The sequence below is a fragment of the Bos indicus genome, chromosome 9 (genome assembly GCF_029378745.1).
Source record: "Bos indicus isolate NIAB-ARS_2022 breed Sahiwal x Tharparkar chromosome 9, NIAB-ARS_B.indTharparkar_mat_pri_1.0, whole genome shotgun sequence".
Lineage (NCBI taxonomy): Eukaryota > Metazoa > Chordata > Mammalia > Artiodactyla > Bovidae > Bos > Bos indicus.
Window position 1 is genome coordinate 13,522 of NC_091768.1, and position 71,654 is coordinate 85,175.

General features: G+C 46.7%; 2 pseudogenes; both read left to right on the forward strand.

Annotated features, from left to right (window-relative positions):
• Positions 1–28,909: 28,909 nt before the first annotated feature.
• Positions 28,910–54,730, forward strand: LOC139184866 (frizzled-3-like; annotated as a pseudogene).
• Positions 54,731–65,760: 11,030 nt separating this feature from the next.
• LOC139184867 (liprin-alpha-1-like) lies at positions 65,761–68,657 on the forward strand (annotated as a pseudogene).
• Positions 68,658–71,654: the final 2,997 nt, after the last annotated feature.

Consider the following 71,654-nt stretch of genomic DNA (forward strand, 5'->3'; position numbering starts at 1 on the left):
GTAATTTTGAGGTCTTTCTCAAGTTGCGGAACAGAAACCCTGGGTTTCCTCGACTTGTGACGGTGACCTCAGGGAGCTTCTAATTGTGCCTATTGAATGGCAGGAACACTGTGGACTTGGGAGGGGCCTCTTGGATTCCCCTGGGTTTGGTGCAATTGAAGAGCGCCTCATATTGAGTTGAGGCAGCAAACTCAGGTTTCCTCTCCTGTTTTGTCGTGGGTCTTGGGCTGAGTTTGCTGTTTCAAACAGGGAGTTAGGTCTTGACGTGTGTAAGGCATGGAACTCTGCTTTCCTCTCGAGTTGTCAAAAGAGTTTCAGGCCTCCAGCTGAGTTGAATTTGGGACCTGAGGCTCTTTTCGGATTAACAACCAGGACATCAGAACTCCTTTGTTTTGTGGGTTGATTCTCGGTTGACATTCAAATCAGTGCAAGGAAATCAGGCCTGATCTCGAGTGGATGGGGAATCAGTGGCTTTCGAATTGTGACAAGGCTGCCGGGTTCCCCTCCAGTGTCAAGTAAATGCCAGCCTCCACTCGAGGTCTGATGGGGACGTCGTCATTCCTGTCCAGGAGAAGCAGGGCAATCAACTCTCATCTCTACTTGAGGCCGGTATAACAGGGCTTTCTTGACTGGTGGCGGGAATTTCAACATGCCTCTCGAGTGGGGACGGGTATCTCGGGAAACTTCTGGAGTTTGGTAAAGCGTGTCGAGGTCACTTTTGAGTTCCAAGGGAAACGTGTGCTTTCTTTGGAAACTATGCAGCGTAAAAGGGCTTCCTCAAGCGTGCAGGAGAGAATTTCGTCTTTTGCGTGGAGTTTTGGCAGGAAGCTTAGGGTTCCTCTCGAGTTACCTGTCGACCTGGGTGACGACTCATGTTTCCTCAGGGAAGTCAGATCTTCTTTGGCATTGCGAGGGCCACCCCGGGGTTCCTCGCGCATCGCTGCAGGGAAGAATAGGGCCTCATCTCGAGATGAGGCGGGAACCTCAGCGTTCCTCTCCATTTCTGCCTTCAATCGCAGGGTCTCTGCAGAGTTGGAACAGGAGACTCAGGCCTCGTCTTGTGATGAGGTATGAACTCCGCTGGCCACTCGAGTTGTTCACGGGGTGACAGGTCACTTGAGTTGTATTTGGAACCTGTGGCTGTTTCCGGACGATGCAAGTGGGGAGTGAGTACCCGTTCGTGTTGTGACATCATCCTCAGGGTTACATTCGAAGAGGTTCCTGGGCATAGGGACCTTTCTTGAGTGGACGGGGAAATCGGTGTCTTTCGGAATGTGCCATGACCCATGAGGTTACCTCTCCAATTTCTTTGTGAGACCGGCCTCCTCCTGTGGTGGGATGGGAAGGTGGGGATCCCTTTCAGACAAACCAGGGGAATAGACCCTCATGTCGAGATCAGGATGGGAGAAGGGGCTCAAATTAAGAGGTGCGTGCAAACACGGTGTTCCTCTCTAGTGAGACTGGTATGTCGGGGAACTTTTTGGATTGCATCAAGGGTGTCAAGTACTGCTTTGAATTTCAAGAGGGAACGTGGGACTTCTCTAGAGACGCTGCAGTGGGAAGGGCCCTCATTTTGCAATGATGGGGAACCTCGTGGTTTTCTCCAGTTGCGGTGGTATTCTCGAATTACGACGGCGAACTCAGGATGCCTCTCGTGTTGGCCCCAAGGAAATTGCGTCTCCATTCGAGTTGCGAGGGAGAGCTGGGGATTGCTCTCGAGTCACTGCAGGGCAAATAGAGCTCATCCAGGCTTGTGTCCAGAAACTACGTGTTCCTCTCCAGTGGCGACAGGGATGTCAGGGTTGCATTCACGATTCACCCGGGGAGTCAGGCCTCATCTCGAGTGGAAGCAAAGAACTCCAGAGTCCTCTCGAGTTGCGAGGGGTATCTCTTGAGCCCACTGAGTGGCCTAAAGGGAGTCAAGCCTCCTGTGGAGTTTTGAGAGAGGACATGTGATTGCTCTTTAGGCCCTGCAGGAAAAGAAGGGCCTCATCTCGCGATGATGGGCGAATGTCATGGTGCTTTTTAAGCTCCAGCGCAACATGTGGGGTTTTCCTCGAGTTGTGATGCAGAACTAAGGGAGCTTTTCGTGTTGCCCTAGGCAAGTCCTATCTACATTCGAGTTTTGAGGGGGAGCGCGGCATTGCTCTTGATTCACTGCAGGGGAATCAAGCCTAAAGACGTGCTGAAGGGGGAATCTTGAGGTCTTTCTTGAGCTGTGGCAGGAAACCCTGGGTTTCCTCGACTTGTGAGTGTGACCTCAGGGAGCTTCTCTTTGTGCCTATTGGAAGTCAGGAATACTGTAGACTTGGGAGGGGCCTCTCGGACTCCTCTGGGTTTGGTGCAATGGAAGAGAGCCTCATCTCGAGTTGAGGTGGGAACCTCAGGTTTCCTTTCCTGTTTTGACGTGGGTCTTGGGCTGTGTATTCCGTTTCAAAAGGGAGATAGGTCTCGACGTGTGTGAAGACATGGAACTCTGCTTTCTTCTCGAGTTGTCAAAGGGGCTTCAGGCCTCCAGCCAAGTTGAATTTGGGACCTGGGGCTCTTTTCGAATTAACAACCAGGGCATCAGAACTCCTTCTTATTGTGAGTTGATTCTTGGCTGACATTCGAAATGGTGCAAGGAAATCAGGCCTGATCTCGAGTTGATTGTGAAATTAGTGGCTTTCGAATTGTGACAAGGCCCCTGGGTTCCGCTCCAGTGTCAAGTAGATACCAGCCTCCTCTTGAGGTGCGACGGGGACGTCGGCATTCCTTTCCAGGCGAAGCAGGGCAATCGAACCACATCTCACCCTGAGCTGGGGAAAACGGGGCTCTTCTTGACTTGTGTCGGGAATTTCAGCATTCCTCTCGTGTGGGGACGGGCATCTCGGGAAACTTCTGGAGTTTCTTAAAGCGTGTCGAGGACCCTTTTGAGTTCCAAGGGAAACGTGGGCTTTCATTTTAAGTGCTGCAGTGTAAAAGGTCCTCCTCAAGCGTGCAGGCGAGAATTTCATCATTTGCGTGGAGTTGTGGCGGGAAGCTTAGGTTTCCTCTCGAGTTGCCTATCGACCTGGGGAACTGCTCGTGTTTCTTCAGGAAAGTCAGATCTCCTTTGGCGTTGCGAGGGCTATGTCGGGATTCCTCATGCATCTCTGTAGGGATGAATAGGGCCTCATCTCGAGATGAGGCGGGAACCTCAGTGTTCCTCTCCATTTCTGACTTTGATCGCAGGGTCTCTGCATAGTTTTAACAGGAGAATCAGGCCTCATCTTGTGATGAGGTTGGAACTCCGCTGGCCTCTCATGTTGTTCATGGGGTGACAGGCCACTTGTCAAGTTGTATTTGGAACCTGCAGCTGTTTCTAGACGATGCAACTGGGGTGTCAGTGCCCCTTCATGTTCTGACATCATTCTCAGGGTTACATTAGAAGAGATGCCTGGGCATCTGGACATTTCTTGAGTGGATGGGAAATCGGTGTCTTTCGGAATGTGGCCTGACCCAAGAGGCTACGTCTCGAATTTCTTCGAGAGACGGGCCTCATCCTGAGGTGCGATGGGAAGGTGGGGAACCCCTTCCAGACAAAGCAGGGTAATCGAACCTCCTGTCCAGATCAGAAAGGAAGAAGGGGCTCAGAGGAAGTGGTGCTGGGAAACCTCGGTGTTCCTCTCAGGGGGAGACCGGTATGTCGGGGAATTTTGTGGGTCGCATCAAGACTGCCAAGTACCGTTTCCAACTTCAAGATGGCACATGGGACTTCTCTTGAGATGCCGTCGAGGGAAAGGGCTTAATCTTGCGACGGCAGGGGAACCACGTAGGTTTTCTCGAGTTGCGGTGGGGTTCTCGAGTTACGACCGGAAGTCAAGATGCCTCTTATGCTGGCGCAGGGAAGTCCAATTTTTCAGTCCAGGTGCGAGGGAGAGCTAGGGATTGCTCTCGAATCACTGCAGGGCAAATAGACCTCCTCTAGGCCTGTGTCCAGAAGCAAATGTACCTCTCCAGGGGCGACAGGGATCTCGGGGTTGCATTCCAGACTCACCCAGGGAGTCATGCCTCGTCTCGAGTGGAAGCAAAGAACTCCGCTGTCCTCTCGAGTCACAATGGGTATCTTTTGGAGCCCCTGAGTGGCCTAAAGGGAGTCAAGCCTCCTGTGGAGTTTGCAGAGAAGACTCGGGATGGCTCTTCAGGCCACGGAGGAAACGAAGGCCCTAATCCCGCGATGACCGGGGCGTCTCGTGGTTTTTCTTGAGCTGCGGCGCCATTGTGGGGTTTCTCAGGAGGTACGAAGGAGAGCTCAGGGAGCCTCTCGTGGGGCCCCAGGGAAGTCAGGTCTTCCAAGCGAGTGGCGAGGGGAGCGTGTCATTGCTCTCCAGTCACGGTAGTGGAATTGGGCCTCAAGACGCGTTCAAGAAGGACTCACGAGATCTTTCTCGGGTTGAGGCAGGAAACCCTGGGTTCCCTCGACATGTGCTGGTGAGCTCAGGTAGCTTCTCAGGGTGCCTCTGAGAAGTCAGGGATACTGTGGAGTTGGGAGGGGCCTCTCGGGACTCCACTGGGTTTGGTGCAATGGAAGAGGGCCTCATCTCAAGTTGAGGCAGGAACCTCAGGCTTCCTCTCCATTTCTGACTCCGATCGCAGGGTCCCTGCAGAGTTGGGACAGGAGAGTCAGGCCTCGTCTTGGGTTGAGGCATGGAACTCCGCTTGCCTCTAGAGGTGTTCAGGGGGTGAGATGCCACTTGTCGAGCTGTATTTGGAACCTGCGGGTTTTTCCAGAGGATGCACCAGGGTGTAAGTGCCACTTCGTGTTTCCACTTCATCCACAGGGTTGCCTTCGAAGAGGTGTCTGGGCATTGGGTTCTTGTCAAGAGCAGACCGGGAAATCGGGGTCTTTTGGAAGGTGGCACAGCCCACGAGGTTCCATCTCGAATTCCCTCGTGAGACTGGCCTCATCCTGAGGTGCGATGGGAAGTTCGGGAACCCCTTCCAGACAAAGCAGGGGAATGGACCCTCCTGTTGAGATCAGAAGGGGAGCAGGGGCTCAGTGGAAGTGGTGCCAGGAAACCTCCGTGTTAGTCTCTAGGGAGACCGGTATGTTGGGGAACTTTGTGGGTCGCATCAAGGCTGACATGTACCGTTTTGACTTCAAGACGGCACGTGGGACGTCTCTTGAGACACCGTCGCCGGAAAGGGCTTCATCTTGCGATGGCGGGGGAACCACGTGGTTTTTCTCGAGTTGCGGCGGGATTCTCGAGTTACGACGGGGAATTGACGATGCCTTTTGTGTTGGCCAAGGGAAGTCCAATCTTCCATTCGAGTTGCGAGGGATAGCTGGGGATTGCTCTCTAGTCACTGCAGGGCAAATAGACCTCATCTAGGCTTGTGTCCCAAAACTAATGTTCCTCTCCAGGGGCGACACAGATATCGGGGTTGCATTCCAGACTCACCCGAGGAGTCAGGCCACATCTCAAGTGGAAGCAACAAGTCCGCTCTCCTCTCGAGTCGCGACGGGTATCTCTTTGAACCCCCTGAGTGGCCTAAAAGGAGTCAAGCCTCCTGTAGAGTTTGGACAGAAGAATCGAAATGGCTCTCCAGGCCATGCAGGAAAAGAAGGACCTCATCTCGCGATGATGGGGGAGTCTCGTGGTTTTTCTCGAGATGGGGCACCAGTATGGGATTTCTCACGAGGTAGGACGGCGAGCTCAAGGAGCCTGTCGTGTGGCGCCAGCGAAATCAGGTCTCCCATGCGAGTGGCGAGGGGGAGCACGTCATTGCTCTCGAATCACAGTAGGGAAACCCGGCCTTGAGACGCGTTGAAGGACTCTCGAGGTCTTTCTCGGGTTGCAACAGGAAACCCTGGGTTCCCTCGACTTGTGACCTTGACTTCAGGGAGCTTCTCTGGGTGCCTCTGTGAAGTCAGGGATACTCTGGAGTTGGGAGGGGCCTCTCGGGACTCCAGGGGGTTTGGTGCAATGGAAGAGGGCCTCAACTCCAGTTGAGGCAGGAACCTCAGGTTTCCTCTCCATTTCTGACTTCGATCGCAGGGTCCCTGCAGAGTTGGGACAGGAGAGGCAGGCCTCGTCTTGTGTTGATGCATGGAACTCGCTTGCCGCTCGAGTTGTTCACGGGGTGACAAGACACTTGTTGAGCTCTATTTGGAACCTAAGGGTTTTTCCGGAAGATGCACGGGGGTGTCAGTGCCCCTTCCTGTTGTGACTTCATCCACAGGGTTGCATTCGTAGAGGTGTCTGGGCATCGGGTTCTTATCAAGAACGGACCCGGAAATCGGGGTCCTTAGGAATGTGGCACCACCCACGACCCCACATCTCGAATTTCCTTGTGAGACCGGCCGCATCCTGAGGTGCGACGGGAAGGTCGGGAACACCTTCCAGACAAAGCAGGGGAATCGACCCTCCTGTCGAGATCAGGAGGGGAGCAGGGGCTCAGATGAAGTGGTGCCGGAAAACTCGGTATTTCTCTCGAGGGAGAGCGGTATGTTGGGGAACTTTTTGGGTCGCATCAAGGGTGCCAAGTACCGTTTCGACATTCAGGACACAACCGGGGTTTCTTCTCCGATGTTGTAGCAGGAAAGGGCTTGATCCTGGGATGACGGTGGAACCACGTGTTTTTGCTCGAGTTGTGGCAGGATTCTCAATTTACGATGGGGAATTCAGGATGCCTCTTGTGTGGGCCCAGGGAAGTCCAGTGTTCCATTCGAGTTGCCAAGGAGAGCTGGGGATTGGTCTAGAGCCACTGCAGGGCAAACAGACATCATCTAGGCTTGTGTCCAGTAGCTAATGTTCCTCTCTAGGGGCAACAGGGATCTCGGGGTTGCATTCCAGACTCACCCGGGGAGTCAGGCCTCGTCTCCAGTGTTCAAAGAACTCCGCTCTCCTCTCGAGTCGCGACGGGTATCTCTTGGAGCCCACTAAGTGGCCTAAAGGGGGTCAAGGCTCCTGTGCCGTTTGGAGAGAGGACTCGGGATTGCTCTCTAGGCCATGCAGGAAACGAAGGCCTTCATCTCGCGATTGCAGGGGAGTCTCGGCGTTTTTATCGAGCGGCATCACCAGTGTGGTGTTTCTGACGAGATACGACTGGGAGCTCAGGCAGCCTCTCGTGTGGCACCAGGGAAGTCAGGTCTCCCATGCGAGTTGCGAGGGGAAGCATGTCATTGCTCTCGAGTCATGCTAGGGGAATCGGGACTCAAGACGCATTGAAGAAGGACTCTCGAGTTTTACTCGGGTTACAGCAGGAAAACCTGGGTTCCCTCGACTTGTGCTGGTGACCTCAGGGAGGTTCTCAGGGTGCCTCTGAGAAGTCAGGGAAACTGTGGAGGTGGGAGGGGCCTCTCGGACTCCACTGGGTTTCGTGCAAAGGAAGAGGGCCTCATCTCCAGTTGAGGCAGGAACCTCAGGGTTCCTCTGATTTCAGACTCCGAACGCAGGGTCACTACAGACTTGGGACAGGAGAGTCAGGCCTCGTCTTGGGTTGAGGCATGGAAATCCGCTAGCCTCTCGAGGTGTTCACGGGATGAGAGGCCACTTGTCGAGCTGTATTTGGATCCTGGGGGTTTTTCCGGACGATGCACGGGCGAGTCACTGCCCATTCGTGTTGACATCATTCACAGGGTGGGGTTCGAAGAGGTGTCCGGGCATCGGGTTCTTAACAAGACGGGACCCGGAAATCGGGGTCCTTCGGCATGTGAAACCACCCACGAGGCCACGTCTGGAATTTCGTCGTGAGACCAGCCTCATCCTGAGGTGGGACCGGAAGGTCGGCAAACCCTTCCAGACAAAGCAGGGGAGTCGACCTTCTTGTCGAGATCAGGAGGGTAGAAGGGGCTCAGAAGAAGTGGTGTCGGAAAACCTCGGTGTTCCTCTCGAGGGAGACCGGGATGTCGGGGAACTTTGTGGGTCGCATCAAGGGTGCCAAGTACCGTTTCGACCTCCAATTCCTAACGTGGGACTTCTCCTGAGACGCTGTAGCGGGAAAGGGCTTCATCTTGCGATGACGGGGGAACCACGTGGTTTTTCTCGAGTTGGGGCCGGATTCTCGAGTTACGACGGGGAATTCAGGATGCCTCTTGTGTTGGCCCAGGGAAGTCCAATCTTCCATTCGAGTTGGGAAGCAAAGCTGGGGATTGCCCTCAAGTGACTGCAGGGCCAATAGACCTCATCTAGGCTTGTGTCCAGAAGCCAATGTTCCTCTCAGGGTCGACAGGGATCTTGGGGTTGCATTCCAGAGGCACCCGGGGAGACAGGCATTCATCTCAAGTGGAAGCAATGAACCCCGCTCTGCTCTCGAGTCGCGACGGGTATCTCGTGGAGCTCACTGGGTGGACTAAAGGGAGTCAAGCCTCCTGAGGCATTTGGAGAGAGGTCTCGAGATTGGTCTCTAGGCCATGCAGGAGACGAAGGCCCTCATCTCGCGATGACGGGGGAGTCTCGGGGTTGTTCTCGAGCGGCGGCCCCAGTGTGCGGTTTCTCACGAGATACAACGGCGAGGTCAGTGAGCCTCTCGTGCGGCGCAAGGGAAGTCATGTTTTCCATGCGAGTGGCGAGGGGGAGCGCGCCATTGCTCTCGAGTCACGGTAGGGGAATCAGGCCTCGAGACGCGTTGAAGAAGGACTCTCGAGGCCTTTCTCGGGTTGAGGCAGGAAAGCCTGGGGTCCCACGACTTGTGCCGGAGACCTCAGGAAGCTTCTCAGGGTGCCAGTAAGAATTCAGGGATACTGTGGGGTTAGGAGGGGCCTTTTGGGACTCCACTGAGTTTGGTGCAAAGTAAGAGGGCCTCATCTCCAGTTGAGGCAGGAACCTCAGGGTTCCTCTCCATTTCAGATGGCGAATGCAGGGTCCCTGCAGAGTTGGAACAGGAGAATCAGGCCTCGTCTTGGGTTGAGGCATGGAACTCCGCTTGCCTCTCGAGGTGTTCTTGGGGTGACAGGCCACGTGTTGACCTGTATTTGGAAACTGCCCATTTTTTCCGGACGATGCACAGTGGTGTCAGTGCCGTTTCGTGCTGGGACTTCATCCACAGGGTTGCATTCGAAGAGGTGTCCTGGCTTCGGGTCCTTTTCAAGAGCGGCCCATGAAATCAGGGTCCTTCGGAATGTGGCACCACCCACAAGTCCACGTCTGGAATTTCTTCGTGAGAAACGCCTCAACCTGAGGTGGGACTGGAAGGTGGGGAACCCCTTCCAGTCAAAGCAGGGGAATGGACACTCCTGTCGACATCAGGAAGGGATAAGGGGCTCAGAGGAAGTCATGCCGGGAACCACAGTGTTCCTCTCGAGGGAGACAGGTAAGGCAGGGAACTTTGTGAGTCGCATCCAGGCTGTCAAGTACCGTTCTGAACTTCAGGACGGCACGTGGGACTTCTCTTGAGACGCGGTAGCCGGGAGGGCTTCATCTTGCAATGACGGGGGAACCACGTGGTTTCTCTGGAGTTGCGGCGGGATTCTCGAGATACGACGGGGAATTCAGGAGGCCTCTTGTGTTGGCCCAGGGAAGTCCAATCTTCCATTCGAGTTGCGAGGGATAGCTGGGGATTGCTTTGGAGTGACTGCAGGGCAAATAGACCTCATCTAGGCTTGTGTCCAGAAGCCAATGTTCCTCTCCAGGGACGACACAGATCTCGAGGCTGCATTCCAGACTCACCCAGGGAGTCAGGCCTCGTGGCGAGTGGAAGCAAATAATTCCATTCTCCTCTGGAGTAGTGAGGGGTATTGGTTGGAGCCCACAAAGTGGCCTAAAGGGAGTCACACCTCCTGTGGAGTTTGGAGAGAGGAATCGGGATTGCGCTCTAGGCCATGGGGGAAACGAAGGCCCTCATATCGGGATGACGGGGGAGTCTCGGGGTTTTTCTCGAGCGGCCCCAGTGTGGGGTTTCTCACGAGGTACGACGCCAAGCTCAGTGAGCCTCTCGTGGGGCACCAGGGAAGTCGGGTCTCCATGCGAGTGGCGAGGGGGAGCGCGTCATTGCTCTTGAGTCATGGTAGGGGAATCGGGCCTCGAGACGGCTTGAAGAAGGACTCTCGAGGTCTTTCTCGGGTTTCGGCAGGAAACCCTGGGTTCGCTCGACTTCTGCAGGTGACCTCAGGGAGCTTCTCCTGGTTCCTCTGAGAAGTCAGGGAAAGTGGAGGTGGGAGGGGCCTCTCGGGACTCCACTGGGTTTGATGCAGTGGAAGACGGCCTCATCTCCTGTTCAGGCAGGAACCTCAGGGTTCCTTTCCATTTCAGACTCCGATCGCTGGGTCCTTGCAGAGTTGGGACAGGAGAGTCAGGCCTCGTCTTGGGTTGAGGCATGGAACTCCGCTTGCCTCTCCAGGTGTCCCCGGGGAGAGAGGCCAGTTGTCGAGCTGTATTTGGAACCTGGGGTTTTTTCCGGACGATGCACGGGGGAGTCACTGTCCCTTCGTGTTGACTTCATTCACAGGGTGGAGTTCGAAGAGGTGTCCGAGCATCGGGTTCTTATCAAGAGGGGACCGGGAAATCGGGGTCCTTCGGAATGTGGAACCACCCACGAGGCCACGTCTGAAATGTCATGGTGAGACCGGTCTCATCCTGAGGCGCAACCGTAAGGTTGGGAACCCCTTTCAGACAAAGCAGGGGATTCGACCCTCCTGTCGAGATCAGCAGGGTAGAAGGGGCTCAGAGGAAGTGGTGCCGGAAAACCTCGGTGTTCCTCTCGAGGGAGCCCGGGATGTCAGGGAACTTTGTGGGACGCATCAAGTGTGCCAAGTACCGTTTCGACCTCCAATTCTTAACGTGTAACTTCTCCTGAGACGCCATAGGGGGAAAGGGCTTCATCTTGCGATGACGGGGAACCACGTGGATTTTCTCGAGTTGCGGCGGGATTCTCGAGAAACGACGCGGAATTCAGGATGCCTCTTGTGTTGGCCCAGGGAAGTCCAATCTTCCATTCGAGTTGGGAAGGAAAGCTGGGGATTGCTCTCGAGTGACTGCAGGGCAAATAGACCTCATCTAGGCTTGTGTCCAGAAGCCAATGTTCCACTCCAACGACGACAGGGATCTCGGTGTTGCATTCCAGACGCACCCGGGGAGACAGGCATTCATCTCGAGTGGAAACCCGGCTCTGCCCTCGAGTCGCGACGGCTTTCTCTTGGAGCTCACTGGGTGGACTAAAGGGAGTCAAGCCTCCTGAGGCGTTTGGAGAGAGGTCGCAAGATTGGTCTCTAGGCCATGCAGGAGACGAAGGCCCTCATCTCGCGATGACGGGGGAGTCTCGGGGTTTTTCTCGAGCGGAGGCCCCAGTGTGCATTTTCTCATGAGGTACAACGGCGAGGTCAGTGAGCCTCTCGTGGGGCACCAGGGAAGTCGGGTCTCCATGCTAGTGGCGAGGGGGAGCACGTCATTGCTCTTGAGTCATGGTAGGGGAATCTGGCCTCGAGACGTGTTGAAGAAGGTCTCTCGAGGTCTTTCTCGGGTTGAGGCAGGAAACCCTGGGTTCCCTGGACTAGTGCTGGTGACCTCTGGGGGACGTCTCATGGTGGCTCTGAGAAGTCAGGGAAACTGGAGGTGGGAGGGGCCTCTCGGGACTCCACTGGGTTTGGTGCATTGGAAGAGGGCCTCATCTCCAGTTGTGGCAGGAACCTCAGGCTTCCTCTGACTTCAGACTCCAATCGCAGAATCCCTGCAGACTTGGAACAGGAGAGTCAGGCCTCTTCTTGGGTTGAGGCATGGAACTCCGCTTGCCTCTCGAGGTGTTCCCGGGGAGAGAGGCCACTTGTCGAACTGTATTTCGAACCTGGGGTTTTTCTCCAGACGATGCACGGGCGAGTCACTGCCCCTTCCTGTTGACTTCATTCACAGGGTGGAGTTGGAAGAGGTGTCCGGGCATCGGGTTCTTATCAAGAGGGGACCGGGAAATCGGGGTCCTTCGGAATGTGGAACCACCCACGAGGCCACGTCTGGAATGTCGTCGTGAGACTGGCCTCATCCTGAGGTGCGACCAGAAGGTCGGGAACGCCTTCCAGACAAAGTCGGGGAGTCGACTCCCATGTCCAGATCAGAAGGGTAGAAGGGGCTCAGAGGAAGTGGTGCCGGAAAACCTCGGTGTTCCTCTCGAGGGAGACCGGGATGTCGGGGAACTTTGTGGGTCGCATCAAGGGTGCCAAGTACGGTTTCGACCTCCAATTCCTCACGTGGGACTTCTCCTGATACGCTGTAGGGGGAAAGGGATTCATCTTGTGATGACGGGGGAACCACTTGGTTTTTCTCGAGTTGCCGCGGGATTGTCGAATTACGACGGGTAATTCAGGATGCCTCTTGTGTTGGCCCAGGGAAGTCCAATCTTCCATTCGAGTGGCGAAGGAAAGCTGGGGATTGCTCTCGAGTGACTGCAGGGCCAATAGACCTCATCTAGGCTTGTTCCAGAAGCCAATGCTCCTCTCCATGGGCGACAGGTATCTCGGGGTTGCATTTCAGACGCACCCGGGGAGACAGGCATTCATCTCGAGTGGAAGCAAAAAACCCCGCTCTGCTCTCGAGTCGCGACGGGTATCTCTTGGAGCTCACTGGGTGGACTAAAGGGAGTCAAGCCTCCTGAGGCGTTTGGAGAGAGGACGCAAGATTGGTCTCTAGGCCATGCAGGTGACGAAGGCCCTCATCTCGCGATGACGGGGGAGTCTCGGGGTTGTTCTCGAGTGGCGGCCCCAGTGTGTGGTTTCTCACGAGGTACGACGACGAGGTCAGTGAGCCTCTCGTGGGGCACCAGGGAAGTCGGGTCTCCATGCGAGTGGCGAGGGGGAGTGCTTCATTGCTCTCGAGTCATGGTAGGGGAATCTGGCCTCGATACGTGTTTAAGAACGTCTCTCGAGGTCTTTCTCGGGTTGAGGCAGGAAACCCTGGTTTCCCTTGACTTGTGCAGGTGACCTCAGGGGGCTTCTCATGGTGGCTCTGAGAAGTCAGGGAATCTGGAGGTGGGAGGGGCCTCTCGGGACTCCACTGGGTTTGGTGCATTGGAAGAGGGCTTCATCTCCAGTTGAGGCAAGAACCTCAGGGTTCCTCTGACTTCAGACTCCAATCGCAGGGTCCCTGCAGACTTGGGACAGGAGAGTCAGGCCTCGTCTTGGGTTGAGGCATGGAACTCCGCTTGCCTCTCCAGGTGTTCCCGGGGAGAGAGGCCACTTGTTGAGCTGTGTTTGGAACCTGGGGGTTTTTTCCGGATGATGCACGTGCGAGTCACTGCCCCTTCATGTTGACTTCATTCACAGGGTGGAGTTCGAAGAGGTTTCAGGGCATCGGGTTCTTATCAAGAGGGGACCGGGAAATCGGGGTCCTTCGGAATTGGAACCATGTTTATATCTGTATCTGTTGTTTATATTTGTTAGTCTGGTTCTTTCCTCTTAACTGCTGTGTAATGGTCAAATGTGTTAATATTATTATCTGTAGTTATTTAGCCATCTTCTACTGATGGTCACTTAAGTTATTTCCAAGGGTTTGCTATTATGGGCAGTGCTGCACAGAACACTTTTTTTCTCCTTCATGTTTAAAATTAATTTTATTTATCATCTGTCAATAGCCCTTTGGTTCAGTTCAGTCACTCAGTCGTGTCCGACTCTTTGCGACCCCATGAACTGCAGCACGCCAGGCCTCCCTGTCCATCACCAGCTCCTGGAGTTCACTCAGACTCACATCCATCGAGTCGGTGATGCCATCCAGCCATCTCATCCTCTGTCATCCCCTTCTCCTCCTGCCCCCAATCCCTCCCAGCATCAGAGTCTTTTCCAATGAGTCAACCATCAATAGCCCCTGGAGATAGGTAAAAAGCCTATGTTGTTACTGTCATTTGATAGATGGAGAAACTTAAAACATGTATTAGTTACTTGTAGTCAGTTCACTGACAGTTTGCTTTCTTTTATTTGTCTACTCTATTTTCCACCTATTTGACATACTCTCTTGTCTAGACCCATCAAACCATTCATCTGCTATCTTCCCAAAACCTTATAGTATTAATAGTTCCTTTTTAGAAATGTAAATTTATTGGTATTTATATCAACAGTTATGAATTACCTCGGCAGGAATCCTATTTTATGTTTTGTGTCTAACTCCTATTGTTTAATGGTCTTTTTATTTTAATAGATTATGTACAATTATAGAAATGTCATTATGATCTCTGTTTTGCTAGTATTAAATCTGTTTTATGTCCTCACTATTTTGCCTGGAATTGCCTAACTCTGAATTCTTACTTAAGTTCTGACAAATTGGTCTTTCATAGTAACCTTTCATTCTTCCACATCTCTCATATCCTTGTTCGTACTGCACCTGTTCTTCAGTTTTATGGATACCCCAAAGTTTTGGGGTTTGCTCTCACCTTTCCTAATAGCTCCCTTCCTGGTCTCATTTCTTTTCTTACTTAGATTAACCTTTGTTGTCTGTCACATAAAATAGTACTTTTGCTAACAATATCAACTTATTCCGTCTATTGTGCTTGTTCAGATCTCTAGCTGGACCAATTCAACTAATTTCTTACAAATTAATTATGCTGTATATTTAATTATTTAAACCATAGCCACTCCTTTTTTTTTTTTAACTACAGTCCAGATTCTATCATTGTTTTATTATATTTACTTTATCACATCTGTCCATCCCTCTATTGATCCACTAATCTACATTATTCTTTGAGTGTATTTCAAAATAAATTAGAGACAACAGTTATTGTCTTCACAAATATTTTATCAGGTCCTTCACCAAACATTTGTCTATAGTTTTTTTTTTTTTTCCTATTTAAAACTTTACAGGGAAATCCACAAATCTAAAGATAGCACATGAGTTTTGATAAAAATCTGCAGCTTAGAGAGTCAAATCCTTAGAAGGGTATAGAACTGGATCATTACCATTACCTCATGCTCTCATGCACCTTGCTAGTCAGCCCATGTCTATACCATCCTCTGGAAGCAACTACTGTTTAGTATCCTTCCTAGATAATTACTTTGTGTATTCTAGAACTTCATACAAATGAAGTCATACTTTGTACAACTCTTATTTTGCTTGAGTTAAGATTGCTCTTCTTTGCTCTATTTTCAAGACTCATTAATATTTTTGTGTTCATTAATAGTTCTTTCCTTTTTCTTGTCTTCCATTGTATAAATTACTGTATTTTGCTTATCTGTTCTCCTATTGATAGACATTTTAAACCATAGCTGCTCTATTTGCTCTTTGTCTTTAGTCAATTTCCAGTGTGGTCAACAGGAAAGTTTCTATTCATTCTCCTCAGCACTTATGCCAAATCTATGTCACTCACTTCAAACCTATATTTCATTTCACCTTCATTCCATATTAGACCCTTACTCCCCTCAACCTCAGCCTGTCCTCCTTTCCTGAAAATCACTTCGGCATTTTCTGCACACTATTGTGGTCTGCTACATCTCAGTCCAGTCCTTCTCAATTTCCTTCTTTGCACATTCTTCTTCCTGGTGCTTCTTAGCAATCTGTTTCTGTTCTTTTTGATTCTACATGCTTCCCCTGGATAATTTCATCTCACTGATTTTAACTGTTACTCACATGCTGATGACTCCTAAATCCAAATCTATAGCCTTGGCATCTTTCTGGTAAGTTCCAAATCTGCCTAACAAGCAGCCATTGGATATCCTAACCTGAATTTGTCTCAAGTACCTCAACTTCAACATGTCTAAAATTGATTTTACTCCTTGCTCATTTTTTTAAAATTTCTAGAAGGCATATTCCTCCTTCATTGACCTAAGCTCCCACATCGAGTCAGTTGTAGATTCTCTTGCTTTTATTTAGCTCATTTCATAGCTGTCTCATTCTCACTGCCTTATCTGGTTTTAGTTATGGCTCATCAGATATCTCTGCTCTCAATTTTGTACAGCTCAAATGTCTTCGATACTCCTTCTAGTCATCTTTCTAATTAACTTGTATGTGGGGTGAGCGCTTAGTTATATACAACTCTTTGAGACCCCATGGACTATATATATAGCCCGCCAGGCTCTTCTGTCTATGCATGGAATTTTCCAGGCAAGAATATTGGAGTGGGTTGCCATTTCCTTCTCCAGAGGATCTTTCCGATCCCAGGATCGAACCCACGTCTCTTGTGTCTCCTGCATTAGCAGACAGGTTCTTTACCAGTTGAGCCACCAGGGAAGCCATTAAGTTGGGTAAGGGCTATATGAATATATTTAGTCAACAGTCATCAATTCAGCAAATATTTAGTCAACAGTCATCCATTCAGCAAATATTAATTGGATGTCTTCCATGTGCTCGACCAGAGAAGGCAATGGCAACCCACTCCAGTACTCTTGCCTGGAAAATCCCATGGATGGAGGAGCCTGGTAGCCTGCGGTCCATGGGGTCACTAGGAGTCAGACACAACTGAGCGACTTCACTTTCACTTTTCACTTCCATACATTGGAGAAGGAAATGGCAACCCACTCCAGTGTTCTTGCCTGGAGAATCCCAGGGACGGGGGTAACCCCAGTGGGCTGCCGTCCATGGGGTCACACAGAGTCGGACATGGCTGAAGTGACTTAGCAGCAGCAGCAGCAGCATGTGCTAGACACTATTCCAGATAGTGAAGATGAGTAGTGAACAAAACATGGTCTGTTCTTATGGAGCTACAGTTCTAATGATGGTTGTAATGGTAGGATATAAATAAACAGATAATGTCAGATAGCAGTGAATGCCAATAAGAAAGAATAGAATTAAGTGCTAGGAGATAAATAGATGTCATATGGCAATGAATGTCAATAAGAAAGAATAGTTAGGTGATAGTGATATAGTATGGAGATATTAGGGAAGTCCTTTTTTAATAAGGAGACACTGTGACAGGGACATGAATGAAATGAGAGAACAAATGATACAGATTTCTAGAGAAGATCAGTCCAGGCAGAAGAAGCAGAGCAACATGTGCAGAGGCTCTGAAGTGGAAGCGTGCTGGTTATATTCACAGAACAACAGGGACACCACAGAGGCTAGAGCCATGTGAGTAAGGGAGAAGGGAAGGAAATACGATCAGAAAGCACTGGGATTGGGGGTGTGTTTAGAGCTCCTTTATGGAATTTGGATTTGATTCTGAGTGAGTTAGAAGATTTTGAGCAGAAGAAACATGATCATGAGCACAGGGGTGGCATGTCTTTAAAGAATCACTCTGGTTCAAGGATCACTCTGGTTCTTGTGTACAAATGGAGATGAACTGGAAGCCACTCCAGAAATCCAAGGATGAGGTACTAATAGCTCAAACTGGGTGGATGCTGTGGAGGATGTGGAAAGTGTTCAGATTCTAGATACGTTGCAAATTCGAATGACAAGAAGTGCTGGTAGGTTGTGAGGTGGATATGACAGAAGCAGTTTCAAGGAGGATCCCAAGGGTTTTGGCCTGAGCAACTAGAAGAATGGGATTACCATTTGTGAAAATGCAGAATCTAAGGAGTGGAAATTAAGAGTTTGGTTTTGGAAGGATTAAAAAGTAAGGAGTGTGTATATGGTGAATTGGCAGTTGGATGTACAGATATATCCATTGATATGTTTATATCAGTGTTTATGCACACACATGCACACACATATTTCTGAAAGTGCTTACCTCTTGTGCTTACAGTTCATGCACTCTTCGTGCCCCAGCAGTACTAAACACACCCTGTTCGAACCTCTGTGCCTTTGCTCGAATTTTTTGTTAGAATACTGATTGCCATATTGGCAGTACTGGCAAATACTATTGAAAAATCCTGTGTTGAGGGACTGACATAAAGTCTTTCATAATTTTGATTGCTCATACGTCATGCTGCTGTATCTTGTATTGTGTTTACAAGTTTGTGCCTTCTTTTGGACTCAAGGATAGAGTGTTTTTTAGTTGTTTTGCTCTTTAAGCCCTGGATTACTGCAGAGTTCTAATAAATGCCTCTGTGCAGTGTTTCTGTCATTTGGCTTTATAATCCAAGCCTTGTGAAGAAAATGGTTTGTATTAATCAGCTTCAGTATAAGCTTATACATGTATTTGGCAAACTTAATATCAGTGACAGTCTCTTGGAAACTATTTGATCCATGTAACTACTTAATATCTAGTTGATGGGAGTCTGAAGGTTTAGAAACTGATGCTGCCAAGAAAACTGAAAATGCAGGAAGTTCATGAGAACAGTACTTCTGATCATGTGAGAATGTCTGCAGTACGTCCCTGTTTTTTCTGTACTGTGCATGTGATGCTTTCTCAAGTCTGGAAAATTGTCAAAATGAAGATTTCTTGGGCTCTAACACAGGCATAATAAAATAGAATTTGAGGTGGTGAAAAATGTCTCATCCTTTCCTACCCTCTCCCCATGTCCTTAAGCTTCTTCTCTATGTCTGTTTCTCCATTGTTGCCCTGTAAATAAATTATTCAGTACTATTTTTCTAGATTCCATATATATGCATTAGAATACAATATTTATCTTTCTCTTTCTGACTCACTTCACTCTGTATAATAGGTTCTAGGTTCATCCACCTCATCAGAACTGACTCAAATGCCTTCCTTTTGATGGCTGAGTAATATTCCATTGCATATATGTAGCACAATTTCTTTACCCATTCATCTGTCAATGGACATCTAGGTTGCTCCCATATTCTAGCTATTGTAAATAGTGCTGCAATGAACAATGGGATACATGGGTCTTTTTCAACTTTGGTTTCCTCACGGTATATGCTTAGGAGTGGGATTGTTGGGTCATATGGTGGTTTTATTCCTAGTTTTTTAAGGAATCTCCATACCATCTTCCATAGTGGCTGTACCAATTTACATTCCCATCAATAGTGCAAGAGCGTTCCCTTTCCTCCACACCCTCTCCAGCATTTATTGTTTGTAGATTTTTTGATGATGGCCATTCTGACCGCTGTGAGGTGATATCCCATTGTAGTTTGATTTGCATTTCTCTAATAATGAGCAGTGTTGAGCATCTTTTCATGTGTTTGTTAGCCATCTGTATGTATTCTTTGGAGAAATGCCTCTTTAGGTCTTTTTCCTACTTTTTGGTTGGGTTGTTTGTTTTTCTGGCATTAAGTTATATGAGCTGCTTGTATATTTTGGAAATTAATCCTTTGTCAGTTGTTTCATTTGCTATTTTCTCCCATTCTGAGGGCTGTCTTTTCACCTTGCTTATTGTTTCCTTTGCTGTGCAAAAGCTTTCAAGTTTAATCAGGTCCCACTTGTTTACTTTTGTTTTTATTTCCATTACTCTAGGAGGTGGGTCATAGAATGTTTGATTGATGTCATCCAGTGTTCTGCCTATGTTTTCCTCTAATAGTTTTATAGTTTCTGGTCTTAAATTTAGGTCTTTAATCCATTTTGAGATTATCTTTGTGTAGGTGTTAGAAAGTGATCTAATTTCATTCTTTTACATGTAGCTGTCCAGTTTTCCCAGAACCATTTATTGAAGAGCCTGTCTTTGCCCCATTAGAAAATTCTTGCCGCCTTTGTCAAAAATAAGGTACCCATAGGTGCATGGGTTTATTTCTGGGCTTTCTATCTTGTTCCATCGGTCTATATTTCTATTTTTGTGCCAGTACCATACTATCTTGATGACTGTAACTTTGTAGTATAATCTGAAGTCAGGAAGGTTGATTCCTCCAACTTCATTGTTTCTCAAGACTGCTTTGGCTATTTGGGATCTTTTGTGTTTCCATATGAATTGTGAAATTTTTTGTTCTAGTTCTGTGAAAAATGCCATTGGTAATTTGATAGGGATTGTGTTGAATCTGTAGATTGCGTTTGGTAGTATAGTCATTTTCACAATATTGATTCTTCCTACCCAGAAGCATGGAATATGGCTCCATTTGTTTGTGTCATCTTTGATTTCTTTCATCAGTGTCTTATACTTTTCTGTGTACAGTTCTTTTGTCTCCTTCAGTTCAGTTCAGTTCAATCGCTCAGTCGTGTCTGACTTTTTGTGACCTGATGAATTGCAGCACGCCAGGCCTCCCTGTCCATCACCAACTCCCAGAGTTCACTCAGACTCACGTCCATCGAGTCAGTGATGCCATCCAGCCATCTCATCCTCTGTCATCCCCTTCTCCTCCTGCCCCCAATCCCTCCCAGCATCAGAGTCTTTTCCAGTGAGTCAACTCTTTGCATGAAGTGGCCAAAGTACTGGAGTTTCAGCTTCAGCATCATTCCCTCCAAAGAAATCCCAGGGCTGATCTTCAGAATGGACTGGTTCGATCTCCTTGCAGTCCAAGGGACTCTCAAGAGTCTTCTCCAACACCACAGTTCAAAAGCATCAATTCTTTGGCGCTCAGCCTTCTTCACAGTCCAACTCTCACATCCATACATGACCACAGGAAAAAACGTAGCCTTGACTATACGGACCTTTGTTGGCAAAGTAATGTCTCTGCTTTTAAATATGCTATCCAGGTTGGTCATAACTTTCCTTCCAAGGAGTAAACGTCTTTTAATTTCGTGGCTGCAGTCACCATCTGCAGTGATTTTGGAGCCCCCAAAATTAAATTCTGACACTGTTTCCACTGTTTCCCCATCTGTTTCCCATGAAGGTATGGGACCAGATGCCATGATCTTCGTTTTCTGAATGTTGAGCTTTCAGCCAACTTTTTCACTCTCCACTTTCACTTTCATCAAGAGGCTTTTGAGTTCCTCTTCACTTTCTGCCATAAGGGTGGTGTCATCTGCATATCTGAGGTGATTGATATTTCTCCCGGCAATCTTTATTCCAGCTTGTGTTTCTTCCAGTCCAGTGTTTCTCATGATGTACTCAGCATGTAAGTTAAACAAACAGGGTGACAGTATACAGCCTTGACTTACTCCTTTTCCTATTTGGAACCAGTCTGTTCCATATCCAGTTCCAACTGTTGCTTCCTGACCTGCATACAGATTTCTCAAGAGGCAGGTCAGGTGGTCTGGTATTCCCACCTCTTTCAGAATTTTCCACAGTTTATTATAATCCACACAGTCAAAGGCTTTGGTGCCGGGGTCCAGCCCCGGTGGATCCAGGGAATTCGAAGCGGGGACGGCGTCATGGCGTCGGCGAGGATCAGGAAACAATTGCTTAATTAAATGTTAATTAAGGATATAAAGAGTAATAGAATGGGGATAGCTCAGTGAGGAAATTCAGTGGAGAAAAGAGGCTGAATAATTCAGCCAGAAGGTAAGAGAAGGAACGACATGGTGAGACCAAGTTTCGGTGAACAAGGCCCGCACTTTATTTTCCAAAGTAGTTTTTATACCTTAAGTTATGCATAGAGGATAATGGGGGAAGGGGTAGAGTCATGCAGTAAGCCAGGCTTTCTTCCTGCAAACTTATCATATGCAAAAGTTTAGGTGATTTGCATCATCTTCTGGCCCAGAGGCCTTTTTCTCTAAAGGTGATTATTCTAAAGTCAGGCGCCAGCCTCCAAAAAGCATTAGATAAAGTTGCATTCCTACAGAGCAAAGGTGTGGTGGGCTATAACAAGAAAAAGAATTAACTCAAGGGTCCCAGGTTACAAACAGTAAAGCTACTACTTACACCAATTATATTAATCAATACACTGCCAGGGACACAGCAGATAAGGGATATGGAAACTTAGCAGCAAACATTGGCCCAACAAGTGAAAATCCCTTCACCAATACAATTTCTAATCAATCTTTTAACTGCTCAAAGGAATCTGTATTTAGACAGTTTAGAACATCTCATGCCTTTCACAGTCGGGAGGCTCTGAACAATCACGTGTGGCCGGAAAAACCTGTTCAGGCAGGCTACAGGATTTCCAAAGGAGTTTGTAGGTTAAACACTGTCACACCCAGGAATTATTAACTGGAGCTGTAAGCTAACTCTTTTTTCAGAGAGAGGTAGTGGGGGACAGCCCCCCATAAAGCCAGAGGTGTAGGTGAAAGCACAAAGCAGAAAGTAGGCAGACTCTGGTTTTGGGGGTAGATGGGGGACTCCTGAGGCTCGATCCCGCCTTTGTGTATATATGCCGAGCCTCCTTCCTCATGACCTTTGTCATGGGCGGAGTTCCTCATGCTGGCTACCAGCAGTGATAGAATTCAAGTTGAGCTATTCCAGATCCTGAAAGATGATGCTGTGGAAAGTGCTGCACTCAATATGCAATATGCAATATGCACTCAATATGCAATATGCCCTCAATATGCAATATGCCGGCTCCCGGCACTTTGGCATAGTCAATAAAGCAGAAATAGATGTTTTTCTGGAACTCGCTTGCTTTTTCCATGATGCAGGGGATGTTGGCAATTTGATCTGTGGTTCCTCTGCCTTTTCTAAAACCAGCTTGAAAGTTTATTCCTCGATATTTAATTTTTTTTGTTGCAATGGTGAATGGGATTGATTTCTTAATTTCTCTTTATGATTTTTCATTGTTAGTGTATAGAAATGCAAGTGATTTCTGTGTATTGATTTTGTATCCTGCAACTTTGCTAAATTCACTAATTAGCTCTAGTCATTTTCTGATACTGTCCTTAGGGTTTTGTATGTACAGTATCATGTCATCTGCAAACACAGCTTTACTTCTTTTCTGATCTGAATTCCTTTTATTTCTTTTTCTTCTCTGATTACTGTAGCTAGGACTTCCAGAACTATGTTGAATAACAGTGGTGAACGTGGACACCCTTATCTTGTTCCTGATCTTAGGGGGAATGCTTTCAGTTTTTCACCATTGAGAATAATGTTTGCTGTAGACTTATATATGCCCTGTGCTGTGTTGAGGAAGGTTCCTTCTGTGCCCATTTTTTGAAGAGTTTTAATCATAAATGGGTGCTAAATTTTGTCAAAGGCTTTTTCTGTATCCATTGAGATGATATGATCTTGTCTTCAATGTGTTAATATAGTGTATCACATTGATTGATTTGCATATATTGAAGAATCCTTGCATTCCTGGTATAAATCCAACTTGATCATGGTGTATGAGCTTTTTGATGTGTTGCTGAATTCTGTTAGCTAAAATTTTGTTGAGGATTTTTGCATATCTGTTCATCAGTGATATTGGCCTGGAGTTTTTTGTTTTTTGTTTTTTTTTTAATTGTCTCTGTCTGGTTTTAGTATCAGGTTGATGGTGGCCTTGTAGTATGAGTTTGGAAGTGTTCCTTCCTCTGCAATTTTTGAAAGAGTTTTAGAAGGATAGGTATTAGATGTTCTCTAAATGTTTGATAGAATTCTCCTTTGAAGCCATCTGGTCTTGGGCTTTTGTTTTTTGGGAGATTTTTTATCACAGCTTCAATTTCAGTGCTTGCAGTTGGGTTGTTCATAATTTCTATTTCTTCCTGGTTCAGTCTTGAGAGATAGAAGTTTTCTAAGAATCTGTCAATTTCTTCCAGGTAATCCATTTTATTACCATAGTTGTTCATAATAGTCTCATAATCCTTTGTATTTCTGCATTGTCTGAGGTAACCTCTCCTTTTCACTTCTGATTTTGTTGATTTGATTCTTCTCTCTCTCTTTCTTGATGAATCTGGCTAAGGATTTGTCAATTCTGTTTATCTTCTCAAAGAACCAGCTTTTAGTTTTATTAATCCTCATTATTGTTTCTTTCATCTCTTTTTCATTTATTTCTGCTTGGATCTTTGTGCTTTCTTTCCTTCTACTAATTTTGGGGCTTTTCTTTTTTCTTCAGTTGTTTTAGGTGTAAAGTTAGGTTGTCTATTCCATGTTTTTCTTCTTTCTTGAGGTAGGATCGTATTGTCATAAACTTCCCTCTTAGAGCTGCTTTTGCTGCATCCCATAGGTTTTGAGTTGTCATGTTTTCATTGTCATTTGTTTCTAGGAATTTTTTTTATTTCCCTTTTAACTTCTTTAGTAACCTGTTGGTGATTTAGAAACATGTTGTTTAATTTCCATGTGTTTGTGTTTCTTACAGTTTTTTTTCTTGTAATTGATATCTAGTCTCATAGCCTTGTGGTTGGAGAAGATGCTTGATACAATTTCAATTTTCTTAAATTTACTGAGGTTTGATTTGTGACCTAGGATGTGGTCTAGCCTGGAGAATGTTTCATGTGCCCTTGGGAAGAAGGTGTATTCTTCTGCATTTGGATGGAATGTCCTGAAGATATCAATGAGATCCATCTCATCTAATGTGTCATTTAAGACTTGTGTTTCCTTATTAATTTTCTGTTTTGATGATCTGTCCATTGGTGTGAGTGGAGTGTTAAAGTCTCTTACTATTATTGTGTTCCTGTCAATTTCTCCTTTTATGTCTGTTAGTGTTTGTCTTATGTATCGAGATGCTTCTATGTTGGGTGCATAGATATTTATAATTGTTATGTCTTCCTTTTGGACTGATCTCTTGATCATTATGTAGTGTCCTTCCTTATTTCTTGTACTTTTCTTTATTTTAAGGTCTACTTTGTCTGATATGAGGATTGCTACTCCAGCTTTCTTTTACTTCCTGTTTGCATGCAATATATTTTTCCATCCTCTCACTTTCAGTCTATATGTATCTTTAGGTCTAAAGTGGGTTTCTTGTAGACGGCATATATATGAGTCTTGCTTTTGTATCCATTCAGTCAGTCTGTGTCTTTTGGTTGGAGCATTTGATCCATTTACATTTAATTATTGCTATATATGTTCCTATTGCCATTTTCTTAATTGTTTGGGGTTGATTTTTTAAACCTTTTTTCTTCTGTTCTATTTCTTGACTGTATAAATCCTTTTAACATTTGTTGTAAAGCTGGTTTGGTGGTACTGAATTCTCTTAACTTTTGCTTGTCTGAAAAGCTTTTTATTGTTCCATCAATTTTGAATGAGATCCTTGCCAGGTACAGTAATCTTGGTTGTAGATTTTTCCCTTTCAGTACTTGAAATATATCCTGCCATTCCCTTCTGGGCTGCAGAGTTTCTGCTGAAAGATAGCTGTTAAGTGTATGGGATTTCCCTTGTATGTTACTTGTTGTTTCTCCCTTGCTGTTTTGAATATTCTTTGTTTGTGTTTAGTCTTTGTTACTTTGATTAGTGTGTGTCTTGGCGTGTTTCTCCTTGTGTTTATCCTGTATGGGACTCTGTGAGCCTCTTGGACTTGATTGACTGTTTCCTTTTCCATGTTGGAGAAGATTTCAACTACAGTCTCTCAAAATTTTTCTCATACCCTTTCTTTTTCTCTCATTTTTCAGGGGCCCCTGTAATTTTAATGTTGGTGCATTTGCTGTTGTCCCAGAGGTCTCTGAGACTATCCTCAGTTCTTTTCATTCTTTTAATTCTTCTAGGCCTTTGTTAATTGATTCTTGCATTTTCTCCATTTTGTTTTCAAGATTTTTGATCATCTTTACTCTCCTTATTCTGAATTGTTTTTCAGGTAGTTTGTCTATTCCTCTTCATGTATTTGGAATTCTGTGTTTCTGGTTTGCTCCTTCATATTTGTAGTATTTCTTTGCACTTTCATAATTTTTTCTTAACTTGTTGTGTTTGAAGTCTCCTTTTTCCAGGCTTCAAGTGAAGTTGAATTCTTTCCTTGAAGAAGGTTGAATTCTTTCTTTTGGTTTCTGCCCTCCTAAGGCTGGTCCAGTGGTTGTGTAAGCTTTGTGTAGAGTGAGATTTGTGCTGAGTGTTTGTTTGTTTGTGTTTCCTCTCATGGGTAAGGCTGAGTGAAGTGGTAATCCTATCTGCTGATGATTGAGTTTGTATTTTTGTTTTGTTTGTTGTTTAGATGAGGCGTCCTACACAGGGTGCTACTGGTGGTTGGGTGATGCTGGGTCTTGTGTTCAAGTGGTTTCCTTTGTGTGAGTTCTCACTATTGGATACTCCCTACAGTTAGTTCTCTGGTGGTCTAGGGTCTTGGAGTCAGTGCTCCTACTCCAAAGGTTCAGGACTTGATCTCTGGTCAGAAACAAAGATTGTACAAGTGGTTTGTTATGGCAGTAAGTGAGATTAAAACAAATATCCAAAAATGAGAAACCAAAGATGAACCCCAGACAAATGGCAGTTACAAAATCAGGCAAATAATAGTTAAAATAATGGAATATACACATATACATATACACCCATGAGCAAAGTCAAAACAGTCCAACAAAAATAAAGTACAGTAGATTGATCCGGCAAACAAAGGAAATGAAAAATTATATTTACCAGTTAAGAACAAAACTAACTAAAGCACAAACTGGAAAACAAAACTAAAGCAATGTGCCAAGTGGGGAATAGAGCAATGAAAACAAAACTAACAAATATGTTGAGAGGAAAGGAAGGAAAGAAAAGAAAGAATGGATATACAAATTTAAATAGAGATAGATGAAGATTTATATACATTAAAGATTAATTGCAAGGGGAAAAAAAAAACAGGAAAGGCAAAGAAAGGGATAAATATACCAAAAATACAATAGGTTTTAAAAAATTAAAATTATAAAGAGGAGAAAAGAAAAAAAAAATGGAAGAAGAAAGAAAAAAGGAAAACTCCACAGAACTGCAAAAGCCCAATGTAGAGGCAGAGGTTTATAACAACATTAAAAAGTGTGACTGAATATACACATATACATACACACCCATAGGCAAAATCAAAAAAGTCCAACAAAAATAAAGTACAATAGATTGACCGAGTGAACAAAAGAAACCAAAAATTATATCTACCAGAACAAAACTAGCCAAAGCACAAACTAGAAAACAAAACTAAAGCAAAGTGCCAACTGGGGAATAAAGCCTTGAAACTAAAACTAACAACTATGTTGAGAGGAAAGGAGAGAAAGAAACGAAAGGATAGATATGCAAAGTTAGATAAAGGTAGATAAAGAAGATTTATATATGTTAAAGATTAAATTAACTGCAAGGGGAAAAGAAGCATAGGAAAAGCAAACTAAGGAATAAATATAGAAAAAATAAAAATAGGTTTAAAAAATTTTAAAAAGAGAAAAGAAAAAAAAGAGGAAAACTCCACAGAATTGCAGAAGCCCAATGTAGAGGCAGAGGTTTATAACAATAAAAAATGTGACTAGAAAAAATAAAGCTCAAAAGCTTAATTGGATTTCATAGTGCCAGTAAAATTGACAGCTACAATGGGGGAGGGGGGGGAGAGAAAAAAGAAAAAAAAAATTCAAAAGAATCTACAGAATAAGTCAAAAAATAAGAATAATAAATGTTTTTCTTGAGTCATTGATGTCAGCATCCTTTCCCACACTGGGAGTCATAGTCTGCTTTACCTCCCTCGGATGCCCTCCAACACTGTGCTGATCTCTGCACCTGCTGTGGGGGCAGCTCAGATTCTAATCTGGTCCTACTCCTTTGTGTTCTTGCCTCCAGCGTCCACAGCTATCAGAACTACTGAGTGTTCTTTTGTGGGAGCTCTCAGTGACCTTTTATCTATTCCATAGAGACAGTCTTCCTAGTTGATCATGTGGATTTAATCTGCAGCTTGTACAACTGGTGGTAAGGTTTTAGGTCTTCTTCCTTAGCCACACTGCCCCTGGGTTTCAATTGTGGTTTCATTTCCACCTATACATGTGGGTCGTCCACTGGGGTTTCCTCCTGGGGCTTCCCTTTAGGGCTTGGGTTTGCCCCTGTGAGGGCCAGGTGTGGAGGTGGTGCAGCTACTTGGGTCGCAGGGGTTCTGGCAGCACCAGGTACTCAGGGGAGTTGGCTGCTAGGGCAGCAGGAAATACAGTGTTCTAGAAGGGTATGGCAACCAGTATAGGCTGGTACGCTCCAGGATTCTTGCCTGGAGAACCCCCTGCTCCCTGACAGAGATGCCTGGAAGGCCACAGTTTACAGGGTGGCAAAGAGCTGCACATGACTGAAGTCTCTGTGGGTATAAGACTTTTTTTGCCTGTGGCAGCTCTGCCCCAGTGAGAGTTGAGCATGAAGGTGGCACAGCTGCTTGGCTTGCAGGGACCCTGGCGGTGCCAAGTGTAGAAGGACACGGACTACCTCTGCTGCAGGAGTTATGTCCCTATGAGTCTTTTTTCGAGCCTCTTGTAGCTGGCAATCAAAAGGCCTATCTTTAGCTCCGCGGGTTCAGGCACTTAGAGGGCTACCTTGCCTGGGGTCCTTCTCAGTTGTTCAGTGTGTCAGGCACGTAGAGGGGCCGTCCTGGCTGGGATCCTAGTCTGTAGGTTGGCGTCCCTAGCACTTAAAGTGGCACCCTGGGTGGGGTCCTACTCTGTAGTGCAGTGTGTCAGGCGTTTGATGGGCCAGCCTCTCTATTGTTCAGCTGCTGATGCTGGCGTGTTGGGAGAGAGAGGCTATGGTGATGGCTCCATCCCCTACCCGTGACTCAACAGTATGGCCTTGCTTCCGCGGCTGCCTGGCTTTCCTCCCTCATATCCCCTCAATCCGTCTCTTTTCCCTCACATCCCCACAGTCCATCTCTCTGCAGTCAACAGCACCCCTCGCCCTGGGATTGCCCCACAATCCCTAAACTCCAGCTCCCAGCTGCTGCACCTTCCAGGGGACCTGTGTCCCTGTCCGGGGTGTGTACGGCTGCGGTAAGGACTGTCTGATTCTCATTCCATTTAGGCTGCCACAGATCAGCTGTTTCAGCCTTAAATGTTTCTCAGACAATTGCCCCATGCAGGGATTGGACCCCTGCCTCAGTTTCCCCACCCACCAAGGGCAGGTCCAGTCCTTCTAACCCTCCTGTTTTTCCCATAGTTCCTTCGTCCTACTGAGTTTTGCGTGGTTCTATATATTCTTTTCCATTGGTCAGGTACTCTTGTCCCCTGTTAGCATGCACTTCTGTCTCTGAAGGTGTATTCCTGATGTATCCTTGGAGAGAGATGTACCCCACGTCCACCGACTCCTCCGCCATCTTATTCTAGGGAAGATTTTTACCTCTTATTTTTAAGAAAATTCTATTTGAGTCTAAGGTAAATTGAGGACTATCTTGTAATTAAACTTTAAAAAAAAAAACTTTTAGTACTGTTCTACTGGAGCTTTTTATTTATGTATGTTTATTTTATATATACTTATTTATAGTTTGAAATCTTACTGTAAACTGTGTCCTAAATAGTATTAATTACACTATTTATTAATGGCTATGCCTGTTTTAATAAAGAGTAATATTTTGAAGCCAAAACAAAATTAAGTATACATTTTTCATTTTTTTGCCAACTGTGGAATATCTCATCATATGACCCACAAGCAAGATATTTGCATTATTTCTTCGACATATCATAATGTTCTCCAAGGACATAAGCATAAATAAGCCACAACTGCTAAATGTGGAAATCCAAATCATTAGGTTCCCAATAAGTAAATGATTCTTGTCTTGTGTTTTTAGGTTCCCAGATTGTGGTGAGCCATATCCTCGGCTGGTGGACCTGAATTTAGCTGGCGATCCTACTGAAGGAGCCTCAGTGGCAGTGCAGAGGGACTATGGCTTTTGGTGTCCCTGAGAGTTGAATATTGATCCTGATCTTGGCTGTTCCTTTTTGCACATGTGTGATTGTTCACCTCCTTGTCCAAATATGTACTTTAGGAGAGAAGAGCTTTCATTTGCTCGTTATTTCATAGGATTGATTTCAGTCATTTGCCTCTCTGCCACGTTTACTTTTTTAACTTTTTTGATTGATGTGATAAGATTCCCGTATCCTGAAAGACCCATTATAATTTACGGCGTCTGCTACATGATGGTGTCATTAATTTTCTTTGTTGGGTTTTTGCTTGAGGACCGAGTTGCCTGCAATGCATCCAGCCCTGCACAGTATAAGGCTTCCACAGTGACCCAAGGATCTCATAACAAAGCCTGTATCATGCTTTTTATGATACTCTATTTTTTTTTACTATGCCTGGCAGCGTTTGATGGGTGCTTCTTACCATCACGTGGTTCTTGGCAGCTGTGCCAAAGTGGGGTATTGAAGCTATTGAGAAGAAAGCCTTGCTATTTCGTGCCAGTGCGTGGGGCATCCCTGGAACACTGACCATCATCCTTTTAGCGATGAATAAAATTGAAGGTGACAATATCAGTGGCGTGTGATTTGTTGGCCTCTATGATGTTGATGCTTTGAGGTATTTTGTTCTTGCACCCCTCTGCCTGTATGTGGTGGTTGGGGTTTCACTCCTTTTAGCCGGCATTATATCCCTAAACAGAGTGCGAGTTGAGATTCCATTAGAAAAGGTGAACCAGGATAAACTGGTGAAGTTTATGATCCGGATTGGTCTGTATCTCATACCACTCATGGTTGTAATTGGTTGCTACTTTTATGAGCAAGCTTACTGTGGCATCTGGGAAATAACGTGGATACAAGAACGCTGCAGAGAATATCACATTCCATGTCCATATCAGGTAAGGGAAACCTTGTTCTAAATTTCAAAATATATAACAGTGAAAAGAGCTAATCTTAGCTGTATTTTTTTTTTTAACTCTTCATGAAAAACCTGAACTTTAAAATTTTGAAGTGAAGTTAATGAACAAATTTATTGTAGTAAGAATGTCATACACACGTTTCTGTTAACATCTTCCTTTTAAAAGATCACTTTCATGAGTCCAAGCCATGGGCTTTTAAGCACTTTACTTCTGTTATCACAGAATAGTTGCTTGTTGACTACTTAGAAGTCTGCAGGTTTGAGGGGAAGATATTGATTAAAAGACAGTGTCTGTGGAAATTTTACTGATACTTAGAACGGGAGTTTTAACAGTTTTGAAAAAAATTAGAATGCATTTGTACAAACATTTTCATCTTTTAGTTGGTCTTAGTTTTTCTTTTTTGCATACTGAATATTTTGTGATTTACCTTTTAATTTAAAGAGATTGGATAATCATAGAATTTTAGATCTAGAGAGAACCTTAGAGATGGTTTATTCAAGTTCCCTCTGTAATTCAGAGTTCTTAAACATCTGTCTCATTTGAGGCTTAGAAATGTTAAGTGACTTGCTCACTTTATTAAAGTACTTATGCATTATAGATAACTTCTGTCTACTTTCTTTCCCCTAGTGGCGCAGAGGTTAAAGCGTCTGCCTGCAATGTGGGAGACCTGGGTTCAATCCCTGGGTCAGGAAGATCCCCTGGAAAAGGAAATGGCAACCCACTCCATTATTCTTGCCTGGAGAATCCTATGGACAGAGGAGCTTGGTGGGCTACAGTCCACGGGTCGCAAAGAGTTGGACACGACTGAGCGACTTCACTTTCACTTTCCCCTAGTAGACAGTGAACTCTTTAAATGCAAGAACATCTTTTTCATATTTTTTCAAAGCATGTTCTATAGGTTAGTAGATGATGGCATTGAGGATGGGAATATGTAGATTGAGAAGAAAACACATTTTTAAGAAACGTTCCACTTGTACTGGAAACAAGGAGTGTGTGATTAGCGTATAGTCAATTCTCGTAAATACTTGATGACTGAAAATGCCATTTCCTTTTTTATTTTGTGGTATAGATAATTCTACACAAAATTACACTTTAATTATTATATCAGTATAATTTATATTATATATAATATTATAAATATTAACTACTGGCTTTTAAAAAACCAACCTATAATTGAGAGACCAGAAAAAATGAATAATTGAAATTTTATTACACTTCTTGATAGAATTGCTTATTAAAAACTCTTAATATGAGTTTTCAGGCCTGAAGCTAAGTAATCAAATTTTGCCTCTAATGAGAGAGAAAGAGATGATTGAATTACATCATGTGCTTCTCCATGTAAGGTTTCTAGGATTACAAATATATATTATCTTAGGACTATAAAAGAAATAACATTTGGCTCCAAAATAATAATCTGAAAAATACCAGACCTCAAACATGTAAATTAGTAAATTAGAGTAGCTGGGACGCCACTATTTTCAAAACATTCCTAAGAATCTTTTAGTGCCGGGGACCAGCCCCGGCTGATCCAGGGTATTCGAAGGAGAGACGGCATAGGCGAGGATCAGGATACAATAGCTTCAATTAGATATTAATTAAAGATATAAAGAGTGATAGAATAAGGATAGCTCAGTAGGAAAATTCAGTGGAGAAAAGAGGCTGAGTAGCTTGGTTTACGCGGGAGACCAATAAAACTTCAAGACAAGAAGTTTGCACCACTTACGTAGGCTGCAGGCGTCCTTCCGTTCTCCCGAAGGAGAGGAGACACTGAGGCCTCCCCGGTCGGATCTTAGAAGCCCAGGCATAATTAGTAAGCATGGTGGGTTCCGCGCTCCAGATGGAGACTCAACCAGAGTGAGAGAGAGAGCGACATGGGGAGACCAGTATTTCGAGAAACTGATCCCAATTCTTTATTTTCCAGAGTCTGTTTTTATACACTAAGATGTTATACAAAAGTCACGTGGGGACAGCAGTCCTGACTTTTATTAAAGTCAGGTGCTTCACACAAATGTATACAGAGGTCTTAGGGGTGTTACATCATCTTCTGGCCAGGGCGGCCTGCTGACAATTTACGACCCTCTCCTTTTGACAGCGGTCAGTCAGTCAGGACACTTATTTCTCCAGGGCTGATTATTCTCAAAACAGACGCCACCCAAATAAAGTTACATTCCTACAGGGTGAGGGTGTAGTGGGTTTTAGTTAAGGAAAGAATTTACTTAGCCTAAGGTCTAACGTGATTAATATCAAAGGTTAATACTTATTTCTTCTATATATTCATTAATGTGTGTAAGGGCGGGGGATGTGGAGACTTAGCAACAAACATTGGCTCAACAAATGAAAAACCCTTCACCAACACAATTTCTAATTAGCCCATTATACTTATACTAATAGTTTTCTAACTTTTCTAAGGAACCTGTTTTTAGAAGGTTTAAAGCATCTCGTGCCTCTCACGGTTGGAAGGCTGTGAGCAATCACATGTGGCCGGACAAGCCTGTCAGGCAGGCTAGAGAACCTTCAGAGGAGTTTGAGGGTTAAAACACTCTTGTCACACCCAAGAGTTTTTATTGACTGGAGCTCTAGGTTAACTCCTTCTCCGAAAGAGGTGGTGGGGGACAGCCCCCCGTAAAGTCAGAGGTGTAGGTAAGAGCACAAAGTAGTAAAGTAGGCAGGCTCTGGTTATGGGGGTAGATGCTCGAGGAGTTCCAGGGGGACTCCTGAGGCTCGATCCCGCCTTTGCGTATGTCGAGCCTCCTTCCTCATGACCTTTGTCACGGGCGGAGTACCTCACTCTGGCCCCCAACATTTTAGCATCTTTAGAACCAGTTTGAGCTATATAAAAACCTGTGTGTGTATTCATTTCTTTACAGTCATAGGTTCTATAAGTGTTTTTTATTTCCAACTTACAGAAATAATGTTGGATTTCCAACATCCTAAAAAGAATAGAAAATGGTATAATAACTAATGTAGTTATTAAGGTATAAAGTCTGGGTCAGGAATTCCTGGCTTCATATCTCACTCTTATTATTTACTAGTTTTATAGTTTTAGATCAACTTCACCTCTTTCCACTTCAATTCCTCATCTGTAGAATGAGTAATGGAATCTCATAGTAACAAAAGAGTAATTGTGTTAGATATAAATAATAGTAGAATCTGTCTCCTAGGACTGTTTTTAGGCATCTACATGCAGTTAGAAGAGTGCCTTCCGTATAATAAGTGCTCGAATGTTAGTTCTGTTACTCATTTTTTCATTTATTGTTGCTGCTGTTACTGTTTTACACACACACACGTACATAAACTGTTTTTTAAACCATTCAGTACCAAACTTTAGCAAATGCTAAAGTTATTGAGAATATACATGACAGTATGTGTATCACTAACTTGTTCATTTTAACTGCAGTAGAGAGATTTAATGGACAAATATACTTTAATTCATTTACTCATTATTTTGCTGAGGGACATAGAGTTCCAAGTGTTTTACTGTTGTAATACCTACCTTCCTTGTACATGACCAGGAAAGTTCATGGGGTGTATACCTAAAAGTGTAGTCGTGGCATTTTAACATATAGGCATCTTCAAGTCAAGTGGTTATTTTTATTTACACTGTCAGTATAGAGTTGGAATTCCCCATTTCGCCCCATCTTGGTGTTCTCGGGCTTTTAAGTTTTTGTCAGCCTTTGAAACAATATCTCAAGCCTGTCTTGATGTTTATTTTTATTTCCCTTATGTCTCGGTGTTTTCATATGTTTACTGGCTGTTCCAGGGTTTCTCTTCTGTGATTTGCCTGTTTGTTGCCTTTGTCCTCTGCTCTGTCAGGTTATTTGCCTTTTATTGTTATTCTTGTTTTAATTCTTCTTCAGTTACTTGCATTGCAGATATCTTATCCTGCTTGTCTTTTCACTTTGTGTTTTCTTTGCCTTTTGTGTTTTAACAAATCCCTGCCTACCTCTAAAAATCATAAAAATGGTCTGCCATTTTTTTCCAGCAGTTTTTTAAATTTGATCTTTTAATTCATGACTCTAATCTCTTGAAATTCATTTTTGTCTATGTTATGAGTAACAATTTTAGTTTTTCATATGAATGGTCCTTTTTGCACCATTTATCAAATAGCCCATGTGAATAACAATGCATTACTGTAACATACAAGTTCCATTTTTAGGCTGTCTTATTTACTGCTCTGTTTGAACAATCTTGTTTCAGTCCCACATTTCCTCTACCTTATGCTTCAAAATTATTTTAACTGTTCTTGGCACTCTTCTGTTTGAATTTTAGAATAATTTCTTCATGAGAAACAGTTTGTATTTTGTTGAAATTGTTTTAGGTTTTAAATGAATCCAGGGGAAATTTCTGTCTTTGTGATACTAAGTTTTAGTATCTTTTTGTTTGTTTATTTATGTATTCATTAATTTGTTCCTAGGTACCTTACAGTGTTTGTTTCAATTGTGAATGAGATCTTTTCTCTGTTACATTTTTCAGTTGGTTATTGCTGGTCTACAAGAATGCCACTGATTTTTATATATTGACCTTATATTGAGCATCCCTGCTGAACTCTTCTGCTAGCTCTAATTGTGTGTAAATTCTCTTACGTATTCTTTGTAGAAATCCTGTTGCTGCAAGCAAGGCCAAGTTCATATCTCACATTCCAGTTCTTATGTTTTATTTAAGATTTTTGTGTCTATACTCATGAGATATATAGACTGCAATATTAATAGTTCTTCTTTTCTTGCCACATGTTTTTCCTTTTTGGTGTCAAGGATGTAATAGCTTCATAAAGTGAGGTCTTTTCCTCCTGTTCTTTGAAACTGTTTTTACAATGAATAGAGACTGTCTGCTCTTTGGAAGAGTCGGTATTTCATCCTGTAAAAATCCTCTGTCATGGTATCTTTGAAGTAAAGAGAGAGAAATTTCATCTTTCCAAACTGAAATTCTACGATTTTCCATTCCTCCCTATCTCCTGGCCTTTGGCAACCATTGTTCTACTTTATTTCTCTATGAATTTGACTGCTCTGGGTACCTCATATTAATGAAACTCAAACACTATAATTATAATATTAGTTTTCATTCAGGATTTTACTTCAGAGGAATTTTATACAGACTTGTAAACTGACCACTAGAGCTATTGAATTCCTATTTGAAGTAATATCCATACATAATTGAATACGATTTACTGTTACTGAGCATGCCTAAAAGAATGCTTGTCAAATTTCGATGGTAATTCCTAATGAGAGGTTTTTAAAATGTAGTAAGCAATGATGTTATCCTTGAGGTAGCTGCCTCAGGTGTCTTGGAGAACGTAATATTTGAATATATGTTCATGTGAATATCAGTGCAGTTTCTATCAGTATCATTTCTCCTATTAATGAAACTTTCAAACATTTGAAAATTGTTTGAGGTAGTTGATCACATTGTTTCAAAATACCCAGTTGGGTTTAAAGTAAATTGCATGTATTTAGGTCCCTGATTTGAAGAAAAGTGGGCTTGTGTAAAGTATTTTAAAATATTTAAAATGAATGTCCTTGCTGAAAACAGGAATTCACTGCTTGGATTTTAAAATGCTTTACACCAACTGTTTTTTGCAAGAACACTTTTTTAAAAATGTGTGTTAAATAATTCTTGAGAAAGTAATATTTAATGCCTGAAAAGAGTTGGTCGTGAAATATAGCTTGAGTTTTCAGAATAATGTATATTTTACAGTTTAAAATCAATAAAGTTTATTCCTAGAATATGTTTCATCTTATGTATTATTTAAGTAACAGTAATTTTCCAGGTAGTTTTTTTTTTTTCCCCTGTAAAGTATTTCCTCCTATTTATTTAAGGGCTTCTAAGAGGCTCAATGGCACCCCACTCCAGTACTCTTGCCTGGAAAATCCATGGACAGCGGAGCCTGGTAGGCTGCAGTCCATGGAGTCGCTAAGAGTCGGGAACGACTGAGCGACTTTACTTTCACTTTTCACTTTCATGCATTGGAGAAGGAAATGGCAACCCACTCCAATGTTCTTGCCTGGAGAATCCCAGGGACCGGGAAGCCTGGTGGGCTGCCGTCTCTGGGGTCGCACAGAGTCAGACACCGCTGAAGCGACTTAGCAGCAGCAAGAGGCTCAAAGCATTTTATGAAAGAGTTACACATTTCAAAATTTGCTGATATTTCTAGAAAGCCATTCACATGTAACATATTTATTAAAAACATGGGGTTTAAAGTCCCATCTGTAACACTTTGAGTCTCAGTTTCCTCATGTAAATATAGGGAATAATATGTTAAATACAGTAATATCTACCTCATAGGTGGCTGTGAAGATTAAATGAGAAAGTTAAGCCTCTTACTAGAATGCCATACACAAAGAAAAATTGCATTATTCTGTTGTGGCAAGTACATAATTCCTGAGGTTTAAAAAAGAATTGTTCTTATATTCTGTATTAGAATCATCATTTTGTCTTTTAAACACTGATTTTCAAAAGAACATGTTTCCTTTTCTAAAGTTTCCCCCTTCATTTTTTTCTCTTTCGTCCATCTAATCCAATTATCTATATCCCAAGGAATTTTGATACTAGAACCTGTGTTTCAATAATAGAAATGTGTTACCGTAATAGAAGCAGCTTAGCCAAGACTGTCAAGTTCACATTAGAGCCATTTGTAGAATTTTTTAAAAAGTTATTTGTGTAGAAAACAAACAAAAAACCCATTATTTCTATTTTTCAGCCACAGAAGGCAGCCCATCTGTTGTTTATCTAATCTTGATTCAGAAACATACAAAAATAGAATAATAACATCATATCTAACTTACGATTTTAGCTTCATTTTCTGATAACAGTGTTTCCCCTTCACCAGACAATACCAAAAGGAATCAGCATTGTTTATGAAAGGACCATAAGGAAATGGGTATGTTTTGCTTTTCCAACATTAATGACAGCAAATAATTGTCTATAAATATATAGTATATACTACTAATCTTTTTTTTTTTTTTCCTGCTACTAATCTTTAAAGTGGTAAGTATCCTGCCTGTGACTTCCTAGCACCAAACTGATTTTTCCTCAGAATTGTTCAGTGCCTGTAATAGAAGGAAAGAGGGAGAGTTACTGAAAAAATATTCGAAGTCTCTTATAGGAAAGTATTTTGAAATATTATATTTTAGAAGTATAGACTATTAAATTTATTTTAAAAATATTCATCTTATTATGTACAGTCTGTAAAATGCTATCAAGGGGCACTTTTGGATAAATACCTTAAAATATACGAGTCATTTTCATCTGTGCTAAACAGACTAAATAGCCTAAGCCATGAGTTCCATTTTAGTCTTAGATCAACTGGTGGTGGTGGTGGTGGTGGTGATTCGTTAAGTCGTGTCCGACTCTTTGTGACCCGTAAACTGCAGCACGCCAGGCTTCCCTGTCCTTCACTATCAAAGAGACCCGTCTTTGTCTTTTTGGGCTATTGTTATAAATCCCATAGACTAGTTGATAAACAACAGAAAGTTGTTTCTTGTAGGCCTGGAGGCTGGGGAGTCCCAAGATCACCAGCAGGTGCCATGTCTGGTGAGGCCTGTTTCCTGGTTCCTAGACTGCCTGCTGCTTCTCCCTGTCCTCGCCGCATGGGAGCCCATTCCCTCCTGGCCTGACCCCTCCCAGAGTGCCTGCCTCCTAGGATCATCACCATGTGCGGGGTGAAGTTTGAGGGCCCATAAACCGTCAGCCCATTGCAATCCCTAAGTATACTCTGCATTATTTCAGTCCTTTGAAATAATTCGAGCTTTCCTAATGGCCCAATACATATTCTTTTTGTTATATGTTTGTTGGGCTCTTGAAAATAATATGTATCAGTGGGAATGTAATGTTCTGTGTGTATCAGTTACATCAGGTTTGTCACTCATGTAATTCAGATTCCAGTAGCCACGTTGAATAAAAGCAGAAGTAGGTGAAATTACCTGTAATATATTTTATTTTAACACACCCAAAATATTTCAGTGTGTAATCAACATGATAAAAGCTAATGAAATATTTCACGTTCTTTTTTTCATGCTAAGTCTTTAAAATCCAGTGTGTGTTTCAGGCTTGCAGCACATCTCATTGTAGAGCCAGCCACATTTTAGGTACTTCATGGCTGCAGGTGACTACGTACCAGGGAGCCCAGTTCCACGAGAGATGTGTCTTTAACATCTCCCACTGGGATTATGAACTCGGCTGTTACTCCTTTTCTATTTCTCAGTTTTTATGTATTGATATTTTGAGGTTATGTTATTAGGTACATTCAAATTTAGAATCCTCATCTTCTTGCTAGACTGAACTTGTAACAGTATGAGATGCTCTTTTTTATCGCTAGTAATGCTTCTTTCTTTAGACACTGTTTGACAGTGATATTGCCACGTCAGTTTTCTGTCCTTGTTGGCCTGGGTATCTTTTACTTTCACCTGTCTAAAAGATCTTTCATCTTAACATGTAACTCTGAATAGTGTATAGTTTTCTTTGGAATCAGTTTGAGTATTGGCTCTGTTTATAATGTTGATATTCAGTGTGTAGATACCATGTTGCTGTGTGTTTCCTGTTTGTCCCACCTAGTCTGTGTTCTTTGCTCTTGGCCTTCTTTTAGAAGTATGAAGTGTTTCTCTAGTTCTGTGCTCCTCTGCCAGGTTGTTGGGTGCACATTTGCAGACACAGCATGTGTTTTACTTTCAAGTCTAACTTAGTACTTTCACTGCCTCCCTGACACGACTGTTTCCTCCTTGTCACTGTTACACTTTAAACTGTTAGATATATTTTTGGCGTTAACATCATTGTTCTGTAGAGTTAATACTTACCCTCACAGTTACCTCATTGTTGGTCTTTACTTGTTTTTTATATTTCCTTCAGAAACTACTTTTCTTTTTCCCAAAGCACTGCCTTAATATTTCTTTTAGTTCATGTGTGTGGGTGATGAGTTGTCTCATTTCCATTTGCCCTTAAAGTCTCTATTTTGCTTTCACTTTCGAAGAGTGTTTTTGTTGGGTATAGAATTCCAGGTTGGTGGTTATTTGTTTTTCAGCATTTTACAGATGCCAGTCCATTATCTTCTGACTCCCTTGTTCTTGGAAAGTCAGCTGTCAGTGTTGTGCCATTAAAAGCCAAACCTTTTTTCCTCTGAGCGCTTGAACATTTTTCTTCTTGCCTTAGGCACCCTCAGAGCTGCTGAAATCAATGTGTGGTTTTCATTTTTGACTCAATGGTCTGATTCTTGAACTAACTCTTGTCACTGTCCCTGTCAGTTCAGTTGCTCCATGTCTGACCCATCTCAACCCTATGGACTGCAGCATGCCAGGCTTCCCTGTCCATCACCAACTCCCGGAGCTTGCTCAAGCTCATGTCCATCAAGTTGGTGATGCCATCCAACCAGCTCATCTTCTGTCGTCCCCTTCTCCTCCTGCCTTCAGTCTTCGCCATCATCAGGTTCTTTTCCAATGAGTCAGTTCTTTGCATCAACTGGCCAAAGTATTGGAGCTTCAGCATCAGTCTTTCCAATGAATATTCAGGACTGATTTGCATTAGGGTTGACTGATTGGATCTCCTAGTAATCCTTGGGGCTCTCAAGAGTCTTCTCCAACTCCCCAGTTCAGAAGCATTGATTCTTTGGCGTTCAGCCTTCTTCTTGGGCCAACTTTCACATCCATACATGACTACTGGAAAAACCATAGCTTTGACTAAATGAACCTTTGTTGGCAGAGTAATGTCTCTGCTTTTTAATACGCTGTCTAGGTTTGTCATAGGTTTCCTTCTGAGGAGCAAGCATCTTTTAATTTCACCATCTGCAGTAATTTCGGAGCCCAAGAAAATAAAGTTTGTCACTGTTTCCATTGTTTCCCCATTTATTTGCCACGAAGTGATGGGGCCGGATGCCATGATCTTCATTTTTTGAATGTTGAGTTTTATGCTAGTTTTTTCACTCTCCCCTTTCACTTTCATTAAGAGGCTCTTTAGTTTCAACCCCTGGAGGCATTTCTTATTCCCCTTTCTGTCTTTTCTCCACCATGAGGGTCCCCATTTATAGTTTTTAACAATGTAGTTTTAACAACAGGCTCCTTCAATATATTCTATACTTTTTCCCTCTTATATATATATATATATATATATATATTTTTTTTTAACCGATCTATCCTTCAGTTCACTGATCCTCTCTTCAGCTACGTCCAATCTGATGTTAAGCCCAGAGACAGTTCTTAAATTCAGTCACTGTTATTGTAAAGTTCTAGAGTCGGTTTTGATTCTCAGAAATGTTGCCTTTTGTCAAGTATATTTTTGAACAGGTGACGTTTGCATCTGATACCTGTAGCATACCTCTGATATGCTGATATACATCTGATACCTCTGGATCTGGTTCAATTCTTTTTCTCTTGGTCCTGTTTGTTGTTACACCATCTTTTGCTTTTTTGGTTGCATGTTGGACATTATGATTGGAAAACCCTAGAGGTTCTGAGTGATGCTGCCTTCTCCAGAGTTTCCTCTGATGCAGACCTCCAGTGGGGACAGAGCTGTCTGTTCACTCAGGGCCTGAGGGACTTGAGGCTCAGGGGTCCTTGTAAGCTCAGTCTCAGCAGCCTTCACCCACCCGCCCCACCCCCCCCACCCCCCGCCCCGAACCCCAGGGAGGAGCTTTCCAGCGTCTCCAGCGTCTGGAAGCCTGGGGTGCCTCCCAGGGCCCCCTCTTCTCGGCAGGTCCTGAAGCCCACCGTCTGTCTCCTGAGCACCACGAGTTGACTGATACTCAGCACTCAGCTGGTTTGGGCAGAGTGTTGGGTACATTTTCTGACATCTGGACTGACTTGTCAGGCCTGCGCTTGATTTTTTGTCTCCACAGCCCAAGGAACCCTCCAGAGCTGTGTTAGCCAGTCCCCTCTGCTTGATTTTTTCCCTGCCTTTTCTTCACAGAGTCGGCTTTGCTCAGATGCCTGGAGGGAAGGAGCAGCCCTGTCAGTCTCCAGCTCCCTCACTGGGCTTCCCTTTTGTTTGAAATCTTGGATTGTGGCTGCCTAAGGACCTCTTTTAAACCATATTTAGCGAGGAGCCTGGTAGGCTGCAGTCCATGGAGTCGCACGGAATCCGACACGACTGAACGACTTCACTTTCACTTTTCAGTTTCATGCATTGGAGAAGGAAATGGCAACCCACTCCAGTGTTCTTGCCTGGAGAATCCCAGGGATGGGGAAGCCTGGTGGGCTGCTGTCTATGGGGTCGCACAGAGTCGGGCACGACTGAAGTGACTTAGCAGCAGCAGCAGCTCTTGGTAGGCTGACCTACAAGCTGCTTGCGTCTGTCACTGGAAGTGGAGACACCCTGGGGGTCTTCTGTCATCTGAAGCCACATGTAACTCACAGTAATTGTATTGATCAAGTTTATTTGATACCGGGGAAAACAAGAACCAGGGGTCCTTGCTTGGTACCCACTGTTGTGTTTCTGATCAGAATCCCCAGCTTGCCCGGGCTGTTTCAGTGCCACGTGAACTTGGGAAGGAGGTGGAGCAAGCGGCCCACGCAGCCTGGAGACAGAGGAGGTCTCCCCTCTTCCCTTGCCCCTGCCGGCCCAGGGCAGGCCTTGCGATGACGGGCTGCTGGTGGTGAAGGAGAAGGCTGAGGAGGGGTTACGTGACCTGTATTCTGTGACATGGTTACATGTGGGTTTTCTTTTTCAGTTTGAAAAAATGACTGCTTTTAGTCTTCCCTCCAGTTTCACTTTAAGGTGGAAAATGAAGATTTTATTTGTAAAGCTGAGCACAGTAACCTTACAGTCTTTTTGAAAGCAGCAGTTGAAGTTTTAAAAACACATCTCTGAGAACTCCAGTAGATAAAGCCAAAAAAAAGAGAACGTGTTCAGGGTGAACTGAGGGCAGGACCCCAAACTGTACTCTGTCTCTCCCAGAGTGTGTAATTGCTGAGATGGGTGGATATAGGACCTCAAGCACCCTGGGGACCGAGGTCCTCAAATATCAGCAGAGGTCCGGGCTGAGCCAGGAGCAATGTGGCCTGTGCCCTGGCGAGTGGAGAGCCGCGAGGGTGGGAGTGGGGCCAGAAGAGAGGTGGGAGACTCAGGCGGGGTCTGGGAGGCGCTGGCTGTCACGGCTCGAGGCAGGGACACCCCTGAACCTCCACCGTGCAGCCCCCATGGGGCAGAGTCATCTGGCAGCTCAGGGTCTAAGTTAAGAGGGCGAGTTCACAGCAGGTTGAATGAACCCCTGTACCCACTGTGGGTTCATTTTAAGTGCCTGGAGTGAGGTTAGTCAAGCCCTTGCTGAGCTTGAGTGAGGGAGTCCTACAGGGAGGACCGAGCTCAGGGTGAGAGTGAGGGGCAGCTAGCGTGGTGAGTCCTCAGCTGGGTGGGTTCTGAGGACACCCTTGAGTTCAGGGGTGCCCTTTCAGTAGCCTCACTGGAGGCTTGTTTGGGGGGTAGAGGGGACAGAAGCCCACTTAAAAGACTTGCTCATTCCCAGGGGTGGTGGTTTCTGAAGCAGTTTATACTGGTCGGTTTGACTGTGACCCAGTACCCTGCAGGGTCATGTTTGACAGGGGGCCTGAGCCGTGGGCACGGCCTTCTTTCTGCTGCACCCCACACTCACCTGACGTCTTTTTGACAGCCCCTCCCCTCTCTCTGCACCCTTGACCGTGGGCCTGAGCCCAGCCCCCCTGTTACCACGGAGCCCCTTGTGACTGAGTGGGTTCCAGTTCCGGGCTCCTGGGAGACGTGCTGGAGCTAGAGCCTTCATGCCATTTGGTGGTCATAGTGTGAGAGCAGTGGTTATAGTGTGAGAGCAGAGTGTGTGAGAGTGGTGTGTGAGAGCACTGGTCGTAGTGTGAATAGTGGTGGTCGTAGTGTGAGATTGTTGGTGATAGCTCGGTGGCCAAGGTATCCTACCGTGAAACAGTGGTTGCCCCCGAGTTGGGGGCTGCCCCTATCCACGAGGATGGGTTGCAGAAGGGCCCACCTGTGGGCGTTATTCCAGCACTGCAACCCCAAGGCAAAGGCCAAGACTAGGAAGGACTTGGCTTCAGCCCACGTCCTGGAATCAGAGTGGCCTGAGGTGAGAGCAGCCAGGGGCTGGGCCCGTTGGATTGGCCCTCACCCGGTGAAGCGTTGGGGTTGTGTTTCATTTTGTTAACATGATTGTGGGCCCTGGGCCTCTTATCTTGTAAGAGGTTGTGCAGTTGCTGCATGGACGATGGGCGGGGGCCCCACAAGAAGGGAAACACTGGCTGGAGGAGTCACTGGGGCACGTGGACTGAGCTATAGAGTCAGTCCTTGAAGCAGAAAGGCTAAGCCTCTTAATGTCTCCCTTCTTCCAAAGAAAGGATACACGGGCTGGAGGAATGTCTGGGGCATGAGGATTGAGCTAGAGAGTCAGTCCTTGAAGTAGAAAGGCTAAGCCCGTTAATGTCTCCCATCTTACAAAGCACAGACCAGTGTGTCCAGTATTTTAATGATGGGTACCTACTGCTTACGCGTATGACATACACCCTCATAGCTACACATGTCTACTACATGCCTCTTACAAGTGCTAGACACTGTTCTGGGTGCTGAACACTCGGTATGTAGTAGGGGATACGTAGCCCAGGATTTTTTAATTTCTGCAAAGAAAAATAGAAGAATGAAAGACTCCGTGTGGTTCAGTTTAAGCAAGTTCACCACGTGGATGGCCCCACATGCATGCAAATTGTGGTAAAGTACATATAACATAAATTTAACATTTTAACCAGTTGGTTGAATGACTGGGTGGCTTCAGTGGAGTCAGGCTAACAGATGGCCCTGAGGTGCCATCCACCTTTTTCCCAGAGGAACACTCCAAAGCCTCGTGGCTTGTAGACCTTCCCTTTTTTCTTCACTCTCCCCAGTGGCTCTAGGTCACTGGTCTGTGTGTCGTTTAAGGATCTCTTTATCCACTCTGTTGTTAGGTTTATGTTTTGAAAAGTTTCTCAGACGTCACTGGGTCTTGAGAAGGCAGGCTTGGACTCCGGGTTCTCCCCTGCCACGTGCCTGCCAGACCAAGGTGGAGGCTGAAGGCCGGTCTGAGTTGTGGTGGTCTGTGTGGTCTTGGGGTCAGTGGACCCCATCTTCTCTGGAGGGGCATGGAGATCCTTTGTGTGGAGCCTGGAGAGACTTGACATAGTCAGTCTTCACAGTCTCGCTCTCTTTTTAATTTATGTTTGCATTTAGTTTCTCATTTAACTGTTTTCTAGGAGTTTCCAACTCCTGAAGAACTAAAAATATTCAGGGAGCAGCTTCTTAGAAGAGGAAATCGCTGAGCTGAAAGTAGAAAGAAACAACACCAGGATCAGTAGGGGGATTTTCACGTGTTGACATTTGCCCCACGGGGGTCACCACTGGCCTCCGTGTTGCTGTCTTTAAACTTTGTCTGATTTTCAAGTAATTTTTCACATCTTCCCACTGAGCAGACCAGGGTGGATCAGTTCGGGGTTCTCATACCTTGCTTCAAATTTATGATGAGAGCTAATGTAATTTTAGTACATTTGAGGGGGGAGTTCTCTTAACTTACATTTTTGTCCACGCTACACTTTGTGTGGGATCTTAGTTCCCTAACCAGGGGTTAAAACCCATGACCCGTGGAGAAGTGTGGAGTCTTAACTACTGGGCCCCTGGGGAAGTCCACTCTAACTTTAGACAGAACTGGCGGGATTTTGATGTGCCTCAGCATGTTTCTGGCTATAGCGTGAGGCTGAGAGGAGTTATCAGCCCTGAATTCGAGCATGAGGTTGAAGGTGTTCCTTTGGCCCTGCCCTGCAGCTGCTGCTGGAGCACCTGGAGTGCCTGGTTTCCTGGTACATGCCATCCCTCCGAATGACGGCGGGCAAGCAGCAGACGAAGTCCCCAGCCGGCATGACCAGTGAGGTGGAGGTGCTCAGGGCACTGAAATTGCTCTTTGAGCACCACAAGGCCCTGGACGAAAAGGTACCAGCCACCCAGCCGTCCTGGATTTGTACACTTTCTGCCTTGTTAGGTGGATGATGCATGTATTTATGTAACTAGTTGACTTTTGAGCTTCTTGAATTCTTGTATATACATTTTTTTCTGTAAGAAGTCAGAGTTTTATATGGTTAAAAAGTGTTGCCTGTGTACATGCTCAGTTACGTCTGAATCTTTGCAACCCTGTGGACTGTAGCCCACCATGCTCCTCTCTTCATGGGGCTTCCCAGGCATGAATACTGGATTGGGTGTCCATCTTCTACTCCAGGCAATCTACCCGACCCAGGGATCGAACCTGCCCTCTTGCATTGGCAGGCGAATTCTTTACCACTGAGCCACCTGGGAAGCCCCCAGTTAAAAAGTATTAGTGGACATGAATGTCTCAAGATTTATTATATTCTGTATATCAACTTGCAGTTAAAAACTGGGTAATAGAATTAATTTAGGATAACATTTTGTTCTCTCAAAGTTAGAATTTAAAGCTGTTAACAAGCAGATTTTCTTGACGTTAAGATCAATGAGAGACATTAAAGGTATTCTGTTACAGTATCCATGTACTAGGGTGAGTATACACTAAGAAGTGTACTAACGTATATACACACATCAACACACAGTGACTCGGCCCCTTTTATTTGAGTTGAGAGCGTGATTACGAGTAGCACTCGAAAGGTGTAGTTCGTTAGAAGAATTAGGTGCCACCTATAAAGAGGTAAGTTTGGTCAGTCATTGTGTAATTTCAGTGAAAGGTTTGTCACTTGAATCATTTTAAAAAGGAATGAAGGCTGTAGTGGTGGGCATCAGATGTTATTTATCTTTCTGATTGAAGACCCGCCCACCTGGGTTATTTGAATGACTAGTAAACTAGACTTGTGGCTCAGAGCTGCAGGATCTCTTAAGTACCCCTTTGTCCAGTAGAAGACAAATTCTGACTCTAATCACCTGGTGGTATTCGGGATGGATAGCATCACCATGTATTTTCTTTTTATGGTGTGTTTTCAGTTTGCTGCTGCTGCTAAGTCGCTTCAGTCATGTCCGACTCTGTGCGACCCCATAGACGGCAGCCCAATAAGCTCTTCTGTCCCTAGGATTCTCCAGGCAAGAATACTGGAGTGGGTTGCTATTTCCTTCTCCAATGCATGAAAGTGAAAAGTGAAAGTGAAGTCTCTCAGTCGTGCCCGACTCTTAGCGACCCCATGGACTGGAGCCTACCAGGCTCCTCCGTCCATGGGATTTTCCAGGCAAGAGTACTGGAGTGGGGTGCCATAGAGTTGAGTTTTTCCAGGTGGAGTTTTGCTGTCTTTACTTATTTCTTTACTCTGATTCAATTTTTTTGATTTTAGCAGATGATTCTTACAGAGGAGAATAACCAGGAAAAGATACTAATGGACAGGGTGCTTGATATACATCACGAGCAAGAAAACATGCCAAGCGCCAATGGAAAGACAAGTCCTTGGTCTCGCTCTCTGTCTGGTTCTGTTTTACCATCCAGTCTGTGCGGGGCTGTTGGGACCTCTCACCGATGCACTATGTAGGTCTGAGCGGCCGTGAGGGTCCTGTGAGCTCCCATAGTGCAGAAGGCAGTTTTGACCTCACCAATTGCCCAGAAGTACTGTGTTCCCTCCCTCCCAAAAGCAGGCTGTGTAAGGCTTCCTTTCCCACTTAGAGACCCTCCGATGGCTCTCTAACCCATGAGGAAGACCTGGCTAAGGTGATCAAGCTCCAGGAAATCATATAGAGGCAATCACGGGAGCAGAGCCAGATGAAGGAGCGCCTGGCAGCCCTCTCTGCCCACGTGACAGAGCTGGAGGAGGACTTGGACACAGCCAGGAAGGACCTCCTCAAGTCCGAGGACATGAACACAAAACTGCAGCAGGGTGTCCACTGCTGCCTCTCTTAGATTTCCTGCCCATTTACTTCACCACAGAGCACTGAGTAGACTTCCCTGTGCTGTACACTAGGTCCTTACTCGTTGACTTTATGTGTAATATCAGTGCTGTATATATGTCAACCCGAGTCTCCCGGTTCATCCCCCCGCACCCTCCCCCCCCCCCCGCAACTGCCTGTCAAATGTGTTCCTGATGATGCTGAAATTTCCTTCTGATTCACTCATGCAAGTCTGGCGACACCTGTGGAGCTCGTTCTCTCAGAGAGATGGGAGCATGCTGTGTGGGCTCTGCTGAGGCAGCTTGCCTGGCCATCTTCTCGAGTTTTCTGAGGTTTCGCTCCCTGAAGGGATGTGTGACAGTGATACTGGTGGTCAGACAAGTCGAGTGGCGTTTGCTCACCCTCAGATCCTCAGGCCCGAGCTGTGTAACCATGTGGAATCGTGATGTTTCTGGCGGTCGTGTCTGCGGGTGTCGTGATTTATGAGAAACTCCCTAGCGGTCACTGTGAAAACAGAAGAGTGTTGGGGATTCAGGCCTCCTTCTGTGAGCCTCACCTCTCCTCTGTGCACAGACAGACGGCACCCACCCAGCCCACCCCTCCCCGTGAGACCGTCTCAGAGAGAACCCCTCCAACATGTGGTACAGCAGGTGTACTTGTTTAGTAGCTTGGTGTGAGTAATTCTGTTTGAGAACTCAAAACAGAAATATTCGCACAGGTTTGTATAACCTACTCACACTATTCTTTGGCAACAGGAGGAGATTAGGTGTCAGAGTTTAATACGTATAGAATTCTAGAAAAAGCGTTTTTAAGACCTTTCACTTTTAATGTTAGGACTTTGCCCACATTGGTTACTTAGTGACAAGGGAGGGACCTGAAATGGATTTTGAACTGGCAGACAGGAGTTGCACCAGCAGCAAGTTCTGGTCCTGGTTTGAGCGTTTCATACATATGGTGTAACTCTGCTTTAGAAGAATTAGGCTTGAGAAGGCTGCTCCCAGCTGTGTACAATTTGACTTCTGTTTCCACTCATTAATATTCTTACTTTAATTCTGAGGAAATTGCATGAGACTTTTCCAACTTTTACTTGAGGAAACAAGCCACAGAGCTCCCTGTTGGATCTGTTGAAGGTCCCTCCCTGTTCTGGGTCAAGCCCGCCTGTATAGTATAGCAGACAGAGGTCCTGACTTCATGCCAGATACCTTCCCTCCTGGAATTCTTGCAATAACAGGGTAGTTTAGTATACTTTTTGTTTGCTGTTTGGGTTTATTATGTAGAAAAGAAGCTTGGTAAACTGAGTGGCTGGACAGAACGTTAAGACAGATGGGTGCCAATCGTGGCAAATGTGGTCTTTAGGGTAGGCACATTTTTGCTCACGTCTGAGAAAACTGCCATGTCTAGGACTTTTATTTTGAGGACGTTAACTTTATGTTTGATTTGAAACTTAGGACGACGTCAATGATAAACTTAAAAATGAAATTGCAAATAAGGATTCTAGGCATCGACAGGTAATGGCCTTTATGAACTGTGTCTGACTTTTATAGTAGTGAATTACTGAGGAAGGAAAGTAAAGATCTTTTCATGTGACTCCCATGTTGGAAATCAAGTCCCAGTATAAAGTTCTTATGACCCTAAAATATTGCGTTCAAAAGTGTGGATATACATCATGGTAAATCAGCTGTACTGGAAGGAAATACATTTTTAAAAAATTGGGGGTGACTGCAACTTACAGGTTTGAATTATTTGGGACTTGGTTTAACCATTTTGTGAAATTCCACTCCTGACTCTTTTGTTTTACTTGAACGTGACTCTGTTGGCTTGTTAGAGTTTTTACTGAAAGAGCAGAGAGCAGCAGGGAACTTCACAGCAGCTGGCTGCCTGTTGGGAACTGGGGTCACTGTGACAAAAAGCAGGATTAGAGCTCCGGTCTGATTAGGGTTTGTACTTCCTGTGGTTTGGTGATCCTTACTCGCTCCTGTTCCTGAGTGGTCTCAGATAATCGGGATTTAACCAGGAAAACCAAATCTGGCTTCTCCAAAACAAAGTAAGTCAGTCTGATGTGTGCCAAAGTGTATCATTGTCCCCACCACAAAAATAAAATACTAGAAAGCCATTGAAACGTATGATGGGGAATACTAATTAAGAGCATTACGATATACAAAATAATGGCTGTAAAAGGCAGATCAGAAAATACTATGTACCATATGCTATTGTTTTCTGAGGGTTTTAAAGCATATCATATTGTTTGTGTACGTACATAGAGTAATATGCACACAGAAAAAGTAAGAAAGCTGCTTAGAAACAAATGCTAACCTCTCAGGAACCTGAGCTTATAGATACTTCAATTTTTTTTCTTTTTTTTAAAAAAGAATCTGTCTAAATGTTCTACATTGAAAGTTTTTCAGAGTAAGAAGATCTGTTAAAAGAATAATCGTGCATTTACAAATACTAGTTGACTGGCATTTCACCAGGCACGCTCTTATCAGGTCTGTATTTCAGAGGAGATGAAAGCCATATTTTGGCTTACATGCCCGTGGCCATCTGCAGTCAGTAGGGTTCCCTCTAAATGATGATTCTGGTGATGTTTTAAGAAGGGTCCATACTGAACCCTTCTTCCCTTAACTTGTCAATAAGAATGAATAAGATTCTACAGAAAACTGATCTTCTTTAATATATAAGAACTTTTTTTTTTTTTTTTTTAAGACGTCCTTGGGGAACGTTTAGGAAAAGCAAATCTCTGGCAGGAGGTGTTCTGCTCACTGAGACCAAGCCCAGGAACACTGAGAAAATTTACCCTGACGCAGCTTCCGAAACAGAATGAATCCAGTAGACATGTGCATTTAGGTTTTGTCTCAGCTTACTTAAAGCAACAGTGGCTACACCTCTCGGCCTATTTTGATCCTCTGCTCTCCCTTTGTAGACGGAGGATAAGAACCGCCAGTTGCAGGAGCGCCTGGAGCTGGTAGAGAAGCTGCAGCAGACACTGTGGAGGGCGGAGACGCTGCCTGAGGTAGAGGCGGAGCAGGCACAGAGGGTGGCCGCGCTCTCCAAGGTACTGCTCTGGGTCCCTGGGGGGCAGGCGCGGGGAGGGCCTGTTCCGGTGCTGTCCCACCGCGCCCCTGCCCGTGCTGCTCAGTCCACACAGCATCGCAGACGCGGGGGTCGTGCTGCCCGTCTGAGATGGGAGCGCTCCCTGAGTGTCAGGCAGCCCCTGCTTCTGCGTCATCCCTACGTAAATTTCCCTCGTTTTGTCCCATGTTCTGTGTGTCCCCAGGATGCTTCAGCTCCGAGTCACAGCTGCTCGGAGTTCAGTCAGCCACTCAAATCCTAGCAGGATAGAGACCTAGAAAAATCCCATTCTCGTTTAAGAAATGGCCAAAAATAGCTCTGTAATGAACACAGTTTTAAGTCATTATCCATACACTTGTTGAAGAAGTCCCAGCAGGGCACGTGTAGACCCGGGGCCCCACTTCCCGCTTGCCATCCCCGGGAGCCCACGGGTGAGAGGCCGCGTCCCAGGGATGTGGCGCTGCTGGGGGCATCGTCCCCACTGCCAGCCAGCCAGCCACCCCGTCCTTCTGGTGGGAAAGGTGTTGCCCGTGCTGCCGGTGGGCACTGGCTGGGCATGGAGAGTTGGGCCGGGTCTGTGCTGACGCGGCTTTCGGAAGCGTTGCCCGGAGCTCAGTGAGCGCCTGAGGGGCGGTCAAGTCGCTGGCGGCCGGCGGTGTAGGGTGCTCTCAGACCCTCCCCGAGCAGGGTCACTAACAGCCGCCAGGGGGCGCCCTTCTGCCTGTGACCTTCCTCTCCAGGCTTGGTTTCTCCTCTCCCCTGGCATCTCTGCTGTCCGTCCCCGGTCGGCCTTCTAGTCCGACCTTTTGTCTTCCGGAAGCTGTACCCACTCAGGAGGCTAAACAGTTCGAACTTCCTTCCCAGCTTAGGAAGGTAGAACGTGTGCCTCGCGCTTGCCGCTGCCTGCTGCCCACGCTGGCTCACCACAGGCAGTCCGAGGAGGGAGCGCAGCGGCCGCGGGTGCGAGCCCGGGGCAGGGGGAGCACGTCTCCTCTCACGAGCTGGTCACCAGCACCCTCCGTGAGCCACATGTCACACACGAAGCCGCCCAGGCTGCGTGAGCAGGCGTGCGGGTGTGACCCCCACGAACCCGGGCCCGTGGTCCGCACAGAGCATGGCCCACTTGCCGCCCCTGCAGTCACAGCCCGTGTGCCGTCAGGACAGGGTTGTTGCGAATGGAGCTGACGCTGTTTTTGGCCGACAGGCGGCAGAGAGACACAGCAGCATCAAGGATAGGCTGCGCCAGATGGAGGCCCAACTGGAGGAGGAGAACAAGGAGCTGCAGCGGGTGCCTATGCTGACGGGGAGGCGGCCCCTGGGCGGGAGACGCGGCTTGGGCAGGGGCCAGTGCTGCCTTTCTCTGCCACTCCCGTCTCTGCCGCCGAGTGTGTGCATGTGTGAAACTGAAGGCATGGCGCCCAGGTGTGGAACCTGCTTGCTCGGACGTGGCGCTGGAGTCCCACATGCCAAACTGCTGGTCGAGACATGGTGTGTGTGTAGGATGGCTGTTCCTAGGCAGGAGGAGAACAGTAGTTGTACTGTGACAGAAGGCGTGTCAGGAAAGGGTGATGATGGAGGCTCGCATCACCAAGTCCTGAGAGAGGTTTCCCGAAAAGGTTGGCCACACAGCGATACAGACCATCCAGGAAATAGAGTGGGGATCCCGGGTCCAGCCTCACGTGTCAGTACTGTCCCCACCATGCCTGTGTTCTTGGCCCTGGACTGCAGAGCTTCACAGGCGGGCTCCCAGGGGGCAGTAGTTCTGACTCCCATCGTGAGACCCGTGGTGAGGCGCCCTCACCGCTTAGGCAGAGAGCTCAGTGTCTCCCGATCAGGGGTGCACTTCCTTACTTTCAGAACTGCTGCTCAGAGGCTGTTGAAATCGGGATGCTGTTTATGACTAAGCCAATTCAAAGTCAACTTTTGTTTTGCTTTAAAAATCTTTGAATGCCAATGCCTTATTGTGGAAGCTGTGACAGGTTTTGTTTCCTTGGGCTCAAAAATCACTGCAGACGGTGACTGCAGCCATGAGATTAAAAAAGGCTTGATCCTTGGAAAGCTATGACAAACATAGACAGCATATTGAAAAGTAGAGACATCACTTTGCCGACAAAGGTCCATATAGTCAAAGCTGTGGTTTTTCCGGTAGTCACGTATGGGTGTGAGAGTTGGACCATAAAGAAGGCTGAGCACTGAAGAACTGATGCTTTCGAATTGTGTTGCTGGAGAAGACTCTGTTTTAACAGAAAATAAACTGTTTTTAAATGTATTATGATGGAAAACTTCAAACATGCACAAAAGTGGATGGAGTAGTATAATAAATACCCATGACCCATCCTGTCAATTAGTCTCAGCAATTTCTAACACAGAGCCAATCTCAAATAGATCATTCTTTTGTCTTCTCTCCATTTTTTTTTAATACAGTAGGTCCTAAAAGCTTTTTAAACCTTGAAATTGATGCTCATTTTATAAAACACAGACTTGCCAACTTTGTTATTACATTTAAAAATTGCTTGAGGTAATTATTTCCAGTTTTTTAATATGAATTTTCATATTGGAAAAGACCCTGATGCTGGGAAAGATTGAAGGCAGGAAGAGAGTGGATGACAGAGGATGAGATGATTGGACGGCATCACCAACTCAATGGACATGAGTTTGAGCAGATGCTTAGCAGAAGTCGAATTACATTTTCCTTATGGCTAATCCACTGCTGCAACACGTATAGCATTTCTGGTTTTGAACACTGAATGTGTTTGCATTATAGATGGGTTTAGAGTGTGTGGCCATTATGTGTGGTTCAGAATTCTGAGTAGTCCTTTCTGGGTTCACCCGAAAGCTGAGACAAAGCGTGAGCCTTTCACGTGGACTGTGCTGTGCGTCAGAAAGATAATACGAGCCACATACACAATCTAAAATTTCCTAAAAACCAACGGGCTACTTGACGTCCTTCTTTCACTGCAAGTCTTGAAATCCTCTGTGTGATTTCCACATCGAGCTTTGCACCAGCCTGTCTCACGTGCTCAGGGGCTGCACGAGGTGAGTGACTGCCATGGCCGACAGCACAGAGCTGCTGGGTTGAGTTGAGTGACTCAGAAACTTGGCCTGTTTGACTTGTTTTACCCCATGAGGAAGTGAAGTGGGCTGTAGAGGAATGAATGTGAGGAATGTAGGTGAGCTCCATGGAGACAGTTTAAAGCAATGAGAGGAGCGAGGGCAATACAGTGAGTCGTATCCCCCTGACCCAAAACCCGCCCCAAGTCCAGCTTCTCTCTACCGACTTCATCGTTGTTAATGGCTTGCCATGTTTCCTCCAGAGAAACCTTTTCTACACCTGAGAGGGAACTTCCTCTTCATTATGGTTTATAAAGGTTAATATTGTTCTGAGTGTTTATATTTGCTAGGGACTCTTAGAGAACTTTTTCTCAGAATTAAAATGTTGGGAGTTGATACCTACTAACGTAACCTGTTCTGCACATTTTGGTGCAAGTCATTTTACATCTGGAAAGCAAGTGGTGCAGGCTGTGTCATTTGCTGTTTCATAGGACCAGCTGATTCTAAACCTGGAAACCCTGAGAGCCGAACTGGACCAGACGAGACTGCAAGGGGCTCCCTTCCACCACGGGTAGGCTGCTCTCCCGGACAGCTCCCCTCAGCGCTTTCGAGTGTCACAAGGGCCTGTCTGGTGTGTGGACAGTATGACTGGGTGTTGCTTATGGTTGCACCTCAAGGAGCCTGTAGCTTCGTGGCCAGCAAGAGGGAAGAGACAAGCATTGTTCCTTAGGGTCAAACTTGGTACCACGGAGTGTTAGTCACAGGATTGACAACACTCAAAACCACAGGCAGAGGTTTGGAAGTGGGGGGCCGACCAGTTGATATTTGGGTGTATTCATTTGAGGGGCCTGACAGACTGTGACACTGATGTTTCTGAAGAATCGCAGAAGGTTAATGACCTGTAGTCTTTTTTTTTACGTGAATGGAGCCTGAGACATGACTTGGCATTGACTGCGGTGGGAGGAATCACCTGGCTTGTGAATGAGGAGAGTAGAGTACTGAGCATCCTGATTTTTTCTTAACTCGTTGTTATAGGGGCAGTAATTCTTATTAAGTATTTAAATGTTTCTTTGGCTTCATCACGGAAAATGGTCACAAGTGAGAGATAAACTTTAGCAAAGGTTATTAAGTGCTTAACTGGTGACATTCATTCATCTGTACGAAATCGACTACTGCTTGAATCCTGACTTAGGAGACAATTTGGAGCCCATACGCATATTTCTGTGTTTGTGTGCTTAGGGGATCCTTGCAGTCCAGGGCCCCCACCCAGCCTTCTTCTAGAGAAAAGGAGATGTCATTTGAGACACAGGCAGAGCCAGAAACTGGTCCTGTGTCCGAAACCACAGCGGATAGAGTTCAAGGAGAGCACGTGCCCTGCAGAACGGGAGGGGACATGGCCGGACTTGGTGGCAGAGCTCCTCCAGGGTGAGGGGCTGGTGCTGTCAGAGGTGGGGAACCCCTGCTCCCGGGGTGGATGAGGTGAGTGTGAGGAAGACTGCGTAGACAGTGGAGGAAGAGGAGGTGGACATGGCCTCTTGCTCTTGGGGGTTTTTGGGTAACGAGGAGGGCCCTGGTGCCAGGACCTTCGGGTTCAGATGGAGAAGCCTGGGGCCTGGTCACCAGTCCCCTGTGTGTCAGTGAGAGTGAGAGACGAGAAGAGGAAGTAGCCGTGGGGCAGGAGGGGCCACTGTACTCTGAAGACAGTGGGCCACAGCGACTGGTGCGAGGGAGGGGTGTCTCCAGGAGGCAGCTCTCAAGGGGTCACGGCAGTGACTTAGCAGCACAGGTGGGGCCTCGGAGTGGGGCTTGCGGGCAGTGTGGGCTGGGTGGGGGGCACTATGCTGGCTCAGGAGGGAGGGAGTGGGGACTGAGAACCTGGCTCACAGGCAGGGCAGGCATGGCGTATTTGGTGGGACCTCCCAGGGGAATTGGTCACCTTGTCTCTGAGACCTTCTCCCGGAGGAAAGAGCTTCAGGTAAGGAGGGGGAGAAAGATGGAGGCTGCACCCCGTGAGAGGACTGGGAGGTGATGGTTGGGGGCTGACCCAACCCGGAGGCCTCTGTGGCCCTCAGAGGACCCTCGAGAGTCCGCAGTCCACAGCGGGACTGTGTCATACCCCCCACCCAGTTCCCAAGTGTGCTCTGGCCCCAAGCCCTTGGGTGGAAGTGGAGCAGAGAAGGGAGCAGTTCTGTCAGGAGGGAGGAGAGACGGGAGGGAAGACAGGTGTGGCTCCGGGAGATTCCAGACTTCCATTTCCTGTGCAGCACAGCGTTCCTCGCAAAACCGTCAAGCAGAGCAGGGTGTGACCCTGAGCAGGCTGAGCTGGTGGTTGGCCCTGGTCACTTTGCAGACGTATGGGGTGTCCTGTCCTCGGAGGAGGGCCCTGTCTCCCGGGTTTAGGGACTCCTGCATGTGAAGACACCACCTTCTTCCCAGAGACAAGACTGAGCAGAGCCCGGGCGGTCCTGCAGTGCAGGCAGCTCACAGTCAAGACGGGGCTGCCCTGCCTCTCAGCAGGCCCCTGCTGAGTGAGCTCCTGGCACCTGCAGGCCCAGGCCTTAGTGCTCAAGGCCTGAGCATCTGTGACACACTCACCTCTGCTTTAATGGGAGACACCAATGGTGCTCAGCTCCGAGCTGTGGGTCCGAGGCCTTTCTGCTGCGGGTTGTCTGAGGCGCCTTTAAAAACACTGAGAGTGGTACAGACAGTGTTCCAGGCAGACTGTTGATTGTGATCCACGGACTTCACTTGGGAGAAGGGAGGTCAGAGCAGGCGTGGGCTGAAGCGGGAGGTGGGGTGTCAAGGGGAAAGCAGAGCAGGTGCAGGCCCCACCCTGGGACCTGAGAGTGGGCTCCAGGGGGACCCTGGACGCCCCAACCCCAGACAGCCAATCCTGTCCTAGTCAGCTTCACACCCTCACGTCACCACTGCCTTCCCCATGTACGGGAGTTTTCCAGTTGCTGGAGATGAGCCCTGAGTGTCTGCAGAGCAGCAGGCGGCCTGTTGCTATTGGAGCAGGAGGGCAGTGCCCTCCCAGGGGCCCTTTTGCTGTGAAATTGCCGATCTTCCAAATGGACAGGCTCTGGCTTAACAGACAGACTGAGCTCTCTTTTCTTCTAACAGCACTCTTCTTTCCTGTGTGTTTCAGCCCACCCCACTTGGGCAGCGCCCCAGACCTCAGGTTTCCTGTGGCTGACCGGCCCAGCATGGTACTAATTAGCACAGTTTTGAAATTGTCCTACAAGTAAATGGATACAACATATCCATCAGCTTATAGTGAGAAGAATTCTCATTGGAAGTTTAAGTGCCTTTATATTTTCACCTCATTCGTGGCATGTATTTTTTCATACATGTCTGTGTTTTGAGCTTCCATATTAAGTGAGCAGTTAGTTTGGGCCAGACATGGTCAGAAGTAGGACTCCAGCAGTGAATTAAAAACCGTGTGTGTTCTTTATCCACTGCTATGTAACGAATTATTGCAAAGCTTAGTGACTTCCCAGTGAGCAGCTCACAGTCCACAGTGCCTGTGCATTGTAGCAGGTGGGCCTGGTTCAGGGCCTCCTGAGAGCACAGACATGGGAAGGCCCCCCAGGGCTGGATCGCAGGCTTTCAGACTCACCTGGCTGCTGGGGACAGGCCCAGGTCCCTGCCGTGTGGCTTTCCCATGGCCTGGCTTTCCTCGGAACACCCTCTGAGAGCGAGAGCGCGGGGTTTAGCCCGGGGCCTTTCGCGCCCCAGTCTCGAGGCTGCACACCTTCACTTCTGTTTGCGAAAGTGAGCTGCGAAGTCCTGCCTCGCTCAGGGGCTGAGCAGGAGTTGCCCCTTCTGCCTCTTGAAGGGACGAGGATGGAAGAATTTGTGGACCCCTTTTTAAACCCGCACAGCCTGTCGAACAGTAATGAGCAGGGAAAGGAAACCAGAGAGCCTGAGTTGTCCGAGGAGGAGGGGACGATCGTGTGTGAACAAGATGGCCAGCGAGGTGACACCAGGAGGGTGACCTTGAACCAGAGACCCGGAGGCAGGAAGAGAAGTAGCCACTTGGAGATAGAAAAAGGGTCGTGTCAACCAGCGGGGACAAGGGAGAGAGTGGGCTGCAACAGGGAAGAGCCTGGGCTCAGGCCTGGGCAGATCGAGGCCAGAGCCTGTTTCCTGAAGTGGGGAGGGCTGCCGGGGCGGGGAGCTAAGAGCCGGGCCTTAGCCCTGTTGAGGTGGATGAGCCCATGGGGCTCGTGTCAGGGACGTGTCAGGAGAGCAGCTGAGTGTTCTGGCCTGCATCCGGGAGAGGACTCATTCAGCTCAGGGTGGACTTGGGGCCGTGGACATACAGATGGCATTTAAAGGCACGAGCATGGTAAAGTCACCAGGCGGGTGCTGGAGGAGAGAGATAGGGTGCAAGGGTAGAGCTGTGGGGCACCCCGCATTCCAAGGTTGAGAAGGGGTGCAAGGGACTGAGGAATAACCGCAGGGAGGGCAGGGCCTGGAGCCCAGGGAGAGACATGCTGGTGGGGGGGGGGGGGGGCGTGGGGGAGGGCAAGGAGGGGAGGGGGCTTGGTAACATGTGTTCCTGGAGCCCCCGGGGAGCTGCCCTGCAGGGCGGGGCACACAGCCTGCTGACAGAGAGCTGGAGATCGAGCGGGGAGGGGGACCGTAAGGGCCACTCCCAGGGGGCTTTGAGAGACCCGCAGTGGGTGCTACAGGGAGCCCTAGAGGAGGAATCTGCTGGTTCCCCTTGTGCTATTGGAAGGCGAGAGAAGGGAGAGGACGTGCTGACCGGGCTGATGGGGGTGAACCCATAGGCAGCTGGTTCGTCGGAGCGGAGCAGGAATGATGGCAGGTGGTCCTGGAGCCAGTGAAGGAGGTAGCCCAGCCCTGGGGCGGGGTCGTGACAAAGACAGGAGGCGAGGGCACTGGCCACAGGGAACAGGGACCCAGCAAGCCAGCACCTCGAGGCTGCCCCTCAGTTTCTTTGAGGTCATGTCTGGGAAAGAAGGCAGGACCTGGGTGACAGTGTGGCAGGGGGGAGGTTTGCAGAGAGAAGGGTGTGAGGTGTGAGAGCGGGAGGGCAGCACGGGGCCCCGCGGGCACTCTCCAGTGTGTCTCAGATGACAGGGCCGCCCTTGCGGTGCAAGGGGCCGTCCCCCAGAACAGCCCAAGGGCCTGTGCCCTGAGGAGAGCCACGGAGGGCTGGCCCTCCCGTCTCCTGGCTGCCCCTGCTTGCTCCTGTCTGTGGGTGTTCAGACCAGCCTGGGAAACGGAGGGCTGGGAGCCTGTGAGGACAGCACTCTCCAGTGAACTGGTACCAGTGATGACCGCTGATAGGGATCCAGTGGCTGCCGAGCTGAAGGGTTCTTTTTTCTTATTTTCCTCCAGCTTGGCTGATGGAGGCATGGATGTATTTTTGTAATTTTCGGTTTCTGTCTCTTATTCCATTAGCCCACCTTTGTGAATAACCTCATAGGATTGCCTGCCTTCCACGCTGAGACCTGAATGTCACCAGGCCATCTAGGAACTGGATTCTCCCCCTGCCTGTTTCTTCAGCCCTGCTCGCTTAAGAGATGGCAGTGTCTCATGAGCATGGTCCATTTATCCACAGTCAGGGCTTCCATGTAAAATTAGGTTCAGTTCCCGATAGACTTGAGCTGCCCTGAATGTTGCTGATGAGACGTGGTCCTCTCATGCCCAGGTGCAGACCCTGAAGGAGCAGGACTGGGAGCGCGTGCAGCAAGCCAGCGTGCTGGCCAACGTGGCCCAGGCATTCGAGAGTGACGAGGGCGTGTCTGACGGTGAAGGCGACAGGGTCACCCTCTTCAGCTCAGCCACTCAGCTGTCACCCAGGGGGAAGGCTGATGCCAAGACTCTGACTGTGATGCTGCAGGAGCAGCTGGACACCATCAATGAAGAGATCCGGTGGGTGATGCCGAACTCCGCTCCCCAGAAACTCGGTTTCTTTGAGGAGCTGTCTTCTCCTAGGGACGTCTGAGTGTTCCATAGTAAGAAATCTGACCTCAGGTCTGCTTAAAGAATTTTCAGTTTTGAGATTGCCCTTGAGTATAGAACTTGGTCAGCTGGGGCATTCTGTCCACGGTGTGGTGTCAGCACTCTGTGGGGGGGGGGGGACGTTGTGGGGTGTCCCCCCTCAGCTCTGAGCCCCAAGGTGGGTGAGGTGCCGAGACGGTGTCCCCTGCGGCCCATGCACCCTCCTGTGTCCCTCAGAGCCCCCCACGTTCTGGTGAAAAGCCACCTGGAACAGAAAAGCTAGAGTTTTGGGGTTGGCAAATTCCCACTCAGATCTGCATTTTCCTTTTTAACTTAATACATTGTGAAGATTGGCTTGTAGGAAGACAGTGGTACAGGGACATGTGTTTGAGTTTTTCTCATCTCATCAGTATATTTAAGATGTTTTCTTTAGACACCGGCTTGGCAGTTATAACAATTTATAAAACGGGATAGAATCCAAAGGCCCGCTTCGTGGTGAGCAGGGGGCCTTGGGGCTGGGGGCCCCGAGGCCTGCCTGGTGCCACACCCGCACAGCTATGCCCATGTCCCAAGTTTACTTTCAGAGTGGCCGCAGGCTGGTGACCCTGCACAGGACCAGGCAGAGCTGCTGCTCAGATTGTTCTCATCACGTCAGCCCAGGCCGAGGTGCCCCTTCCTGTCAGCCAAGTGCGGGGCTCCAGGGGAAAGTCAGGGGGTGAACAGGACAACCAGAAAATTCAGGTGGTGCCGCCTGCCCATTTGACGCTGAGACAGACAGCTTTGTGGGCCGTGTTTGAGCACAGATGAGCTCAGAAAGATGGTCTTTCCGCATCCCCGCAGGAAGTGTGGAACGGTTATATATTAATATTTTTATTTTTACAGCAAGTTGTCAGGTAAAAGTGATTTTTTCCTTATACGACAAGTTGGCTTGATGTAAATGGTAAATTCTGTCCATCAACTTGTTATCAACAGTGAAAAACTTTCAAGATGTATAAGTAGAAGTGAAGCTGGAGAGTTTACTTCCTGTAAGAATCTTGTATTTTAATTTGAAAATCATTTTATTTGCATAATCATGTATTTAAACTGCTATATAAAATCATCCACAGCACATTAGGGGAGAAGAGCAGAAACTGTGAATTCTAGGTTAATGCAACACATTGACATGAATCCAGAAACTCACACAAAGCGGGTGGTCAAGTGATGCGTTTGTACATATACAACCTTAAAAAAAAAAAAAAAAGATCAACTCAGCACTTCATCTGGTCTGGAGACTTGTGTTTAGAAACTCCAGCTTGTTCGTGAATTGCTGTTTTGATTGTACAGAGTTCCCGATTCCCAGTGGAAAAGACTTGAGGCACTGACGTGCATCTCTGCCCTGAGAGCCCGGGAGGTAAAGGTTGTCAACTTGAGGTATCTCCTCACAGGAAGAGAGTCGCCACCAGGGTCCCTTCAGAATGTTAGAGTAAATAAGTGAAATCAAGCGTGAATGATCAGGGGCCAGTTTGTAAGACTCAACGCTAAGTTATTCTAAGTTTGAGAATATTCAAAAGAGGAAAAGTAGAACCTTTTGGCTGAGATGTTAATTGAGCAACTGTTTCTGGAATTTGCTAATCGTGACACAGAATGCTAGCCCATATTTGTTGTCCAGACACGTTCCTCTGCTGACAAAGGCAGGTGATGGGTTTTATTCTATTTTAGGTTGATCAAAGAAGAGAAGGAGAACAAGGAGCAGCGGGCCGAGGAAACTGAGAGCAGGGAGGGCAGGGGGAGCTTAGGCAGCCTTTGTCATTTTAAATCAGTGAGCTCCCTCAACCTGCTTCCCGCTTCCTCACATGCCGGCTCCTGCCTGCCCTGCAGTGGGCATTTCAAGCCGCGAAGGGGGCAGCACAGCCCAGCCCAGGAGGGAGACTGGCTGGGCATCATGACTCTGGTATGTGTCTGCCTCCTCCCTGCCTCATCCTTCCCCCAGGACACTGGTTTTCTTTTGTTTGTTTTCTGGTTTTTCCCTTTTTACCCAGAAGAAAATCAGGTACATTTGCTATGCTCAGAGGTCTAAAATTTTTTAAACTGCCTAGTCTTTAATAATCCCACAATGACACAATGACAAATTAGTCTTGATATTTGGACCACTACTTAGCAAGTCATCATGAACTCAGCCAGAGCCTGCCTCTGTAACGTTGGGCCTGGCCTGTGCTGGGCACAGTAGCTACAAGGAAGTTTCTGTTCTCAGGGAGCAGACAACTTCGTGAAAGTAACCATAGGCAGTTCTCATGGCGTGGGAAAGCCGTGCAGCACATTTTCCATTGGGGATGCCTGGCTGCAGGGTGTAGGGCATGCAGTGGGAACAAAACCAAGAATCTACATTGGTCTGCTTGCTGATGGACCTGGCCACACGCTCAGGCCAGCTCTGCATGTGAAACCAGGTTAAAAGCCCAGTGCTTCAGGGCCCCAGGGAAGACGTCGGGCTGCCTCACTTTTCCGAGTCTAAAACTGGGATGACGACCTTTTGGTGACAGAGTGTGTGGCTCTAAAGCACATGTTCCAGCTTTCTTGTGTGTTTAGCTTAGGTTTTGTGAGTGCATTGCTATTTACCCCCATGAAATCACGTGTACAACACTCTGCTTTGTAACTGGACTTGTATTATCTCTTTTTTCTGTTACCACCCATTTCATGTTAGCTGCATTGTTAGTCAGCTTATAATTAAATTAACTGTGAATCATTTTAGCGGCCTGTGAAGTGGTAACTAGTCCATTTTGTGGTCTTTTGACACACTCTTTTTATAATTTGCATCATTGGCTAATTAGTTGATATTTAAAATTCTTTGACGATTTCTCTGTGGTTTCATGCTTGATTTCTTTCCGAATATTTGTAAAAGAACAGTTCTGTGTGTTTTCCTTGTTGTTTGAGTTCTCTGACAGTGTGTCTGCTTTCATCATTGATTTTGATTTCCTGTCTCATCCTGTTGTCTGCTTAGTCGTCATCAATCCAGGACCCTCCCCCCCCAGCCCCCGAGGCTGTAGTTTACCCATCCATCTCCCCTCCCCCATCCCCCAACTTGCTCTGGTCATAGCAGTGCTGTGGTCCACAGTGTATGTCCCCTTAGTCGTGTTTGTGCTTTGTCTTCATGTCTCATTAAATGGTGTTTTTCCCCCATAGCAGTAAGTTGAATTGGTGTATCACTATGCAGTTACAGGAGAAGGCAATGGCATTCCACTCCAGTACTCTTGCCTGGAAAATCCCATGGACGAAGGAACCTGGTAGGCTGCAGTCCATGGGGTCACACAGAGTTGGACATGACTGAAGCGACTTAGCAGCAGCAGCACGCAGTTATAAGCATAATGTAGATGGATCCTAAACTACATATCATGTGTAATTCATAAATGAGATTGTGCTTACATAAAGAAATTATCCTCTTAAGTGTAGAATTAATGGACTTTTAGATATGCAGATGGCACCACCCTTAAGGCAGAAAGTGAAGAGGAACTAGAAAGCCTCTTGATGAAAGTGAAAGAGGAGAATGAAAAAGTTGGCTTAAAGCTCACCATTCAGAAAACTAAGATCATGGCATCTGGTCCCATCACTTCATGGGAAATAGATGGGGAAACAGTGTCAGACTTTTTTTGGGGGGGCTCCAAAATCACTGCAGATGGTGACTGCAGCCATGAAATTAAAAGAGGCTTACTCCTTGGAAGGAAAGTTATGACCAACCTAGATAGCGTATTAAAAAGCAGAGACATTACTTTGCCAACAAAGGTCCATCTAGTCGAGGCTATGGTTTTTCCAGTTGTCATGTATGGATATGAAAGTTGGACTGTGAAGAAAGCTGAGCGCCAAAGAATTGATGCTTTTGAGCTGTGGTGTTGGAGAAGACTCTTGAGAGTGAGTCCCTTGGACTGCAAGGAGATGCAACCAGTCCATTCTAAAGGAGATCAGTCCTGGGTGTTCATTTGAAGGACTGATGCTAAAGCTGAAACTCCAGTACTTTGGCCACCTCAAGTGAAGAGTTGACTCATTGGAAAAGACTCTGATGCTGGGAGGGATTGGGGGCAGGAGGAGAAGGGGACGACAGAGGATGAGATGGCTGGATGGCATCACCGACTCGATGGACATGAGTTTGGTTGAACTCTGAGAGTTGGTGATGGACAGGGGGGCCTGGCATGCTGCAGTTCATGGGATCACAAAGAGTCGGACACGACTGAGCGACTGAACTGAACTGAACTGACACAATATCCTTTCTGTGTTGGTGCTTGTATTTAAGACTGTAAATCTCATCAGCTTTTGCACAGTTAATGTCTCTATTAGACTCTTTAAAAAAGTATCTTCTATGGTTAGTAAAATGTAAAGACTGCACCTGCTATTATGCTAGCTTTCATCCTTACATATTTTCACAGGGAACTTGCTTTAATGAATTTATTTTGAGAACTTTTAAATCAAATTCTATGTCAGGATTTTACATTAATGTCCAATAGGTGGTTAGATTTGTTCAATGTTAAAATAGGTATTATGGTAACTTCCTCATCAGTTAAATTACTAACTTAAAGTATAACATGTTTTTTATTAAGAGAAACAAACTTATAGAGAAATTTGGCTGAGAATAGACAACTGTTAAGGCCCTCTGTTGTATAGAATGCTGTGCTTTAATAAACCATGATGTTGTAATAGAATGGTATCTTCCTGAGTAATAATTTATAGTGTTTCTCTAGTAAATCTTGAATAACTTATTTAACTTCTGTGGTCAAAAAAAATGTTCTGTTTCCAGTCACATGTTCTCTAAATCTTCATGCCACTTACATATTTGCCATCATTTTTGCTTTACTGTATTTGCCGATACAGATTCTTGAAATTTTAGCTTCAAAGTCGCAATAAGTCTGGTTTCTCTTCATTTCTTTGCATGCATCTATCAGCCTAGTGATTTAAGGAAGCAGCGTCTAAAGGTAAACTAGTAATTTAGCAGGCCTTTGTTTCTCTGTGAAGTATTAAAGAGTCCTTATCATTTAACATGAATGAACACTGTGTGGTTATGTCCTGGTGAATAATTGACGTTTTAATGGAAGTAATGAAACTCACCCACCACTTAAAATGTGCTGATGGTTCTGTTGGAAATAGATCATTCATTGGGACAATTGTAACAGTTTGCCTTTCTCCCACTTGTTTGCCTTCTGATCATCTTATGCTTGTTTATAATAGACATAGTATTATTTATCATTTTTAAAATTTTCTTTACTTATTTTTTTGGCCATGCTGCACAGCTTATGGGATCTTAGTTCCCCAACCAGGGATGAGACCAGTGTCCCGGCAGTAAAAGTGCCAAGTCTTAACCTCTGGACCACCATGGAATTTCCGCTTAGTGTTTTCTTATAAGAAATGACTGAATCAGAGCCATAGATGTTAGATTTGTGGGAAGCCAATTTAATGATGGTGGGTAGCAGTGTGCAGGAGACTCTGTGCTGGGCACGTGCTTTCTGAGTCTGTCATCTCATCTCCAGGTGAGGTCCAGGCTACTGCTATCCCCATTCAGCAGACATAAACACTGAGGCTTAGCGAGGCCAGGCACCCTGCCCAGGCTCTCACACCCAGCAGCATGGTGCAGACTGGTCTGATCAGAGCCTGGACACTTAACCGTGGTGCCGTCCAGCCCGCTTTCCTCCAGAGGCTCTTGTGTCCATCATGGCATCCCTGATGGAGGGAGCATCAGGAGGGAGCTTGCTGCCTCTCCCAGTGGGTCACTTGGATGAGCCCCTGTTGTTGGAGTCCAGTACCCCAAGGGCTGGCCTTCCTTGTCCCTCTCCTGCTCCCAGCCTGCTGACAAGCACTCCTGGGCCTTCCCGTAGGGCTGGGGTGGCTGTGCTCCAGTTCACGCAGTTCAGTGCCCAGGAGCCCTTCTGCTGGGCACAGCAGAGCAGCGCTGTCCCCCTGAGGTTGGTGACCTGGGTGTGCCACTCGCCCACTCTGTGGTCTGCTTTGCCCTCTTGTTAAGTGGACACGGCACTGCCCATCCTGGCCACGTGGGCACCAGTGGGGTGGCTCCCATCCTGGGGGAGGATGGCCAGGCTGTGGACCCAGAGGCCTTCCTCAGGAGGAGGCCCAGGCGAAGGGGCTGGCCATGGTCCCTGACTTTGAGGCAGGTGTTTGTCTCCACTGAGTCCATAGTCACCCCAGGTGTGTCACTTCCCTGCTCTGTTCATTGTTGTTTTCTGATTTTTATAAATGCTTATTTTAACTTGAATTTGAGATTGATCCCTGTTCAGTTCCATGTGGATAATTTCTAGCTTTTGTAGCCTTCTATTGTCTGAGGGTTCTTGTTAGAGCTCGGGGAGGATGCCCAGTTTATCCAGCTGCTGTTAAATGAGTTCAGCTGTATTTTACACTAAGTCACTTTGTTGTCACCAAGCTCCTGTGGGGCTGCACGGGATCAGTATTCTTTACAGAATCCCACTAAAAAGGCACAGGTTAGTTGGTTAAAACAACGCACTCATTGTTTATAAAAATGCATGCCATGCATGTTTCCTAAAACCTCCCCTGGTTTAACCACACACCAAAATGTATCAGTAAGACCTGTCTGGACCCTGCGGGGCTAATCTGTTCCCCACACTGTCTTTCCTTTCCTCACACTCAGGACCAGCGGAAACACTGGGAGTCCAAGAGAGATCATCATCTTTTTTTTTTTTAATTAGTTTATTTTTTAATTGAAAGATAATTGCTTTACATAATTTTCTTTTCTGTCAAAACTCAACATGAATCAGCCATAGGTACCTATATATCTCCTCCCTTTTGAACCTCCCACTGCTCTAGGGTGATACAAGATCATCTCTTAGTGAAGACCTGGGAGTGCCTTATGGAAACCACTGTGAGCGAATGATACTCGAACTGTGTGTAAGTACTTCAGTGGGTAGTTCCCAGTCTATATGTTACCGAGAAATATGATCCAGGCACATGGTGTTCGCATGGAGGGGTTAGGTACCTTTTCTGTGTTTCTCTTGTTGTCATGGTTTCCAGTAACCTGTATCATCACTACAAATGATCTTGGGTGGTGGCACAAGCTGTGTCTTTTTCTCCTTCAAACAGAAAGGTCTGGATGGCTTTGCTGAGAGGTTTCTTACTCTAGCTGTGGTGCTTCTGAGCAGCATCTGCCGATGAGCACAGTCCTTTGCTCATCAGGGCAGTTCATGCTGTGCACGTTTCACGGTGCCAGCATTGCTCTGCTGTCCTGCCCGGCGGGGCCATCTGGTCGCTGGATTCCAGGGAGGGTGGAGGCCGGCTGCAGGGAGGCTCCCGTCCAGGGTCTCTGCACTCAGTCAGATGCTCTCGCTGCCCCATGGCCCCACTTCTTTTGAACAAGACAGTCCTTTAAGATGGCATTAAGCTATAACAAGGGTTTTTTTTTTTTTTGTACTTGGGGGAAAGCATAGCTAATAGATTTTCAAATAAGTTTCTGGTTATAATGTAAAGCGTGTGTGATTGCCTTTTTCAGAACAGTCTATTGTTAGCCAATATGACACTTACCTCACTCCCTCAGCTGCCAGCTTTATGGGAAGAGGTAGGAGATGACAAGACCACCATCAAATGTGAAACCTCGACCCCTGCCTTGCCGCGGTCCCTTCGGCTGGACCGCCTGCACACGGGGACACTGCGCACAGCCACCCATGAGGACATCAGGGACCCCCGCAAGTAAGCGGCCTGTGTGTGCGTCGTCAGTTTCAGGAGCCCTGTGCCTCTTGTCTTGAAAAAGTTGCAAGGATGATTTTAAAGGAATACCACTGAGTTTGGTGCCTGTGTTTAGTGGTGAACTTCAGGTGCTGGGGAAGAAGAGCTCAGTGACCTCAGTGATTTTAGAAAACATCCATCTCTACAGATTGACTCCTGTGGGAGCTTTCTTCCTGCTCTTGGTAGAGGTCTGCCCGGCTCGGGGCACGTTCCTGATGGCAATGGCCCCGTGCCTCTCGGGTTCACTCTTGAGGGTCCCTCCCTTTTCCGCAGGGGTCTCCTCTCAGGAGACTCTGTCCCCTCCTGTGACTGACACTGTCCTCATTCAGACCACCACCTGCTGAGCTCTTGTCCTGAGCCAGGCAGCACTCGATGGAGGGCACATGTGGTCACCTGACCAGCAGCCCTGCACGGTGACCATCGCTCTTCTGTCACGGCCGGGGACGGTCACCCTGTGGAAGGCGGGGGGAACTGCCCAGAGCAGGGGAGCTTGCCTTCTCATGGAGCATCATCACCTGCAGAGCAGCAACCCTGAGGGAGGGTTGGAGCGCCCTCTGCACCACCTGGCCTGGAGTCAAGCCCTCCTCGGGAGTGAGCTCGAGGCAGAGAATCTCAGCTTCTGGGTGTGGTTGTCTGAGGCCGGGAGCCTGAACTGCTCATGTGGAGTGTGGTTGGTGAAGGAGACTCCACTGTCAGCTGCGAGGTTGAGGCGCGGGTGTTGCTGGGTGCCCGTTTCTATCAGTAGCTCTTGTGGAGGAGTGTGTGTTTGCACGAGGGTGCCAATTAAAGGCCGTTTTCTCTCCCCAAAGCTCGACAGGCTCTCAGGACAGCCCCGGGAACAACCCCAGCAGCAGCACCAGCAGCCAGAACTCGCTGCACAACCCCTGAAGAAGAAGGGCATCAAGTCCTCCATCAGCCGCTTGTTTCACAAGAAGGAAAATGGCTGGCCTGAACACCCCAGCAAGGAGACGTTAGGACCCGGTGGGTGCTTCACCGTTGAGAGGGAGGAGGGCCTGCAGGCATGTCCCTTCTGTGTCTCCCCTGTCATCCCCACGAGGCTCCTGTCACTCACGTTGGGGGTCCTCCTGGGAGCAGGAGCAGAAGAGGCGTCTGTCTTCTCAATGGGTCTGAGATGATCAGATGAGTTAATCAGTGGATGGGTGGATGGATGGATGAATTAAGAGTAGATGGATGGATTGATTAGTGAGTGGTGGATGATGAACGGATGGCTGGCTGGATGGGTGGATGAATGGAGCATGGAATGAATAAAGCAGATGATTGTACTCCAATGCTAGAAACATATTCGATGAAATTGATTGAGTAGGAGCTGGGCAATGATTGTTTCATCCTAACAGTGACATGTGTTTGGAAACGGCCTAAGTGCTCATCAGTGAGGGGTGAGGTACAATCTGTGGACACCCCACAAGGAACAGCCCGCCCTCCTTCTGCCACCTTCCCCATCCCCAGGAGCTCATCAGGGGTTCTGCCCATGCCCTCCACCCCACCCCACAGCCATGCAGGTCCTCCTGGGGTCCCCTCATCACACAGGGTTATCATCAGGCCCCCATCTCACTCAGCTTCCTCTCCTTGAGGACAACGTATGTTCCTGCCTCTTCAGCCACAAATTTGTTGAGTCTTGTTTGTGCTGGGTGTGGGATTTACAGGGGTAAGTAAAGCAGATGCAGTCTGGAGCACAGTTAAGTGACAAGAGAGAAAAAGGAGCAGATTATTAAATGCTATCCCTATTATTAATAAATACAATGCTGAGATGGATGGTGCATTGATTATATACCAGATGCTGTGTGTGCCCCTTACCAAGCAGGTGCTGCCCCCTCCCGATTTACAGAGGAGGACACAGTGATAGTCACATGGTTAGGGAGAGGTGGGGGCAGGTTCATACCCACGCAGCGGGACCAGGCACTTTGCCAAGCCCCAGCCACCTCTCTGGTGGATGCAACAGGAATGAGATGGTTCTGTTCTATGGCATGATGATTCAATGGACATGAGTTGGAGCAAACTCCAGGAGATAGTGAAGGATAGGAAAGCCTGGAGTGCTGCAGTCCACGGAGTGGCAAGAGTCGGACACAACTGAGCAACTGAACTAAAACCTGAGTGTGTGCTAACCTGCTTCAGTCATGTCTGACTCTTTGCGACCCCAGGGACTGTGGCCCACTAGCTCCTCTATCCATGGGCTTCTCCAGGCAAGAAGACTGGAGTGGGTTGCCATGCCCTCCTCCAGGGCATCTTCTCGACCCAGGGATCGAACCCACATCTCTTGTTATATATTGCATTGGCAGACAGGATCTTTACCCCTAGTGCTACCTGGAAAGCCCCAGTGAACGCTGACAACTAGAAATGCAGAAAATAAGGGCTGCTCCTAAGTTAAACTGGAAGAGCAGCAAGCACAGGTTGTAAAGAGGAAAACACATGATGAGTGACAACAGCACCGACAGAAACAAGGGATGCGTTCACCCACATAAAGAAAATATCTGTGCCATTCGGAAGAGGAGCCTGTCAGCCCTTGGAGGGACAGTTGGAACCAGAATGAAAACCGAGGCCATGGTCAGCAGTGCCCACCACACGGCCTGGGTGGTGTGGTGTCACTCACCGGGCTTCCTACGTCCCCAGAGCTGCTGGCGGTAACATATCTATGTGCCAGGCCAGGCAGCGTCCGCGTGTGGGCTAAGGCATCACTGCTCTCCTTCCAGTGATGCTCCGGGGCCCTCTGTGGGCAGCCACCCTCATCCCCTGCCCTGCCACCCGCTGGGGCCCGGCTGTCCCGCTGAGATCCTTTCAGCCCTTGAGCTTGAGTGTTCCCAGCCCTCTGCCACGCCAGACTGGGACGCAACTCAGGACTTGGGCTTGAGATATCAAGGAGACCTTGAATCTGAAAGGACACCGCCATGGGGCCTGTGAGAGAGCAGGAGAGCAAAGCCCCCACAGGGAGGAAGCAGAGCTGGGGAACATGCCCACAGCCTCTACTGCCTCCTGCACAAGTGCCTCTTCTTTGCCTCTCCTTGACCTGAAACAAACCCCAGCTGCTGCTGCTCCACAGGTGATTCCTAAAGATGCACCTCCTGCTAGAGCTATTGTCCTGCTGCTCTGGGGCTGCCTGAGTGTGCTCAGGAGCGTCAGACAAGTAGGGCTGCCACACCTTATACTGGAGGTGGGGGGCCTGATACTGGGGAAGGGTCGGAGGTGGGGGGAGGGTCTGAGGGTGGAGGAGGGCCTGATGCTGGACTAGGGCCATGATGCTGGACTGGGGTCTGTTGCTGGACTAGGGTCTGATGCTGGGGGAGGACCTGATGCTGGGGGAGGGCCTGATGCTGGACTAGGGTCTGATGCTGGGGGCAAGGTCTGATGATGGTGGGCAGCCTGCTCCCAGATGTACATGGAGTTGAGGATAAATATGAGAAATCTTTTTTTCATACTTTCCTGACCACCTTGCTATGTTCTTTTTAACTTAAGGATAATTTTGTGCAATATCGGTTGATTTCTGCCATACATTAACATGAATTAGCCATAGGTGTACATATGGCCCATCCCTCTTGAATCTCCCTCCCACCTCCCTTTGCTACATTCTTGTTTCTATGGATATATGAATAATAAAGTCTGTTGACTAAAATAACATGAAAATCCCCCACACAAGTGTGCACACACATACTCCCTAGTGCATCATTCAGGTCCACATCAGGGTTGCCTTTGGCCCCCCCACCCTCGGACCGACGGCGAGCCTCGATACCTGCACTTTGTTCCCACCCTCGGCCTGCTGCCCGCACCTCAGCAGCAGAGGGGCCCTGTCCTCGAAGATGCTGAAGTGATGGAGCCTCTTGTCTCTGGAGCCAAGGGCATGAACACACCATCAGTCGTCCTCTGGGGACACCTGTGCTTCTTCCTTCTGGCCTTTCCATTGTAGCCGTCCATTTCTCTTAACAGAATGTCCGTGTGATGACACAGGCTCCCATTACCAGCTCTAGTCTGTTCTCAGTGAGAGTACAGCTTACCCTCGGCACTCTTTATTGGCCCTGGGAAATTTTGCTTCAGTACTTTATTGAAAGAAAGCAATAAATAATACTGCGATAAAAATAGTTCAAAAGTAGAGTGTACATACTTTGTCACATATTCGGGAAGTTCACAAAAGATCAATAGGAAAATAGAATGATAACAATGAATTGTACAAGTAAATTAAAGGTGAAACCCACATGTAAAGAGACATGCTGTCTCTGTCTACCAAGATACCAGCTGCATAATAAATATCACACCGTGACCTGAATGCATCTCTTGCTGGCTTTTTTAATGTGACGCTGGAAAAGTAAAAATTACATTTGCTACTTATACAATCCAGAATGGCTATGTCATCACAATCTAAAAATGTACACCTAGGTCCATTCTTTAAACATGTTTACAAACAGATGTAAAAAAAATTATTTACATAAAAATAAGGCCTTTGTCAGAGCTGCACTACCCTGTCTGTCTGGGAAGTGGCACCTTCACTGTCTAGCTCAATGGCTCCACAGCGGGTGCAGGGCATCGCTATTGGTCCCTGAAGAGTCTCACTGGAAAGGAGGGATCTGGCTCCACAGAGACTAGGTTACGGGAGAGATTTTCATAGTCTTCTTCTAGTCATCCTTTCAGCCCAAATTTCATTAGAAGCTCACATTTAACACCCAGTACTTTTAAATCACGCTGTGGACAAAAAGCATTTCTTGCTAGAAAAAGTACAGTTTAGGCCAGTCGTTAACATTCAACAATTGGTTGAAATTAAGTTTGCTTATTTCAGGGTGATTGTTGGAGAGCTTGGTTACATTCTGGAAGGATAATGCACACCGTGTCATGATGATTTTACAATCACAGGAAAACCCCGTCTCTCATGGTTTAACACTTTAAAATTAAGCA